The sequence below is a fragment of the Phyllobates terribilis genome, unplaced genomic scaffold (genome assembly GCF_046119375.1).
Source record: "Phyllobates terribilis strain yellow unplaced genomic scaffold, ASM4611937v1 Scaffold_5116__1_contigs__length_54266, whole genome shotgun sequence".
NCBI classification, from domain to species: Eukaryota; Metazoa; Chordata; class Amphibia; order Anura; family Dendrobatidae; genus Phyllobates; species Phyllobates terribilis.
In genome coordinates this window covers 1-54,267 of record NW_027367864.1, presented here as the reverse complement: position 1 = coordinate 54,267, position 54,267 = coordinate 1, and the positions used below count along the sequence as shown (strand labels likewise).

General features: G+C 41.2%; 2 protein-coding genes across 2 annotated transcripts; both read left to right on the top strand.

The window, feature by feature from the left end:
• The first annotated feature begins 27,043 nt into the window (after nucleotides 1-27,043).
• Nucleotides 27,044-28,601, top strand: LOC141249778 (uncharacterized). The gene is made up of 2 exons (XM_073669795.1): nucleotides 27,044-27,954; nucleotides 28,064-28,601. The coding sequence occupies exons 1-2, from the start codon at nucleotides 27,044-27,046 to the stop codon at nucleotides 28,599-28,601; spliced, it is 1,449 nt and encodes a 482-aa protein (XP_073525896.1).
• An 11,902-nt stretch (nucleotides 28,602-40,503) lies between these two features.
• Nucleotides 40,504-43,393, top strand: LOC141249776 (uncharacterized). The gene is made up of 4 exons (XM_073669794.1): nucleotides 40,504-40,659; nucleotides 40,879-40,909; nucleotides 41,178-41,183; nucleotides 41,388-43,393. Exons 1-4 carry the CDS (start codon nucleotides 40,504-40,506, stop codon nucleotides 43,391-43,393), a joined length of 2,199 nt encoding a protein of 732 aa, XP_073525895.1.
• Nucleotides 43,394-54,267: the final 10,874 nt, after the last annotated feature.

Genomic DNA, 54,267 nt, shown 5'->3' with positions numbered 1-54,267 from the left:
TGACATATGAAGTGGAGACATAAGGAGGGATGTGGGTAGGTCACCTTAGAGAGATAAGAAGATAGATCAGAGTTAGGTTAGTGCTCGTTTACACTTGGAGTTCGAAGTATAGTCGCTAGCAGACTGTCTCTACACTTACTACAGACCTTTGTGCTTATAGGAGGAGTGAGTTTTATTTTGCTTACTCGAAAACGGGCAAGGTTTAAGTGTGAGGAAGTTTGATAGGAGCTTATTATATGGTGTTAACTAGCGACTATTAGATTAGGTTTAGTGGTGTTTAGGTGTTTAACAAGTGGTATTCCCGGAATCCGGTTTGGAGTTCATTTATGGATTAGCGGGATGCTCTTATGCGGTTTTGAGTGGTTTTATTATGGAGATCCCAGTTGTGCCCACTTTTAGTGCATTCGGGATGGAGCTAGAGGAAGTATACCACGCCTGCACCCCAGGAGAAGCCGAGAGGCGAAGCCGGGCTGCCTCGACGCTTGTAGAAGATCGAAGTCCATCTCATGAGAAGAAGTCATGACCGAGATGGAGCATCACGACCGGGATTCAGCCTCAGTTGAAGACATCACGACCGAGACAGGTATCTCACGATCGTGACTTGGCCGCAGGTGAGATGTCACGACCGAGATCCTCTATCACGATCGTGACCATCCACAGGACTGATAACTGGAGCAAAATCACAATTGTGACCCATGTGTCACGATCGTGACGCGGACACGGACGGCCCATTAATTGAAGATTTGATCCAAGATTTTATTAGTTATTTCCACATCTTTTGATTTATTTGCATTTATTTTTAGTCCCTTTTATTAGAGACTATGTAAGCCTTAGGAAATTAGGTTAGATTGATTTTTACTTCATTATTCATTCACACTTTCATTTACGTAGAATTCAGCAGCAACCAAGAGAAAGCTTCCACCTTTGTTCCACTTTCACCATCTTCCCTGGTTTGTTTTCCCATCATTCATCCATATGTATTCATTGCTTTAGATGGATATGTCTGGCTAAGTTCATTATAGTTCACTCTATAGGATGAAGCCATTGTTCTAGGTTTGTTGTGAGAATTCTAATGCTTATGTTCTATGTTTAATTCCAGGATTGTTTTATGATCTCTTGTGCTTTATTAGTTTCATTGATTGATCTTGATTTTATCTAGGTTGTAAACTAGGTTGATTATTATCCATCATATTGCTAGGCTTGATAATTCGATTTGAACTGTCTTGTCTTTAGGTAGCGAGCAGAATTTGCATAGACTATTTGCGAGTGCTTATTGTGTAGAGATTATAAACCTGTGTCGAGTATCGGCGATTTGCCAATGGTATTGCATAGGCCTACTTATCTTTGATCTTCATGCTGTTATGCTTTTGAATCTTGGGATTTCCTTGGTTATTGCATAATAAGGGTCTCTAGGACTATTTGGACTAGTTTCTATTTACGAACAAAGAGTAGGACAACCGGATTAACCAATTCAAAATATAAGTTATAGAATTCGATGATCAACATTCCAATTGAATAATGCGCTGATGCTAGAAGGAGTGAGCTTCATCTCCATAATTGTTTACAGCCCAACCAAAATTGCATTCATATTTGCTTAATTGCTAAGTCAATTAAGATTCGATAAAACCCCCCAATTGTTACTACTTGGTAGCATAATAGGAAATAAACTATCGTTCTGGCTCTCTTGGGATTCGACCCTTGCTTACCACTTTACTAGTGGATTCGTTATTTGGGTATCTTTGATAGGCACAACGGCTAATAGCTTCATCAAATACAAACTCGTTCGAAGCATATAACTCTGGATTTCCACTTTGTGCGTGAGCAGGTTGAGTCTGGCGAGCTTCGCATCACTCATGTTTCTTCCATTGACGAGCTTGCGGATATCTTCACCAAACCATTGTCCAAGGATCGAGTCTCTCAACTTCGGTTCAAGCTTCAAGTGAGACCCACGTTTCAGCTTGGCAGGGGGTGATAAGATGTAAAAACTGATTTACGATTCCTTAGGATTATTTCCTTGTTATATTGATTCTGTTTTCCTTATTAGATAAGATTATGAATTAGGATGAATGTTAGCTTCCTTAATCTTAGCTCTCGGTTATCCTAGGTCTTATCTATTTATTGTAATCTTCTCTGCTGAATCAATTCAAGGAGTATCGTTTATTTCTCTTCTCTTCATTCTAATACACAAAAACCTCAAATGCCCTCAGTGTTGAACTAAACCTTACAATGTAGATGCAATAGGCCACAAAGATCAACGGAGCACTTAGACCAAAAAGACTCAAACAAGGAGAAGACAAAGATATGACTCAATACTAATTTGTAAGGATGTAAAGAAAATCATGCAATGGGATAAATTAGCTATAGACTTGAGAGAAAGAAGTTCAAATAAGTTGTACGTACCATGTGTGCCAAAGAGGAGACGTGCAAATGAGTGACCAAGTAAGGGCTCAATAGAAATTAATCAACAGTACTCACAATCAAATTGCTATATTGAAAGCAATAGAAGGATGATTACCTTTAGCTTACCTTAGACTTAATCAATGGAGACGTTCAGCTCTTGGTTAGCTTGTCAATGGTGGATATAGGTTAGGTTTTGGCTGGGTAAGGCAATGGGAATGGTTAGGAGGCTCTTGGCAATCCTCATTTCTCCTTCTTTTTCTGTGAACCTTGATTCGTTCTCAGCTATACCAGTAGCTTTAATTTGATGAACCTTGGATTTCTTCCTTGAAAATGGTAGTCAGCCTTCAAAGAAAAAGATGTTGGGCTCAAGTTTCGGTTTGGTGACCATGCGGTACACTGTGGCAATGATGTTGAGCTCAAGTTTCGGCACAACTTGGTCCGAGATGTTTTAGGGATATTTGCTCTCAGGCTGGTGTCTTCGTGCAGAAGGAAGTGCCTATGGGGTTCTTATCGAAGGAGGGGAGGGATCTTCGTCCTGTTGATTTACTGGTCCATTGTTGGGACAATGGGAAAGACGTCTGTTTGGATGTTACTGGCGTTTCCCCCTTCACGGGTGTAGGGGTTCCCGCTTTTGTGCCTGGGGCTGCTGTCGCTTCGGCTGTCGCTAGGAAAAAGAAGTATGAGGTTAAGTGCGTGGAGAATGGATATCAGTTCATTGCCTTTGCCTTTTCTACCTTTGGTGAATTAGGAAGCGATGCTATTGATTTTCTCACTAGGGTTATTCGTGTTGCTCAAAGCAACACTCTTAGTCTCAATGTGCGCTCTTTTGTTTCCATAGATTGGGTTTTGTTGTGAATAAGGGTGTAGGGGCGCAGCTGGTGGCTAGACTCCCAACCAACTTTATGTAAAAGAGATTATAATAAAGAAAAAAATATGAACTTGAATAACTAGACGTCAATCTTGTTTTTTTTTTTCTAGTCGTCTGATTTTTTTTCGAATTTGCTAACAAATGTTGACGGAATTACAGTTAATGAAATGAAAATACAAGAAAAATCAATAAAAATCTGGTCCTCAAGAGAGAAAGTATTTCCTAATGTGAATCCCTAAATTTATGGGATTGATTGGCAGCAGATCCTCTAATGGATATCTCCAATTTGAATGTGAATAAATCAGATTTTTCTTATCAAAATGATGCCGAGAATTGCTTTCTACCACGAGGAAAGAATCAGCTCCAAATTAAGTGTGAATGGCTGGACGATATGATGAGTTCAAACGCAAGGTTGCAAGCTGTTGTCTTATGGCTTCAAGATGGCGTTAGGCTGAAATGATGACGGACTAATCAAGCTTGCTTACTGGCCTCCTTCGACGCAAATCCAAGCTAAGCATCCGGGTCACAATCCTGCACACAAACTCACACGTTACAATGAACTTTCTTTGGCATTTTGTGTACTTACCGACACTAAACTAAGATTTATTGCTCTTGGTCTTTATGTACTTGGAAATGATAGGAAACCTGGTCCTCAACTTCACGCCACACCACTCAATACACAATTCAGCACAAACAGGTTAAACAACCAGAAAATTGACTCAACGACTCAAGAAAAATACAATCAACCACACTAAAATTTCAGATTTTAACTCGTCTTTCGATTAAGATATGGAAGACTTTTATGTGTTGGCGAAGGTGATTCGAGCCAGCCAAGCTCTTGATACCAATTTGATACGGGACTAATCCGTATATGCTCCATCGAGGCTCAAATCAAACAAAAAAAAAGAGGAGTGAAAGAAGCGGAAATTCAATAACCGATGGATAGATGAAGGGTATAGAAAGAATCGATGGAGACAATAGAGAAACCCAATGCCAAAGGCAAAAACTCGTCTAAATGGACCACAAACCCGTCTTCTACAACACCACACAAGAAGGAGATGAGCTGCACTTCAGGCACGATGAGGACGTCTATTGAAGCTGACGAACCAGATCCAGGAGGACTTGACAACACCAATGGATAGTTACACTTGAAGATCACAATCTGATCTTTAGGATCCATTACGAGGAGATCTACAATCCCGCACGTGCAGATTAAATGAGTACTCTCAGAAGGAGCATCAATGGAGTTTATAACTTTCAAAAGATTCATCCATTTCAATATAAGAACTCTGATTACAAAGGAAAGAGAAATGTCCTTTTATACCCTAGGAAGGCTGGCTGGTTCATGCTAAAATGTAATGGTTGGGTTCGGTTTAATCCTGTTAATAAAACTGAACCAAACTTACTAAAAGCGGAATGGCTGGAGCTGGCCTTTTAAGGACTAAGGTATCCAACTCTCTACAACTTAAAATTGAAACTAGGAGTTCTAGGTACAAATTTTCAAATCCTAAAAACCCAAAACAAACACACATATCAAATACATCACATTGGAATGAATAAGTTTAATAATAGTCTTCAAGGACCTTCGTTTAGTGTTGTTGAATCAAATGGAGATCAAGTTCCAATGGATATGCTCCCGCATCATTGTTGAATCAAATGGAGATCAAGTTCCAATGGATATGCTCCCGCATCAATTCTTCTTACGGATTTACATATTAAGAAAAGAGAAAAAGAAGAAATCAATTGTAGTGCTCTTGTGAAGAGAATAGTGTAAGCCTTTTTTCTATTGTTTGGTTGCTCATATATTAGGAAGTCTTATTGTGTCTAAGTCTAAGTTGTGTGAATCCTAATTTATTTTAATCAAAGTGAATAAAGATAACAAGTTTTTAAATCAGTTTAAAAGATAGGTAGTGGACTTTCTCCTATATAACGTATTGGTTAACAAAAGTTCCTACTGTAAAGAACTGTGTTATGATCTGTAGTCATTTATTCCGCAATCAAAGGAACACAGTTCTCTAAGGTTTTTTTCTTAGATTTACTCTAACTGATATGTTCCTACAATTGGTATCAAAGTAAAGCTCTAGATATGTTAGTTTTCTAATAGATTTTTCAGGATGTCTTTCTTCAACTAATTCTCTTTTGGAATCTTCAACAACAAACCACATATGAGAAAGGTCGGAGACGAGAATAGCGGGAAAGGAACATTGAAAGCTACATCTCCACGAACGAATACCAATGTTGGAGAATCATTCTAAATGAAAATGGTGTTGTTGATCTTACTAGACCAAATGCTCAATCGATTGTGGCTGATTACACCATGATGGTAAAGAATGCCAAAGCTAGGCAGCATATCATCAATGGTCTAGGAAGAGAAGAGACATGTACAAAGTCTTACATATCAACGATGGTAAAGATATGTGGGCGGTTATCAAGGAAATGCATGAATCAAGTAAATGCGTGAGGGAAGTGTTGGACTCAAAGTAAGATGAAAGTTTGAACTTCAACGTGAGTACAATTAATAGAATTAGGGAGGGGTGTTGTTAGACTCCTTAGACTAATATGCAAAAGCGAATATATTTTTCATGTATTTCTATCATATTCAACTAACTAGTAGTTTAGGGGATGTATGGGTCAACGTCATCATTCTATAATATATCTAGTAACGCATACTTGAAGAAATATGACTAAGTCCGAGTTTTTCTAAATTGATGTTCTCTGAATCATGGATGCCGGGCGCGGAAGTAATTGGCACAGGACGCAGCAGATTTGGCGTGGGGCGCGACATTAAAGACGTGGGGTGCGTCGGCAGCGGAGCCTCGATTTCTTCTTTTCCAACACGAAATTCCCACAGGCCACGACTTTATGGGATCAGGGCACGTCGAAAGCGGAAACTCAGTTTCTGTACTCTTTGCATGAGAGATGCACGCAGGTCGTGGCATTATGGCGTAGGGCATGATCTGGTCTTTGTTTTTTCTCCTCCGAGATTGACCTACATGTGTAGGATCTCGGGGAACAACTCTGAATCCTTAGCATGGGTTGCGACATAAAAGACGTTGGGTGTGGCGTACATACATGATCTTGACCGTTCCTTTGGGAGATTCATTACAGATGGCTTATGTGGCCTTGGATCCTTGTAAAACTGCAGTTTCAAGCACAGCATTGACCTTTTCTTTATCATTTATCTCTGTGCTAGAAGGAAGACTTCCATAATCTCTCGTCTTAAGCTTTGCTACAGCCTGTGTCAGCTGACCAATTTGTGTCTCGATCTGCTAAAATTGTTTGGTTGTCTCATCGATGTGAGTCCCTAGTTTTTTGGCTAAGGAATGGAGACGATCTTATTTGCCTGGTTGTCTATCTTTCTAGAGTGGCCTTGGCTCAAATTGCCTCTGTTATTGGTAATGTTCATTGTTACTATACCTTTGGTTTTGATTGTTTCATCTTGGTAGATCATACTCTTTGTAGGGAAAGGTTATGGGGAAAAGAGTCCCATAATTACCTATATCATTTAATCGAAGAGGCTATCTTTGCACAAAAAATTACTAACCATCGCATACGAAAATGTGACGACATACGCAGCCGACGCCCTTACGTGAAGAGAGGGGATGGACGTGATGGCAGTTGAGGCCTGTAACGTGACGATATACCCAGCACAAGACGTCACGTCCTATGGGAGGCGGAGGTGCCGTGACGAGGTGTGGATGGTAGAACGTGACGGCAGATGTGACAAAGGGCGTGACGGTATGACCTTTTTATTGATAGGAGGTGTTTTGATGTTCGTAAGTATTTGTATTAGTTTCTAAATGGTTATTTAAGCCTTTTTATGCTATTTTTGAAAAGAAAATCACATTAAATGATGGTGATAGACTCGGTGGGGCTGTAAGGGTGTTCGGCAGGATGAAAACATACTTGTAATGAATGAAAGGGATGTATTAGGTGGTTTTAACAATTGTGTGATATCTAATGACCTATATTGAGATCTTGTGACATTAAGTGACACTTGAATTCATCCCCGTACTAATGTATACTTTGTAGTCAATTTTGTGTAGACTTTTAGGAGGTTTTTTCACATTGGTATGTTATGTCTTGGAATCACCTATTTGATTTTTGAAATTCATAGTGTTTACAGCTGTATGACACCTACAAGGGATAGAAGCTGGTTACAGCACACATACAGCTGTATAGCACAATGCATATTCCTCAACCCTACTTCAGAACCCTTTTCCACAACCACTATAAAAGAGTGATTCATATGTAGTTGTTTCCACACCTACAAGATCCAAAAGCTCCATTCCACATTCATCAATCAATCTCTTAGCAGATGGCTTCTTCATCATCTTCTTCAGCCACATCAAACAAAGTATGTCATTGCGGTTTTTCTTTAGTTCAATAAACCGTGGAGGGGGTTGGTGGAACTTTGGTAGAAGGTTTTGGGGGTGTCCAGAATTTGGCACATATGATGTGAACAAGTCAAATAACGAAGGAGGTTGCAATTTACAGAATGGATCGATCCACCATTCTGTAAGAGAGTCCAAGAGGTTATCGATGAACTGCAGAAAAAAAGAAATGAGCTAACTCAGCAGAACGAAGGTCTTATAAGGTTTAATTTCAAGGCTAAAGAGGATATCAAGTATTTGGATAAAGTTAGAGCGGTTAGAGACGTAAGTCGTCTTAGAAAACCTAAGACAGATCCTAACCCATGATTTCTGTTCTGTTTTATGAAACTTTGCAGGGAACAGGCGACATTGTCCTGGGAGAAATATCGAAAGCAGAATCACCTTATTTAGAACTAATGTAATGCTATTTGAAGAATTTACTATTTAGTAATTGAAAGAAGAATCGCGTCACCTAGAAACAATGTAATCTTGTAACAGCTAGTGTCCTCATGTTTTCAATATTTTGTAGTTTAATGGTAAGAGAGTATCAAGTTGAAAGCATTGCTACTAGTTGTACATCAATAAAATAGCCCAACAAGCCACAACTTTAATGTGAACAAGAAAATAGTCCAACAATACATAACTTCAATGTCAACAAGAAAATAGTCCATGAAGACACAACTTCAAGGTGCACAAGAAAATATCCCATCCAGTAACCTTTAATGGGCCATGTATGTCAAATTTGTGTTATAGCCCAATGTTTTGGTCGTCACGTCCAGAGTGACACCAAACGTCACGTCTGGGGTGGTGGTTCCCGTCACGCGCCGCAAGCTACTCTAAAAACCCAGAAATAGACTGTCGTATCAAGCCCATGCCTCTGTTTTGATGTGTCCATGGCTGAAGACTGCAATGACATGACCCGGAACCTGCTTCTTTGACAACTTTTCATCCACAAATGATCTTCATGTTCTCCTATTTAAACCCCTACACCTCACCATCTACATTCACCAATCCATTCACAACATTTCTCTACATTCTAACAAAAAATTACGAAGTTTTTCTCATCAAAGTTTAAGAAAATGAGTATTGAGAGAGTAAAACATGAAGAAGGTGACGAATGTAGTCATTCTGAGCATGATGAACGCATGGATTGAGGGGTGGATCCAAACACATCATATTTATCGGGAGATTACAACAATGAGGTTAGTTAGCATATATGTTTACCATTGTAGAGTTCCAATAGTCTTGATTAAGCCCTATGGTGTGGTATGTTGCATTTTGTCGTAGTAATATGATTTATTTATTCATTTTGATTCCATAAGTTTATAATAATCTGTTAGTTAGCATACGATTTATTTCTTCATAAAGCCCTATGGTTAGTTAGCATATATGTCTACCTATTTTATGCTGCATGAAACTTTATAATATGTTATGTTGCACCTTGTTATGTTATGTTGCTTAAGTTGATTCGCATTTAGTTCTACAAGCTTACAGTTGGTATCTCTTTTGTTATAATGTACAAATTGCACCAGACACATACGGCAATAACTCATCGTTCTTCCATGGGGAGAAAATTTCTGGACAACCCTATGTTCCTGATTCATATGAAAGCCTAGATCAAATACAGGTCCCAACCATGTACTGGGACGGCCTACAACCTCAAGTGCCTTACTCAGACTACACAAATGTGCCACAGAGACCGGTAGATTCCTTCCTCAATTGTCCAATCCCCAAATTCAGTCTTGGCTTCACGGATGACGAAGATAGCCCCCCTAGGATGAGTTGTCCGGCAAGCTTCCCAAGCCAAAGTGGTCCGGAACGAGGTACAAAATTTTGGGAATGGCCACCCCTATACACTCTACCGAAGTTCGAGAACATGGCCACACCGGAACCTATAACATCAAAGGACTATAGTGAGTACTTTGTCACAGATAAGGTCTTCGACGACAGAGAAGACATAATTGCATGGGCAAAGGGGGAGGCGAAGAAGCTCAACTTCATGCTCGTCAACTACAGGGTTGACATAGGAGGGTAGAAAGCCTATGACATGGTTAGCGTGCCAGAGGAGAGGTAAAAGCATGCCAACCAAATCCCCCAAGCGATAAAATAAGAACAAGAGTGAGATAATGCGACTGTCCGTTCCTCATACAAGTCTTTGAGGAACCGCTGGACCGTTGGAATATTGTTGTGCGCAAGGGAACACACAACCATGTCATCAGTGACAACCTGCATGGAAACGTGTACGTTGGCCGTCCCACAAAGGAAGAGTTGAAGCTGATGAAAGAGATGGCTGAAGTACATGTACAACCGAGGCACGTACTGGGGATGTTGTCCAGCCCAGACAATGTGACGAGCATCAAGCAAATTTATAACATCAATCAGAAGTTCAGGAGGGAAGGAATGGAAGGACGTACTTTTGTGCAAGAGTTCTTCAAAAAGTGTAAGGAGAACGAGTATTATGTGGAGTACACGTCCGACCCGGAAACAAACAAGATCCAAGACGTTTTCTTTGTAAGCCCGGATGGGATAAGGCTACTAAGGTAATTTCCTACGTTATCTTGCTAGACTCCACTTACTCCACTAATGTGTAATTCTGTCTCCCGGATTCATGTTTTGTATCATGTGAGATCGATCTATGTTGTTGTTTATAACTTCCCTTTTACGTACAGGTATGACAGTCCCTTCCTGGAGATTGTAGGTGTCACATCGACGTGGAAGAATTTCAACATCGCAAAGTTGTTCTTCAAAGTCAAACAGCAACCGACATGTGTAGTGGCGGATCAGGAGGCGGCGTTGATGAAGCCAGTTTACCGTTTGTTTCCAAACGCGAAGTTCTTGCTATGCAGGCTTCACGTCCAACGGAACATCAAGTTGTTTGCACGGAAGTTGACCGACAGGCCAGGGCGACCAGAGTGGCTAACGCGTACAGGGATCTATTCTATTGCACCAACGAGGAGGACTACAATGCCAAGAGAGAAAAACTTTTTCACAACTTGCGTGGACTACAAAGATTACATGCCTACGCGTACCAAACCTGGTTCAAACCTCATAAGGAGAAGCTTGTCGCAGCATAGACAGATGACGCATTCACGCTGGGGCAGAACAGAACAAACAGGTAAAATGAAATTAACGTTTCTTCTACATCTGATGCATTTGACGTATAGTATAACCAAACATCTCTCGTCAATGAAACCAGGGTTGAAGGAGCGCATTCAGTGTTGAAAAATACTTGTCTGGCCCGAACGGCAACCTGTCAACCATCTTCGCAGAGTACAACATGTTGTTACGGAATCAAGTTCGGGAGATTAAGGACAGCCTGAACATGAGTTTAGAAACGCAATTCAGGCTTATAGATGGAGCGCACATTTTCAACCTGCTGCACTACAAGGTTTTAGCACCGGCCTTCAACCGTCTAATGGACGAGTACAAGAACGGTCAGTTCATGACCCTGGAGCCATACTCCAAATGCGCCAAGATGACCAAGGACGGTCTCCCCTGCTACCACGTAATAGGAAGTTATGTGTGCTCCGGGCAGGCGTTACCGGAGGAGGAGATCTATATATTTTGGAGAACCCTTTCCATATCGGATGTGCCCGATGTCGTCGATGATGAGAAGATAAAGAGGAAGGTCAACAGGTCGTTGATGGGCGACTTTGCAGGAGAGGAGTTTGACAAGTTGACCGTGGATGTTCAGCTGAAGGCAGTCAGAATGTTGAACAAGCTAATGCGCCCTGAAGAGACGAAGCTTGATAAGCCGCAAACTTCAAGAACAAGGGCAATCCGGTAGGTGCACTCAACAAGAGACTACATGTGCGTGGGAGAGCTCCGAAGTTGACAAAGACCAGTCACCACAAAAGAAGCAGAAGAACACTACGAGGCACTTCGAAAAGGACCCCGGACAACCTACGAAAGCGCCAAGGCTGCTTCTCAACAAAAAGTATCATAAGGTGTGGCCACAGTGTATGGGACCAGTATATCCAAGGCTGGTACAAGATCGTCTCTGATGGAAACTGTGGATACAGATCTATCGCTGTTGGACTAGGTATGGGCGAAGATTGTTGGCCCCAGATAAGGGAAGCCATGGTGAGGACGGTTGAAGTCGATTGGGAGGCCCAAAGCAGGCTGGTAGTTTCATCAACCACTAAGCAAGAGATGATTGTCAAGCTAGACACGAAGTGGTCCTATCCGACTGCTCCGTCGTGGAAATGGTTTACCATTCCTGACATGGGGACAATCGCTGCAACAACCTTCAATGTGGTGTTGGTAATCCCTCGTGGAAAACCACAACAGCACTCACCTGCCCATACGTGCAGCGGAAGACCATGTGCCCGGCCAGTATATCCCAATTATATGTCTAGGCCACATACCACTTGAGAACCACTGGGTTTCGGTAGGTTTATTATATTCCTTGCAGATGCATTTTTTACAACTTCGTTTTGTTTTAACCGGGTTCCTCATCTCGATATCTATTTCTTCCACACAGGTTATCATCCATCCGAACTCGCCCCTCCCTCCACTGAACGTGTTGTGGAGCCATCATCATGAACCATCAGCCTGTGAAATTGATAAATAATATAGAAAGTGGGTGTGATCTGTACTCTCGCTGAAAGCCATTCAACCAGACTAATTTTGCTATAAATTCCGCACCTGGGCAAGAGAAATCTCATTCAAAATCAACAATTTTCTTTGTGATTCTGCTTAGTGATGAATTTTGAGAGGGTTTCTATCAGGTACCGTGACGGTACGATTTACCACCGTTACTTCACCTTCAACACCAATCGTAACAACATGCGTCCAATACCGACATGGTCGACGTCAACCATACCAGAGCTAGCCTACGGTGTTCCGCAGACAGAGGTAGACCTTAATTCTGTGTTCATTATGTTTCAACTTCATGACCTACTTCGGTAACACACGTTGTTGTATCCCAGGAACAAATGGCAACGTATGACTTCAGTCATCATCATGATGATGCCCTGCTTGGCTCCATCCTGTACTACATTCGTACGAATCCTGGGTGCACAGAGCTGGACTGGGACGTTATTTCGGAAAAGTTCAACGAGGCTACTAGGGTTGGTGAGATGTCAGGCGTGCTAAGGCTGAGGTTTGACATGTTGAAGAGCATGTATGCTCAGTAGACAAGGTTCGTAAGGTATTATCCCGATATTTCAGTTGTATTTCAGCTGGTTGCAAATTGATTCCTTTATATTTCAGTTGTTATGTCGGTTGTTGTTTGTGTGAGGTTGCGTTTGTAACAAATTGATCCAAATAGGTTTGATAATAAAAAAAAAACATGACATAAACCCACAAAAAGTTTACAAGCTACAAAGGTACAAATCAAGGTATGTCAAAAAAAGACATTTCTTGAAGACTGTTGTTTAAGGCGTCCCACATGTCCCGTGGAGGATACTCCACCTCCTCCTTGTATGGCAAAAGGTAGCCCTTGACCCGCTTCATGCACTGAATGAATAACATAACACATTACAGGACGTTGTATACTGCTCACTAGTAATTGAAATGCAGGAAAGAAATGGCTTACCATTCCAATATCGTCCGACATAGGCGGAATAGTCTTAGGGTGTGTGCGGGGCAGATACCACTCCATGTAGTCGTCGGTTACCTCGTAACAGTACAAGGTCGATGGACCTAGCGCGTCCAGTGATATCCTGTGGAAATTCTGTGCATCCCACGCCCAACTCGTCGTCGTGTACTCGAGTTTGTAACCGCCTAACGACCGCGACCAGAGCGCTCTGGCAGGGGCGATCAACGGTGCCGGAATACACTGAACAACGCCGAACTGTCTCAGGACCCGATCGGGCATGTATGGTTCTGTGACCTCGTGGGAGAAGCGCAGCACTCCATGGAATATAGATGAAGCGAGCTCCGGATTATCAAAGTCCAAGACACCGTAGGGCGACCAGTCAACCTGAATATGGAATGCAGTTCCCAGAATTAGCGTACAACCAAAAAATAGACGTTTGTATAAACCAACATTTTGTAGTACACATTACGTACCTTGGGGGCTTGCATGGCATCTAGCTCGCACGGTAGTTTCTCTCGTGGTCGGACATGGCATGGGGGGGCCACTTCACGGCGAAAGGTCAACCTCCATCCTACTGCGTTAAGGGCGGCTTGAAGGACCGGAAGTACGTGTATATCCAGCTCTGCAATTAATGTCGGAAACATTATCATAGCGACGTTACAAATGTAACCATGTTTTAATTGACGTACAATTACTTACCATGACGAGCGTGTATCACGCCAAAATCTGCTTACATTCGGCCCTGGAAGCCTTTCCCAGCTCTCTGTATGTTGAAGCGAGCAGACCGGCGCCCCATGCCCACTCTCCAACATCATCAAGGTCCCGGACATACTCTATGTTGGACAGTGGAATCTTGTTTTGTGACCTATCCGGGAACAGAGCACTACCCAGAAGATGGAGTAGAGACCCCGAGGCTGCTACGTGCAGGGTGAGAGATAGGCATTGGTGGGTAGTGCACGCATTCCTCAGCTTATCATGGGTGACACCCGTGTCTCTCACACTCAACCCAAATAATGCCTTCGCCTCGGCCACCTTATGGGTTTGATTGGTAACCTTCTCTAGAAGGCGTTGCTGCTCGGAGCACTCATTCCCCTGCCACGTATGGGTAGCTTCATCTGTTGGTAAATGTCATGCAAGGTGATTGTCATCTCACCGAAAGGTAGGTGAAATGAGTTCGTCTCGGGCTGCCACCTCTCCACGAATGCCATGAACAATTCTCTATCCACGTGCTCGTAAATCAAGCCCGGGATGTGCTCAAGCTGGGCATCAACAGCAGCAAACAACATGGGCGTCCCCTCTCTGCGGTCCAAGCACGCATCATCTTGTGTTGGAACTGGAAATTGCACGTTCGCCCTACATATCCATTTTAGAATTTATGTAAGAACAACATACGGGAACATAAGGACATTAAATTGAACATGTAACTTGCGATTCCCCGTCATATGTCGTACGCAATGTGAGAAGGGAACCCACAAAGTAACTCAGGGTTCTCCGGCCCACCGCTGACCCCTACGGTCAGGTAGGGATCGACGGTGATGGCCCTGTTGGGTCTCCCCTATCGCCGACCGACATCCTCCTCCATGGCCACATCCTCATCTGCAGCCCACTGACCTGCACCCCCCCCCCCCCGTCATCCCGTTGGGCGTTCCACGGTGTTCGCCCCCTCCACTCGCCCTACAAGACATATTTAATGTTTGAAACGAATCGTGATCTGGCTTATTAAACTTAACTTATCGTTAACAATATTGTAATTTATTAAACATACCTCCAATCCGGGCTCCTCCTCTTCCGCATCATGAGCACAGTCCTCACCATGAGGCTCTTCCACTCCTTCATCCATGCCCCGATCATAACCGAAGGCGGACCAATCTCCTTGATAGTCACCACCGTAGTACGGTTGCGAGCCACCGTCGTATTCGTAGTGTGACCCTTCACCGTACTGTGGTCCGGAACCACCACCATAGTGGAATTCCGATCCCCCGTCTGTGTGGTGTCCGGACCCGCCTCCTTGGTGGTAATCGGACCCATCACCCATCTGTTGGGCACCGTAGTAACCTAGCATTAACTATTGGTAAGACGATACGTCTCCCATGAACTCGTCCACCCCCACAACGGAGATGGAATGGCGTGACCCGGATGCCCCCGGGTACATTGGATACGGGTACGGGGGCTCCTCGGACTCGCATTGTCGTCCATCCCCGGAGACAGAATGTCTCGCAGGCGTGTAGTTGGCCAAGGCGGATGCCCTTTCAGCCCCCCGCTTCTTCTTCCGGACCACCTTAGTGCCCAGTTCTGCTTCTGCTCTGGCCGCTTCCTCCACAGCCAGTCGCGCGGTCTCCTCGGCATTCCTGACGGTATCCTTTTTCTGGTGTCGTGCTGATTAGGATTCTATGCCACCAACCTTCTTCGCCATCCTCTTTAGACGGTCCTGCATACACAACTTTAAAATGTAAATGACATGGCTTGACCATGCACTAACAACAAACTAAACGCGGGATTCATTCAAAAACACGGGACGACATTGGAAGTCGTAACGTCAAGGCTCTGGTAGCCACATACGTCACGGCCATGCACGTACAGGGCTTCACGACCCAGAGTTCCAATGCAAGCTCAGCCCAATCCAGCAAACATACGACACAACATTCTGAAAACTATAAAATCGAACCTCAAACCCAACCTCAGCCAATATTGAAGACTGTTTTCCTACTAATTCAACATTAATAACTACCAAAATATCAAATCCACTTAACATACTCACTACTAAGATAATTTTTATACGCAGTGGTATTAAACAACATATATAGCTAAAATCACCAAAAATCTCAATATTCCTAACATAAAATTAATTTAAATCAATTTTTTTTTACCTAAATACCAACAAATACTACAATAATATACAACAATTCTTATAAAATACTTATACAACCAAATACACACAAATTCAATACTACAACTACAATCAACAAAAATTTCAACATTTTAACCATAGACTTTAAATAAATCTAATTGTTTTACCTAAATTCCTAAAAAATCCACGTAAAATCAGAACAATTCTTAGAAAATACATATAAAACCAAATACACACAAATTCAATAGTACAACTGCAATCAACCAAAATTTCAACATTTTAACCAAAAAAATTAATTAAATCTAATTATTTTGCCTACATACCTAAAAAATCCACCAAAAATCATAAGAATTTATAAAAAAAATCCCATACAACCAAATGCCCACAAAATTAATACTAAAACTAAAACCTCAATATATATCATCATTTCAACCATAAATTCAAATTAATTCACATTATTTTAACTAATTAACAAGATTAAATACTCAAACTACCAATAATTCAACCTATAAACCTATCCATCCAAAAATCTTCCAAATCAACTCAAATCTTCCATATACTTCAAGATTCCAACAATATTATGCATTAATATCACATTAATTCAACAAATAAACATATATAACTACTAAATCCTCCAAAAATTACTATGAAAACTTATAGATATATATAAACAACAACTCAAACAAGCTAGAAATTGAAGAATTAACCATATGAACTTCGAATTCGGTCTTTGTGAAGGAAGAACAACGAAATGAGAGACCTACGAGCACCGGATTGAATCGAAACAAGCAAAAATGGATCTCGACTGGGGGAGAACTACGAAAGGGAGGAAAGGGGGCGGCCGAAATGAGTTGTGCGAAGGGTTTGGATGTGTTTAGGCTTTTATAGCCAAAAATACCCTCCCCGTCACGTGATACGCAGCAGACAGCGTCACGGGGGATTTGGAGGGTAGCGTCACGGGGAAGCTGTGGCAAAACATCACGGGCGTGTCTGTTGTTGGCGTCACGTGGTGGAGCTTTGTACGGTGGCGTGACGCGGTTTAATTTATACCCCGTGACGATGTGTAATGCATATAACGTGACGTTTTCGTATGCGATGATTAGTAAAAAATTCCTGCGACAAATAGCAACCACCCATTTAATTATGGGTTCTCCTCTTATAGCTTTGGGCATATGTCAGTAGGATGTAAAGAGTCACAACAAACTCCACACGGCCTCAGCTGATGCGGTGTCTCCATTAATACTAGTGTCTTCACCATATCCTTTAGCTCAGAGATCTCTGTAAATAAAATGGAGCATGTACTCCTCGTGTTGGTGAAGAAGACCTTCCTAGTGGTTTGCTTCCTTCCGACATCTCATTGAATACTCTCATTGCTTGCTTTGGTGTCTTGTCAAGGAAACTACCGCCACATGCTGCATCGAATAGGATTTGCACTGGGTCTAGAAGACCATGATAGAGACTGTATATCAAGTCTCTTTGCTCTAATTGATGATGAGGGAAGTTGGCAACTAATATATTTAATTGCTCAATGTAATCATGGATAGTAATAATATTTCATCTGAGATTGTTGGCTTTCTTTACTCAGAAGTACTTCTCTAGAAATGCTTTTTGCGTATCCTCTCATGATCTAACAACGCCAACGGGAATGTAGTAGTTCCACCAGTCAGTGCTATCCTTAGTGAGAAAGGAAAGACTCTCATCACGATTAAGTCATCTGTGACTCCTCTAGGCTTCATACTAGAGCAGATAGAGTGGAATTGACCCAGATGCTTGATCAGGTCTTCGTCACTCAATCCATGAAACTTGGGCAATAGATGGATTAACCCAGGTTTTAGCTCGAAATTGGTTACTTCTAGCAGAGCTGGTAGGACAATTGCAGTATGCTATGGAGTAATGTTTTCCTCTAACAGTTCCCTCATCGTCATATTTTCCACACATGCAGGTCTTGTTGCGTCTCTCTCACGAATTGCTGCAGTTGTTGCTACTTCTACTTCTGTGGCGTTAGCCATTGATTTCCGAAATCTGGTGGTGCGGGTCATAAGATAGACCCACACTGACTAAACCTAACTGCTATCTAGTAATCCCCGGTAGCGGCACCAAGTTTTGACTTGGCTGGAGGCCCATATATGTGTATCGTGGCACACACACGTGTAAAAATGAATATTATAATCCTATCTACCAAAAACAAGAATAAGTGGCAAGAAACGGTCGATCCTGTAGAGAATAGGTAATAGTCTTTAGGTTCAGTTTAGATGATCTCGAACTAATTGCTTGATTGATTTTTTATTTATAATTGGTATTATTCCACTTTAACTAATCTATCTATATATCCATTATGGTTTCGATCATTGTGCTTCTTGTCACCTATCTATATTAATTCCTATGTTACCCTATTCTAAAGACACTTTCACGTTCAACATTCACAAACCATAACCTTTTAGAACATGTTTGATACCAAGAATAGGCATAGTTGAGACGAGCCACTAGGTGTGTCTACAAATCTCATCTATGTGTATGTTTCCTCCTTTAACTTATGCCCGCAACCAGTCTAAATACAAGCAAAGGGGTTTCTATTATAACGATATGCAAAGTAGTCCTGAATGGCTAGGTTGTCAATCTAATCAAGCATACAAAGGATTAAGGATGATAATCATGGAAAGAAAACATCAACATGTACGGAATCGATACGATATAAAAACACTTACTAAATTGAAACTTCAATGTAGATATCAATAGCAAAGGGAAACATATATGGAGCTTAGCTCCTCATAACGATCTAATGCTCTAGAAAATGAACGGTCAAATCTCGGTTTGTAGGGAGGAAGGGTCCTTATATAGGAGACCAACTTAACATAATTCTACCAAGTGGCAAAAATAATAATAATAAACTAACGAATTCAATTCTAACAAATAACTACTAAAATATTATAAGTAAAGTCTACCTCAAAAGATGAATTAGAGATTCCTTAGTCTAGTCATGGTGCGGGGCGCGGTAGGGTGGATATGGCGCGGGCTGCGGCGGTTGGAAGTCGGTGAGATCTTATTATCCTTTGCAACAACATCATCCATGATGTGGGAATAAGGAGAAACTACACTGGGCCAATGGCACAAGGCGCGGTGATAAGGGCTTGGCCTTGTGTATGTCGATCCTCCTCTTCTATCAGCTACACTTCTACTTGCTAAATGTGAAAAACTCTTCCATTTATAGCTCCTTCGACATCTTCTCTCTCAATTCCTCAAAAAGTGTGCAAAAACCCTTAATTACTTGATCTTCTCATTTCTGGCTCGGGTAATTACAACTTAGCTAAAGTAGCTCATGACTCAACTGAATGGTGATAAATTTTATGAATTAAACCACCATGACTGGCTCACATCAGTGGTGTTGCATCATCATCTGCTCCATCCTATCCTGTCTGGTGATCATATCTTGCTACATCGTCATCATCATATCAGGATGATAGCGTGGTTTAAAGGGTGTCGTTTAGAGTCCACCAAACTAGTATGCAAAAGAAATTTATTTATCAGTGTATTCCTAACTATCCTAATTAACTAACAAGTAGTATAGGGAAATAAGGATTCGATCCACATGGAGGTAGATCATCTTATGATTCGTATGTGTACTTCTACTAATTGAGTAACAGATAGGGGTTCATTTGTTTTGTTATATTTAAACTAACATGTGATTATCATGCAATTGCATATCAATGGAGAAAGAACTTAGCAAGACTTGTATCTGTGTTTGGTAGATAAGCTGGTCATAGTAATTCCATTCAATACCTTGCGTATGCAGCTAGTGTTCCTATTCTTTTTCTAAATTAATTAATAGCACAACCAGATACTAATAATTTCTCTACTTAGTTAACCACAAAAACCATCAATTATTCAAACCAATAGAAGTAATAAGAATAGGAATATAGTACAATATGAAGTAGTATATCAATCATATACTAAGCTAGTCGATAAATCAATTCTCGTTACGATAAACTAGCACAACCAGATACTAGTGTGACATATGTGCTCATAAGGGATAAATATGTTCAACCAGTAACAATCTAAACCTAGCATTGAATAAATAGAAGAGAAATCTAGATGATCCTCCTAGAAATAAAATCGATCAATCCTAATTATATTAAGCACAAGAGAAGAGATAAAACACGAACAACAATAAGTAAAGAAATAAATACTCATAAAAATATCAAACCAAAAAAATAAACATTGTCTTGCTAAGGAATGGAAAGCGTAGTTCTTAATAAACATGGTAGAAACTAAGAAAGGATGAGGTGTAGGCAGCCAATGGAACAATACGAGTGATAAGCGATCATAGTGTAGCCTAAATCCACCTTTACTTAACCTAAAAAGTCAATAATATTATAGTAATAAAACTAATACTCGAAAATAAATAAATAAAAATAAAACCGACTGCGAAAATAAGAGAAGTTCGGAATATCTCGGTAAATTCCCGATGCTGGTGGTGGTCCCCGTCCTTGATCCACTTCAACGGTCTTCTCATATGGATATCACGGAAGGCGTGGTTATGTGGTCAGTTGGTGCCGTGTTGCAGAAGAAATGTTTCTTCAACTTCTACTTCTCTTGATTTTTAATATCGCCCCGGTCTTCAATCTTCAATTCCTTTCTTCAACTCTTGTAGACTTTATCTTGGTCTTCAATATACTCTTCAAGTCTTCTAATCTCTATAAAACTACATAATGAGCACATTTCGTGGATAATACTTGACTCTTCAAATGTGCATAAAATTAGCTCATAATCATACTGAAACTACGCTAAAACCATCACTATAGACACGTCATAAATGTGTATCACAAGCCAACCACTCACACCTTCCAACTGTCCAACGTAAGCGTACTACTGCTCACTCATCTTAGCTCGATGGTGGCGGCCGGGTATGGGGCATTATCAGCAGTAGGCGCATTCACATGCACCCAAGTAGGTATATAGAAATCAGTGGTACTAGATCCAAAAGCGGATCTTTAATGGAAATCTTGTGACTCTTATCAGAGTAAGAGAGCCAATAATCCTCTGTGTCCTTAATAGAAACTGGGCCAGAATGTGTAAGAATTCTGAGGCTGTAGATGGCGGGGCATACCAGACCCTCAAAGTCGTCCAAAGGGACCCAAAAAATGAAGCAATAATGGACAACATGGTGCCCTGTAGAATATCTCGGCCTCTAGTAAGTGATAAAAGCTTGTTGAAGCCACCAAAAAATAAGACAACCCAGCATGGTCCAACGTCAAACTATAGGGTTAGGCACCAGGGATAGCATAAATCATTGGAGGACAATCGGTTCTCATTGGAATAGCCATGGATGTAAGTATCAAGCAACTTGCACGCCAATTGAATCTTGGGGTGCGTAAATCGGTTGTTGTATTTGAGGTGTTTCTGTATGCACTATTAGGTTAATGATTCTTATATTAATGAATAGGGCTGGGCATGGGTTGGGTTAACCCGAAACCCGGACCGGACAAGACCGAAAAGACCGGACCGAACCCGTACCGAAGTAATTTCGGGTCGGTCTTTGGGTTGGGTTTTTTGAACTTCAGGTTTCAGGTTGGCTCGGGTTCGGGTTCGGGTTCGGGTAGACCATTTTAAAAAATAGTAAAAATGATTGTTGCATATCTTACCATCTTTACATGTTTTGAATAATGTAAAATATTTGTTACATGTGGACTATTTAGTTGTTATTAATTTAAGTTGTTTTGAACATATTTTATGTATTTTGAATCATATTGAACTCTAAATATTATCATTTATATGCTTTTGACATTTTATTACTTGTTCAACTTGCCTAATTGTCGGTTATTCGAGTTTTTATAGGAAATTAAATAGATTAAATGCATTATTTAAACCTTAAATAATGCATTAAACTTTAAATTTTAAAGCATTAAACAATTATTTTTTTGAAATTGGTCTATTGGGTTTTTCCCGGACCGGACCGAATCAAACCCGGACCAACCCAACCCAAAATTTTTCGGTCCGGGTTTTTTTTATGAGATTGGGGTTTCGGGTTCGGTCCGGTCCGGTCTCTGGCCCGTGCCCAGCCTTCTCAATGAATATAGAAGTTAGAGATAAGCAAGGTTGATCCACAAAGAGTTTATAAGAATAGTAGTAAAAGATCGCAACTTTAGTTACAGAAAGTAACCTAGAGGATTGTATTGCATGCAAAATTTCGAACAGAACAAAGAGCATGAAATGGAACAGTTGTGGATTTGGTTATAATGGTGGTGAGAGTTTCACTTGACAAATATCCGTTTATAATAGTTAGTTTTGATCCTTATATCTTATTTTGCCTTTTAGTCTTGATTCCATTATTAGCCTTTTTCCAATTTGATATAATTGTCTAGACAAATCTTATTACTAACTATTATAAACAGATATATCAATTTGGGATTATGTCTGAATTAGATTCTAGTAATAAGATATGTTTGAAAAATAGAAGGAAAAAATAATCAAGTAACTATTTTTGGTGCGCCTCCAGACATCTTGCTTTTATTTTTTTTGTATATGCCTCCAAGCGTCTTTCTCATTTTTGTTTTTTCTCCGGTAAGTGTCTCACTTCTCTCTTTTTATCTATTGTTCTATTTTCTTTTTCTATTTTGTGCTCTCTCATAAGGTTTAAGATACGTACCTCCCAAGTCCCACCGTATACACGATGGGTTGACCTTGAGGAAACCATAATGCCTCCTTTTTGCCTGCAAGTTAGTTCAAAACAGAAAATGACCGAGATGATATGAGCAAGTAATAAATTACCTCTACTCCTAATCTTACTCTCGGGTTACCTCTCGATCAACGTCTTAGATATTGTTGTTGGCTCTACGCGTGATATTTGGCCTTATTAGTCATATGCATTAAGAACATGCAGGACCCGACTTTCCATAATCTCATGAATTATCTAGAAATAGAAAGCATTGAACCTTAGACCATTCTTGACCATAATGAACGGTCTCCTAAAGAAACTATCCCCTAGTTGATTCTGGGGTCTCTCTCTTTCACTCTCTCATCGATAACCTACACAAAATCATAATAACAAACGACATCTTGACATCTCCCACAAATAGAATGGGGCCAATGCCCAATGCAGCATCATCAAACACATCACTCTCAATAGCCATCATATCTCTATCTCTCACACTACTACTAGCATGCTCATTCTCAACCACATCATGCAAATCAATAACAACCTCATCGACACATGTTATCAACACTATCAATCTTTTTACCATGCTTATCACGTAAGGTCACATCATTAGGCATGTCAACAATCTCAATCACATCAGTGAGTACCTTCCCATGGCTCTCAACTATGAAATTCTTTAGATTGTATGCAACTGCTCCAAAGTACTCGAAGCATATGTTGTCATCGTATACAAAGCATTGTAATTGGCGGGGACAAAGAATCGGATGTTAAAACCGACTTTGTACTCATAAATTTCCACAATTAGTTTTCCTCTTTTTGCATCTATAATCATACTAGTAGTGTTTGTGAAAGCCTACCAACATAATAGGTACATTTATACCGCTAGTTATATCTAGAATATATTAGTCATGTGGGAATGTGAGCCTTTACACCTTCATTAACATGTCTTCAATCATACCTTTCGGGCAGACAAAAGTTCCATCCGCTAGGTGTACTTGTTGATTAGAGCTTTATAAAGACGGAAAGCCCAGAGAGTCATACAGAGTTGAAGGGATGATATTTATAGAAGGTCATAGGTCAAGCTTAGATTTATCAATAAACTTAGAACCAATAGTGTAAGGGATATAATATGTACCTAGGTCATCCCACTTGGTCAGAAGTCTTCTGTAATAGGGAAGTCGTGTGTTCACTCGCCCTGACCTTCTTTTTCTTCTCTAACTTGTCTAGATAACGAGCTTGGTTTGGGTCTCTCCTCATCATTGCAAGGAGCAGGTCATTCGCCTCATAGTTGGTAAACGACTCATATAGCTCGCATAAGCTCTCATATGTCCTTAGAGTCAGTAAGGCCTTGGTAAATGGTGTTGGAGGTCGTATATTGTGGAGAGGAGGAAAATAGGTTCGAACGTAATCATCGAAGTAGATCAATTCCTCTTTCAGCTACATATCACTAGTAGGGGCTCGTGGTGCCTTTTTAGGTGCATGGTGCAGCCTAAGTTTTGTTTTTATTTTCTTGGCAGAATTTTGCTCAGTGTTGGAAAATATACATAAGCTAAGGCATGGGGTGCGGCCAAAGGGAACGGGTCGTGCTACAGATTCTGTCACTTTTCTGGAATTTTTCACTAAGTGTGTGACTATTGACAAAACCTTTGGCACAGGGTGCGCTAACGTTTCTATCACTTTCAGATTCATACTCAAAATCTCAGGAAATAGATCAAACATAAAGGCACGGGGTGCGGCCAATTGCATAGAATGTTTTTGCTCACAATCGTCAGAAAATTTTCTAATAACAAACTTACAGAAGTTGGGATGCAGGGTACAGCCTATGTGTAGATGTATCTTCTTCTTCATCATAACATTAGCAAATAACTCTGCTTCAATGGTCCTTCGAACATCATTACACAATAACATTGTACTGCGTCCCCCCCCCCCCCCCCCAGGATATATCTCTATAGTAGAGGGGAGACGTCTAGAATCTCTCACTTTGAGTCAAGCAATTGATTGTCTCATCTAGCTCATCTGTGTTTCTAGGCTTTTAAACTACATAGTGGTGGTGTTCACATGGTTGATTAGGCTAGTAGCCAAGGATTAATCTAGATGTTCTGTCATAGGCTTGTTTCCTTGTGGAACTGGCTCTAGACTCATATTGTCATTATTGTTGTCGAGGTTGATCATTATTGCTACAACAAAAATTTGGATAATTCATCCACCCTGGATTCGAAGAATTAGGGAAAGGATCATTGCGGGGAGGAGAGGACCATAATTTCCAAAAGTGTTTACCTTAGTAACGTCTTCTTGTAGTTACGGGAAGGCGTTTATAGGGTATAGACGGTCACAACATGTGTCACAAGCCTTCAATTGTTGCGGTGTGTCTTACAAAGTCAATTTATTCACCATCTCTTTTAAATCAGAAATCTCATTTGAAACATTAAAAGGGTTTACAACATGTATCCCTTTCATCGGAGAAGACGACCTCCTAATCTTCCTAATGCCCTCTGAGATCTCATTGAAAATATGCATGGCCTGATCTAGAGACTTATCAAGAAAACTAGCACCACAAATAGTCTTGAATGGACTACAAGTCTAGTTTAGGCGATCATGGTAGAGACTATACATCAAATCTCTCTACGATATCTCATGTTAAGGACAACTACCTATCATATTGTTGAAACACTATCAGTAGTCGTAGAACATCTCCTTGCTCTACTGTAGTAATGGCTCTTCTCAGATTGTTGGCCGTTTTTGCTAGAAAGTACTTATCAAGGAACACTTTCTTCATATCAATCCAAGAATGTATATTGTTGGCGGGGAGATAAGATAGTAGTAGCGCTGGTCAGTTTTTTCGTTTAGCGAGAATGGAAACACTCTCACCATAATCTTCTCTTCAGATACTCCTCTGGGCTTGATGATCATAAAGACATAATGGAACTAATCCAAGTATTTGATAGGGTCCTCTTCACTCAATTTGTGGAACTTTGGGAGTAGGTGTATCAATCTGGGATTCAACTTGAAGTTTGTGCCCTCGCCTAATGGCGGTAACATCACCGCAGTCAGTAGCGAAGCAAGGCATTGCTTTGACAAATTATCGCATGGTTTTGTTGGCATTGGCTCGAGATGCAATAGTGATTTTCTCTGCCTCTTGTGGTTCACTAGGATTTGCACAACTTGCACAACAGCAACAGAAACTTCTTGTTCATCATTCATCATCTGTCTTAGCGCAACTTCCTTTCAATTTCTGGAAATAACCCACATAAAGCTATAAGGTTTAACAACTAAATTGTAATAAACTCCCTGACAACGACGCTAAAAAGTGACGTGTTTTTTATGCACTATTAGATTAATGATTCCTAGATCAATGAATGTAGAAGTTTGCAGTAAGCAAGATTGATCTCACACAGATTTTATAAGAATAGTTGCAAAAAGATCGCAACTTTAGTTACAGAAAGTAACCCAGAGGATTGTATTGCATGCAGAATTTCGAACAGAACAAAGAGCAGAAAATGGAAAAGTAACACTTGTGGTTTGGGTTATAATGGCGGTGAGAGTTTCACTTGACAAATATCCATTTATAATAGTTAGTTTTGGTCTTTATATCTTATTTAGCCTTTTTGTCTTGATTCCAATATTATTCTTATCCCAACTTGATATAATTGAACCGCAACCAGTCAGAATCTAATTCAGACATATGTTAACTATTCACTTTAAATGCACGCAACCAATCTAATATAGAATATGTCACCACTAGATTAATTTGAATTATATTAAGTTACTAGATGATCTAGCTAGCAAAACAATATAAAGTAATGAACTTTACGCACAAAAAAGAAATATAAAATAACGTAAAACGACCCTACCTAATAACACCTGAATTTCGATCTACCCGAAAATTTTATCAACAAGTTCAATCAGCAGTCGATTTAATTCCGTACTCGAACCACCTAACCCATTTGTCGAGACCGAGAATAAAGTGGAAAAAAAAATGAAGAAGAAACGTATTAAGAAAAAAGAAATATTTAAGGAAAAATCGCCGCGGTAGAGACAGGCCAACAAATTCGTGTACAGAGTGTACAAACTTTGAATGTATGCGCACCACGCCACCACGCCCGGCTTTTCTCTCTTCATTGAGACTCATTTCGATCTAACAGATTTGGCTCTTGGAGCAACATTGTGATTTGAACTGCATCTTCGATTGAACATTTCCGCTTTTAGGTTGAAGTTTATTGATTGAATTGGCTCATCGCTTCTCAGTTTATGTGCAGTCGTCCGTCATTGAAAAGGAATGCCGAGCTGTTAACCTAGAAGCGAGACTATACAGACCGGCGATTGTAATAGAGAAAGGTAGTCCTTTGAGGAAAAGAAAAGGATGCCCAGCGTCGCTGTGAAGCTGTACAGCGTCTACTTCAAATTCATGGTGAAGCACAGGCTTCAGAACCGGATACAGAGCGTGGCTGGTGAGCCTTCCAACGGAAAGAGCGACGGATTCGGAGTATCCACCCGATCGGAGGAGTCCGTGGCTGCTGCCAGCCCCGTATTCGTCGACGGCGTAGCCACCAAGGACATTCACATCGACGCTTTCACCTCCCTCTCCGTTCGCATCTTCCTCCCCGACACAGTAATCTCTTCCGATCCCGACTCCAAATATTGGTCTTCTAAGGCTCCTAATCACAATAACCCCAATTCTAGATCCGATTTCCACCGTCCTAGCCCTAAAATTAGCCGCCGGGGCAGCTTTGACCCTGCCGGAAACCCTAGGGCTGATCTCATCAACGCGGAACAATCGAGGAGGAATAGCTATGGTTTCGGCGTTTTAAAGGATCCCGAGGGATTAAAGCCCGACTCCGGGGCTTACAGTGGTTACTTACCGTCGATAGAGAACAAGAAGGAGCATTTCCGGAAATTGCCGGTGATGCTGCAATTTCATGGCGGAGGCTTTGTCAGCGGCAGCAACGAGTCCGTTGCCAATGATTTCTTCTGTCGGCGTATTGCAAAATTGTGCGATGTGATCATACTGGCAGTTGGCTACAGGCTGGCGCCGGAGAACCGTTATCCAGCGGCGTTTGAGGATGGGTGGAAGGTGTTGAATTGGCTGGCCAAGCAGGCGAATCTGGCCGAGTGCAGCAAATCTTTGGTGGTAGCCAATTCTAGAGCTGGGCATAGTGGTGGTGTTGGCGATGCTAAGAGGTGGGATGCTCAACGTCAACGACATCTTGTGAATGATACATTTGGGTCTTCAATGGTGGAGCCTTGGTTGGCTGCTCATGCTGATCCTTCCAGGTTAGTTCCATCATTCTTTGTTGTCTTCATTATCAGAGATGTTTGTTCATTGTTCCCATTGAATATGCTGCTGTGTGATTATTTTGTGACCTAATTGCATGCTGAACAGATGTGTTCTTCTTGGTTCGAGCTGTGGGGCAAACATTGCCGACTATCTATCCAGAAGGGCAATCGAATCCGAAAGAGTCCTAAACCCTGTAAAAATCGTAGCCCAAGTGTTAATGTACCCTTTCTTCACGGGCAGTAGCCCTACACAATCAGAGATAAACCTTTCAAACACCTACTTCTTCGACAAAGACATGTCTTCACTCGCCTGGAAGCTCTTCCTTCCAGAGGACGAGTACAGCCAAGATCATCCAGCTGGCAACCCTCTGGTACCCAACAGGGGCCCGCCGTTGTACCTGATGCCACCTACTCTCACCGTCGTTGCTGAGCTGGATTGTATGAGAGACCGTGCCATTGCCTACTCAGAGGCTCTTAGAAAAGTCAATATTGACGCGCCTGTTTTGGAGTATAAAGACGCGGTTCATGAATTTGCTACACTTGATGTGCTTCTAAAGACGCCTCAGGCGCAGGCGTGTGCGGAAGATATCGCGATTTGGGCTAAGAAGTATATCTCTATAAGGGGTCATGAATTCTCTTATTAAGTTCTGTTAGTTGCTGGTATAAAGATTGATTCTTTTGTATGTATAATAGAGCTTGTTTTGTTGTAGATTAGGATTATTATATAGTTATCCACCATCGAATAATACATTTTTCGTGCCTATTTTTTTTTGGGTTCATTTTTCCTTCTTTCATTTGTATTGAACTTCCGTCTCCATGAATAAAGTCAAAATTATGCTTCTTATTTTTCCTTCTTTCATTAGTCGCAAATGTGACATGCGCTACTTCCTTAAACTCAGCAACTTGTAGTCACATGAAGAATCTAACTCTTTCATGGACCTCCAGCTTCCAGATGATCATGTGGAATTGCGCATCTATATTTGGCTCAAAACCATGGTCATGATGAGTAAGCTAATATGCAGAAGAGACGTGGAATCGCCGTCTTGCGAGAACATCCACACCAGGCAGTCATCCCTCTCTTCTGAACTGTCAACCAATGTCGCTGCAATCTGTAAGCTGATCGACAATGGGATAAGGCTAGAAAAAGAGGCCCATTTCCTCCCAACATCACGTTCCCAAAACTCACCACCTTGTCCTCAATATTTGACACCTGACTTGGGTTGGAGACCCACTCAGTCAAAGCTCTGACACCAAACCAACAGTCCGGCCAAAAACGGATTGTCCGACCATTCCCCAACTGCCAAACGAACCCCCTAGACACCAATTTGTTCCCCTAGAGATGCTTCTCCAAATCAGTGGAGGGTTTGCTTCTTTCAGCCAATAATAGCCGGATATACTTGGCCAGGAGAACTGAGCCCCAAAGACTACTGTAATCATTGTCATTAGGACCTAGATCTGGATCATAGGATCTTACGATCCTGCAATCCTAGACTTAGTTAACAATCCCGATCCTATGTAGGATCGTGAGGATGTCAGGATCTTAGGTCGGGTCGGATCAGTAGGATCTTGTAGGGTCACATATGTTAGGGTTCCTTGGTTTTGATGTTGACAAGTCGCTTACTAACTCGCATACCTGAGTGTTACTCGTAGTTATTATTTTAGGGAAGCTTCCCTCTTGGGAAACTTTCCTTACTAGGAAAGCTTCCGTATTGGAAACTTCCCTTAACAGGGAAGCGACTTCAAACCAGGAATCAATCTCTTTATATTAAGGAAAGAGTATCGGCCAAGAGAAAGACAAGACAATAAAAGGTTTAAACATTTAAAGATCCGATCCAATTAATTAAAGACGCAAGTGGTTAGGATGTTATTCAAGAGAAGATCTTTGAAGAGATACTGCGAAGATACAAAGGAGATACTTAGAAGCCGAAAGATATTAAAATAGAATATATGAGCCGACTTGGTTGAAGATGCGGCTAAGCAAGATCGCAACAACCTTGTTGCTTATCTTGCTAGAAGAGATACGGAGCCATCCTTATAAATAAGAAGACGTCTTCTCCATGATGGTGTGTGTGAAAATACAAAGGAAAATCATAGGCTGCTGAGTTAAGATAGTCATACACTTGTAAGGGTTGAGTTTGGGTACGAGAGAGAGAGAATAGTGATTTAGGTTATTCCGAGTTCTCTATTTGTAACGAACAAGAAATCCAATAAAAAGAATGTGTGAGTTTCAAATCCTTCTAGTGACGAACTAGAAGGTAGTGGTTTTACTCAATACTAATTGGTGTTGAGATTTCCACTATAAATACCTTGTCAAGCTTTTTACACATTATAATTCCGCTGCTATAAGCTTAGAGAAGTGATATTCGCTTCCCTAATCGCTTACATCACAACGATCCAACAATTGGCATCAGAGCCTATTACTTGATGTGACTGAATTGAAGAAATGGCCTCAAGCAACTCAATCAATGACTCCTTCTGGAAGGCTCTGACTCTAAAAAACGGAGAGTATGATTGGTGGGTGGAACAAATTGAATCCCGGAAGGTTGTTGAGTTCGGAGATGAAAAGATCTGGGTCGATACAACCACAAAGTTAGCTGAAAAGGAAAGGAAAGACTACTCAGATGCTGACTACAAAACACTGGAACTCAACATGAGGGCAAAGAAAGTCTTACATATGGCTCTTGGTCCCTCAAATCTAAGGAAGGTTCTTCGTTACAAAACGACGAATGACATCTGGGAGGCACACAAGAGAATGTATGGAGGAAATGATGATGTAAAGAAAAACAGGATTTTGGCTGTGCAAGACTACGATAACGTGGCACAACAGAAAGGCGAATCCCCAGAGGACTTTCACTCCAGATTCCAAACCTCCGTCGGACAACTAGAGTTTCTTGGAGAAGTTCTTCCCGATTGGAAAATCACACATCAGTTCCTTCAGGCCCTAAATTTCAAGTGGGACTTAATAGCTCTTGCTCTACAAGCTCAGAATGATATCAAGTCAATCACACTGGAAGGTTTAGTAGCCCGGCTATAGAGCAACGCTGGAGTTCAACTAAGGAAAACTGCTCGACCGGAAAGCAAGAAGAGCCAAAACATAGCTCTCAAGATTGAGAAGGCATTTGATCTGGCTCAAATGGAAGGATGAATTGAAGACGAAGATGAGGACATTGCTCTGATTACAAGAGCATTCAAGAAAGTATGGAAAGGAAACAGAGACATCCAATGCTCATCGGAGGGAAGCAGCAAACACCTCAAGGAAGTCATATGCTATCACTGCCAAAAGAAAGGACATTTTGCAAGAATCTGCTTCAAGAAGAAGGCCGGAGAACCCCCAGTGCAAGCAGGAAAAACCGCAATGGTGGCAACCCGGGGAGACTCTGATTCTAACGAGGACGCTTCCCTCGGATCCGGTGATCTCTGCTAAATGGCAAACGAGGATGCTTCTAACGATGAGGTAACTGAATCTACTATCATTCCTAAATTAAAAGGAAAACCCAAAGAGTATCTCATAAGCATCATTAGAAAGCTTGGTACTTAAATTGCTAATCTGAATGAATCTCTCGAGAAAAGGGAGGAAACTATCTCAAATCTGCTCGACAATAGTGTTTGGGAAGAAAAGGTGAAAAACCTGGAGATAGCTTCCTACATAACTTCGAAAAAGTGCAAAATTTGTCTCACACTAGAAGAAAGAATTGCTTCTCTAAATAAAGACATAAAGACCTAGAAAATGATAGGGAAGTGACTAGGAAAGTGATAGAGGAACTTAAGAAAGATGGAAAAATAGAGGCATGGAAAAATGATCTCACCATAGAAAAGGCAGATCAATTAAAAAGGGACTTTTCTAAGAGATTCACTTCAAAAGCTGGCATAGGATATATTGAGAAGGCCACGGGTAAGGGTAAGGAAAGCGGTCCAAATAAGGAGGTTAACTCCCTAATTCCAAAGAATAAATGCAATAGCCCCAGTATAGGGTGCAATCACTGTAGTTCTAAGGATAAAGGGAAATCTCCCTTACCTGAACCAAGCAACTGGTTTGATGGTCAAAAGGCTTTTGAAATATGGACTAAGTATTCTGAAAATGAAAAACCAGATCACATAGACTTTGAAGCTAGGAAAAATAATAAGACCATTTGGCCTGGACATGGTAGATATGTTAATCTAAAATATCATAGAGTTTGTTGGCATTGTGGAAAATATGGTCACTATAAAAATGAATGCTACTCCATGATTAGAATGCTACAAAAAGTTCATAAGTCTTCTAGTGAAAATCAAAATAATTCTGATGATAAGTCAAGAACAAATAAGCAGGTAAATGTGAGTAAGCATGCTTCTCCTAAACCCAGTAAGCCTAAGCTTATCTGGATTCGTAAGAACTAATGTTTTACATACATGGGAAAGTGAGGAAGAGTTCCTAATACATAGATAGTGCATGCTCAGGTCATGTGACGGGAAATAGGAACTGGTTCAACTCACTTAAAGAAGATTCTGGAGGCTCAATCAAACTTGGAAACGAGAGCAAAGGAGAGGTAATTGGTACAGGACAAGTAGGTATCTCAGAACACGTCACGGTGGAGAAAGTGAACCTGGTAAGCAACCTAAAATTCGATCTTCTAAGCGTAGCCCAGCTATGCCTGGGAGGGAAAATGAGGTTATCTTCACTATTAAGGACTGTACTGTGAGAAATGCTGAAAGTAGAAAGGCTGTGTTAAAAGGACTATGTGATGGGAAAGTATTTATGGTTGATCCCTCTTTTATCCCTGACATGGAAGTGTGTCTCGCTTTCCTGAAGGAAGATTCTGATCTATTGCACAAAAGGTTTGGGCACGTGAGTCTTCGACTCTTGTCAAAGCTTCATTCAAAAGGACCGGTGGAAGGTTTACCCAAAGTTGAAGCTCAAAATGATCAGGTATGTAGTGCATGCATAAAAGGTAAGCAATCAAGGATATCCTTCAAATCCAAAACGGAGGTAATTACTCTCAAACCTCTTGATCTGATTCATATAGATCTATGTGGACCCATGCGCACATTGAGTAGTGGTGGAAACAAGTATGTGTTTGTTATTGTTGATGACTTCTCCAAGTACACATGGACCATCTTTCTTTCAACAAAGGAAGATGTTTTCTCAGAGTTTGTCGTGTGGAAGAAGAGAACTGAACTCAAACTGGAAAGCAAGTTGAAGTCAATCTGCAAGGATCATAGAACCAAATTCAAAACTCCTCCTTTCTCTCACTATGCAGGGAGTGTGGAATCGATCACAATTTCTCGGCTCATAGAACTCCACAACAGAATGGAGTGGTTGAACGGAAGAATAGAACCTTGGAAGGAATGACAAGAACGCTCTTAATTGCTAGTGGCCTTCCTAGGAACTTCTGGGCTGAGGCCTTGCATGCGTCATGCTACATCCTAAATAGAGCCTTCCTAAGGACCATGCTAGAGAAAACATCCTACGAGCTACTCAAAGGAAGGAAACCAAATGTAAGTCACTTACGTGTGTTTGTTGCAGGTGTTTCGCACTTATTAACGAGAGGGAAAGCTTGGGAAAGTTTGATGCTCGAAGTGATCCTAAAATCTTTGTGGGATACTCCTCACATAGTGCAGCATACAAGGTCTTCAATCAACAAACAAGGAAGGTAGAGGAAAATGTTCATGTTCAATTTCATGAACATAAAATGGTGGGAACCGAGCTTGTTGATCTCAATGCACCACCTCTGTCCGCTGACGAAGACTTCCAAATACTAGGGTTCTCTGAAGAAGGCACAAGTGAGGAGGGGATTCCATCCGTACCCCTCCGATAGCTCCACAGGTAGCCGACCAGGTAAATGAACAGTTAGTTGACCAGGTAAGTGAATCTGGCCCTAACTCCTATGCGTTCACTGCTTTCGTCTCTCTTGCAGAACCAAAGACCATAAGTGAAGCGCTCAAAGACCCATACTGGATAAAAGCAATGCAAGAAGAACTTCATCAGTTTGAGCGAATCAAAGTTTGGAGACTTGTCCCTAGGCCAGAGAACAGAACCATTATTGGCACAAAATGGGTCTTTAGGAACAAACTTGATGAGAAGGGATAGGTCACAAGAAACAAGGCAAGACTTGTCGTCAAAGGGTACAATCAACAGGAGAGAATTGACTATGATGAGACATTTGCTCCTGTGGAAAGGTTAGAAGCTATTAGACTCTTGATTGCATATTCTGCTCACCATGGTTTTATATTGCAGCAAATGGATGCCAAAACGGTATTCTTGAATGGCGTGTTAAAAGAGGAAGTATATGTAAGTCAAACACCAGGGTTTGGGGACCACTCTCAGTCAAACCATGTCTTCGTGTTAGATAAGGCGTTGTATGGTCTCAAACAGGCACCTCGTGCCTGGTATGAAAGACTATAACAGTTCCTTCTTTCACATGGATATGTGTGTGGGGAAATAGACAAAACTCTCTTCCTTCTAAGAGAGGGGAAGCATACCCTGGTTATTCAAGTTTACGTCGATGACATCATTTTGGCTCCACAAATGAGGTGTTGGTTACTATGTTCACTAGACTCATGGAAAGTGAGTTCGAGATGAGTATGGTGGGAGAACTAAAATTCTTTTTAGGACTATAAGTAGTTCAATCCGAGGAAGGGACTAAGGTGCATCAACAAAATTATATCAATGAATGCATCAAGAAGTTTGGGATGAATGATGCTAAACCCTTTTCTACCCCTATGTCATCAAATGATTCCCTAGGAAAAGACGAAAAAGAGAAGGATGCTGACCAAACTTTGTATAGAGGAATGATAGGATCTCTACTATATCTAACGGCTAGTAGGCCAGATGTTATGTATAATGTATGTCTATGTGCTAGATTTCAGGCAAATCTAAAGGAGACACACGTCAAGGATGTAAAGAGGATTCTCAGATATCTCAATGTATCAAATGATTTATGCTTATGGTATCCAAGGGGAGGTAATCTATCACTAGTTGGCTACATTGATGCTGACTTTGCAGGGGATAAGGTGGATAGAAAATCTACCTCCGGAATGGCTCAATTCCTTGGACTGTGCCTCGTCTCTTGGGGATCTAAGAAACAAACCTCAGGTGCAATCTCCACAACAGAAGTTGAATATATAGTTGCAGTCGCATGTTGCTCACAACTTTTGTGGATCAAACAACAGCTAAGAGACTTTGGCATATTCCTTGATTCAGTTCCCATACTTTGTGATAACACTAGTGCTATTAACATATCTAAGAATCGTGTGCAACACTCTAGAACAAAGCACTTCGAAATAAGGCATCACTTTCTTCATGATTGTGTGGAAAGAGGAATGGTCTTAATGAACTTCTGTAGCATAAATTAGGGAAATCTTTACAAAGGCACTCAACAGGAAACCTTTTGAGCGGCTTCGTATGGAGCTTGGTATGAATTCCCTCAACTAAATATTATTCTCTTGCGCTTCTCTCGATGATTGGTTGAAATCATGCTTAATGTGTTATTATGTGCTGCATATTATACGCCTTGTAGGCAGGGAATTTCTAGATTTTACTTATTTGCCTTCAACGCGTCCTACCCCTAGTCGCTTCCCTGGTCACATACATCTTGTTTTTAAGAAATTTTGACTTACAAATCACAAAGTTCTCTTTCTAATCCCAAAAGATTCTTCCCGATGATTTTTTAACCTGACATCATAAGCACAAATGACGGAGGAAATCTACAGTGTCCCAAAACCACGTATAGCATGAACAATCCTATGAGCCCTTCTTCCGTACATTAACTGGATTCATCATGCTATACTTAATAAACACATTCATATATATATATATATATTATAATATTTTTTGTGTGTAATGTTCTCTTTGTGAAACCATCTCTGGTATATGTCCTATTCATTACACACCTACACTATCAACACGTGTATGAGGAGGTAAGAGACAAGGCAATCGAGTCGTCCGTCATCTCGCATAAAAAGGAAACGTCTGACACAGATAGAAAAATTCAATGCACAAGTGTGAACACCTTTTCTGCAAACCAGTGACCAATAGTGCGAAAAGACTGGCGCGTCCGTCCGAATTCCAAAGCAAATTTAAATACAAAAAGGAAACCCATCCTCACCCTCGTTCCACATGATTCAACTCCTTCCTCCTTCTCAAACCCTATCATCCTTCTGTCTCCCTCGAGCTCCGAAAAAATGGTTGCCAATATTTTCACCTCAAATGACACCGCAGAAACGATCATGGCAAAACTCTTGGCCATGGGTCTTGATCTTACCAAAATCTCCATCCCCTCATCCTTTGTGCTTGATCCTCAAGAAAACCCTACCTCAGACAACCAAGAAAACCCACCCTGTCTGGAGATGGTAATTTATGAACCACCGGCTCCACCTCTGACCGAATCCTCCATCCTACCCACCGAACCACCATCTCAAATCTGCGTCCTGGCAGACACGCCACCAAAACCCTCTTCCGTCTCACCCATCAAACAACAACCTAGCACTGAACAACCACCAAAAACCGCCTCGCCTCCTGCCGGCGACACCTTTCAGACATCGACACCTCGAGAACCTAAATCAACCTCCTCTGCCATTCCTCCCCCAGTCCCTGTCATTACTTGCTCCAAGACTTCCCAAAAGCAAACAGGAAAGTAACGCGTAAAACAGAGTGCTCCGCCACCGTCGAAAAGAGGCATTCTGGGAAAAATAGTTGAAGTCATCAGCTCAAGTGAAGACGACGAGCCAATATCCCTAAAAAGGGTAAAGACTGAGGCCCCATCAACTGCTCCCTCTAAACGGCAAACGAGGGGATCCGTCTCCAAGACGAAAACTCCATCAACTCCTGTCAAAACCGCTTGCACCACCACCAAACAGAAAGATACTCTCCCCGCTCTGAAAGATATGCAAGCTCGGACTCTGATCAAAGAGATGGGATTCACGACTGAAGTTCTTGCAGCAAATTCTCTGGCCGCAGTTCAAGATCTTGTTGATTTTCAGCAATGGGGCTCTTTATTCACTCATCAGGTAACCGCCAATGCGCATCTTGTTTGCAAATTTTATTTCTCTTTCCAGTTGATAGACAACGATGTAGGGTTGTGTGGTCACTACTTGATTGATAACAAGAAATACACAGTCAGTAGTAGAGAGTTGGTTCTGATCTTGAATGTGCCTCATGAAGGAGATGATTTGTATGTTAAGGGTGCTTGGCCCCCTGGTTTCTCAGCTTCTTCCGTGCACAGTGTGTCTGGTGATGCTACTGTGTCTCTAACAGGGTAAATCTCTACCACCTTCATGCCCATCGTCTCCCGTGTACTCCATCTGCTCCTCCTCTCCAATGTTGTTCCGCGTGAGCAGAAGAAGAACATCTTAGTTATTCAGGACGTGGTGCTGCTCGATAAACTCATGCGAAAGGAACGGATCACCCTTCCAAAAATTGTGCTCAAACATATGGGTCATGTAGTGGATAGAAAAACTCATGCCATGCCCTTCCCATCTATCGTTCGACGGATTCTAGCTTACCATGAAACTTATGAAGAACGGCATGGAGACGTGAAATTGGTAAAACAGCTAAGTGAAGATACGCTGCGCAAAATGAAGTTCACACGGTCTGGTGAAGGATGGACAAGGGTCCTATCAAAGGGTAAAGAACAAGAGTTTGCTAAAGCTACCTCTGGTGCTCCTAAAAGCAAGATCAAAACCAAACAGAGGCGAATACGCACCCTGGTGAATGGACTGCTTGATCTGGTGGAGAAGCTGAATGCTGAAATTGGAACCATGACTTCCTCTGGTGATGAGTCGGAGGACGACTCGGCTGCCGCGTAGCTATATCTCCTCTCATGTGCTGACCCCGAAACTCACAATTCTTTACCTATTTCTCCCTCTTCTTTTCTGATTTGTTTTGCTCAACTTTTGTGACTTGCGTGTTTCTTGCCTTAAACCTTGATGTGTGTTGACTGGGAAAACATTATGGGTGTACTTGCGTGCGCAAGACATCCTTGTATAATCATATGATCTGCTTTGTTATTTGGGGTTTTCTATGCTTTGCTAATCTCATTATTCTCTTTTTGATTATGTCAAAAGAGGGAAAGTTTAAGGGGATCATATTCTGAGGGGGAACGTCGTTTACTAGGCTGCTTACTTGAGTCATCTTAGGGGGAACTGTCTGGTATCTATGTGGAGTCCTTTTATTGCCTTATACTCGATTTAATCTTAAATGCTTCAAGTGTTTGTCACCATCAAAAAGGGGGAATTTTTAGGGTTCCTTGGTTTTGATGTTGACAAGTCACTTTCTAACTCGCTTATCTGAGTGTTACTTGCAGTTATTATCTTAGGGAAGCTTCCCTCTTGGGAAACTTTCCTTACTAGGGATGCTTCCCTATTGGGGAACTTTTCTTAACAGGGAAGCGACTTCAAACCAGGAATCAATCTCTTTATATTAAGGAAAGGGTATCGGCCAAGAGAAAGACAAGACAATAAAAGGTTTAAACATTTAAAGATCGATCCAATTAATTAAAGATGCAAGTGGTTAGGATGTTATTCAAGAGAAGATCTTTGAAGAGATACTGCGACGATACTAAGGAGATACTTAGAAGCCGGAAGATATTAAAATAGAATATATGAGCCGACTTAGTTGAAGATGCGGCTAAGCAAGATCGCAACAACCTTGTTGCGTATCTTGCTAGAAGAGATACGGAGCCATCCTTATAAATAAGAAAACGTCTTCTCCATGATGGTGTGCGTGAAAATACAAAGGGAAATCATAGGCTGCTGGGTTAAGATAGTCATACACTTGTAAGTGTTGAGTTTGGGTACGAGAGAGAGAGAGAAGAGTAATTTAGGTTATTCCGAGTTCTCTATTTGTAACGAACAAGAAATCCAATAAAAAGAGTGTGTGAGTTTCAAATCCTTCTAGTGATGAACTAGAAGGTAGTGGTTTTACTCAATACTAATTGGTGGTGAGGTTTCCACTATAAATACCTTGTCAAGCTTTTTACACATTATAGTTCCGCTGCTATAAGCTTAGGGAAGTGATATTCGCTTCTCTAATCGCTTACGTCACAACGATCCAACAACATAGGATATTGTGACCCTACGATCCTCCAAATCCTATGATCCTTGTGGTTTAAAAATTGTACATTTTTAAATAATTATGTATGCTTAGAAAACATGATTTAAACTATACTAAGAATTTTCATTATCAAATTATGGCAAGCATTTTAAATTATGCTTACAAAACAATCATTTGAATTATGTATGATGTTAGTATCTATGTTGTGTGAGTAAAATCATGTATTATATTTTATACTAAAGATATGTAGTCACTTTATCATTCCAATTACCTCAAATTCAGAAATAAGTAGGATCTTATGATCCTACGACTCGATCATACCGACCTGATCTTAACCCCTTCTCTGATCCAAAGTAGGATCTCAGTCCTGACAACAATGACCATAATCATTGATATACCGCCAAGCAACTTTACAATTGAGCGCCAAGTTAAGGACGGCCATTTTCTTGATGCTTAATTCACCGCTATCCTTCAGCTTACATATCTCCTCCTGACTCACTAGGTTTATCTTTCTACAATGACTCCAACTCCCCCCAAATAAATGAGTTAGTGAGAGAATCAATCTTACGATGCACGAAAACTGGGATGGGAGAGCTCGGGCATCGAATAAAGCGGCAAGGAGCCAATAACCGACTTGGCAAGAGTGAGGCGACGCGACCCTGCCACCCCGAGAGCCAATTCAAGATTTTCTCAACAAGAGTTCAAATGTGACTTTATTCAAGTTCTTATACAATAGCGGGATTCCCATATAGATCTCGAGATCTGTCATGAGTTGGACACCACTCGCCAAACTAATCCTCTCCTTCTCTTCCTCCCTCACATTAGGCAAAATGTATATCGACTTCCCCTTGTTAACTCTTTGTCCCGACGATCTAAAGAAGAGATCGAGACATCTTTGCATCTCCCTCACTTGTTCAACCAAGACCTTTCCGATCAAGAGGATGCCAACCGCGAATAGAAGGTGCAAAATTGAGGGGCCAGCACAAGAGATATGGATAGGCTTCCAGTTACGGTTCTCAGACGATGGATGATAAGGTGGATCAACCTTTCGATAGAAAGCACGAACAAGTACGAAGAGATAGACTCCCTTTAGCGAATACCTCTTGATGGGAGGATCCTCTCCTTGATCTCACCATTCTAAAGGACGTTCATCGAAGACGAAGATATGCAATCCACAATCCAATGCACCCGTTTCTCTAGGAACCTGCAACAATGAGTGTTTCAACAATGAAGTCCCATCTAAGACTATTGTAGGCTTTCTCGAGGTCGAACTTCAAGATCATCCAACCTTTTTGCCCTTCTTCTTCTTCTTCTTCTTCTTCTTCTTCTTCTTCTTCTTCTTCATAGAGTGCCCCACCTCCTGGGCTAAAGAAATGTTGTTTGTGATAAGTCTCATCGGGAGAAATCTACTTTGCACAAGACTAATCAACACTGGAAGCATCTTTTACATTCTATCAGTCAACACTTATATAATAATCTTAATAAAGAACTTCGCATAAATTAATAGGATGAAAGAGATGAGTTTTATCGGGATTACTCACCTTGGGGATGAGGGCGATAAGAGTCTCACTGAAGGCTTGCCGTCTAAGAACCCTCGGACATCACGAAGAACCCAATCATTAGTTATCAAACTCGCAAGTCAACTCGCTAACTCGTATGAGCTACGAGTCAGGGTATAGGCATAGAGTCGACTCGCATAGAAAACTCGTTTTTAGTAGACTCGTAACTGATCCAGTCAGACTCGGAACTAACTCTTAAGAGTCGTCTAAAACTCACAATTTCAACAAATTCAACCCACTTTTGTATCCTAAAATCGGCATAATTGAAGTTTTGTTTAATTTCATATCCTTTTAATGTATATTGTAGCTCATATTTGATGTTTCTCTAATTAGTCAATTGGTCCAATTAATTTTGGAGTTTATGGTTTGTGTTTAAATGATATATATTTTAGTATTTACTACAATACTTCAATTGATAATTAAGTATTAAGTTTTATTAATATGATTAATCTAAAATTAAAAATCCACAAAAATGTAAAATGATTTTATTAACTTTCCATTATATATTTTCATATTTATATTTATATTATTTATTTATTTATTTATCAATTATTTTATATTTTAATAGACTTTTATGAATAACCAAGTTGTGTACGATTATTTTATATTTATCAATTAATTTTATATTTTAGTAGGAGGTAGGACACAAAGCGCCTTGCTGGTTTCTTCCTCGTCAAACTCCGCATCAAGCTCCGCCCAAATCCGAGGCATTATCATGCCTTAAACTCACTTTGTATGATATGTTAAGCCTTCCATTTTCAGCGGAGCACTACTCGTCGTTTCATCACCATTGTCAATGAAAAGCCCAGTAATCAACTTTCGTCCTTATTATTATTCAACAGTCAGTCAATTACAAGCCACCATTTCTAGGACAACTCCAGGAGTCAAATCCTCGCAGAAGAACAACACCATTTTTGTCTCAGAGGACTTGTGTGGCCAAATCCTTGATAAGTATCCGGATTCCAACTCACTGAAAAAGCTTCATGCCAAGATCGTTATACATCAAATCCTTCAAGGCAATCCATCGATCGCCATCAAGTTGATTCGTGCGTATGCAGCGTGTGGCGGACTGGATTGTGCCCGCCACCTGTTCGATGAAAGTCCTAACAAGAATGTCGTATTCTGTAACGTTATGATCAGAAGCTATGTCAATAACGGACGTTACAGAGACGCTCTTATCATTTTTAAGCGCATGTCTACCTTTCTAATTTCTCCAGATCATTACACTTATCCATGTGTGTTGAAGGCTTCTGCTGGCTGCGAGAGTTCATGTCTGGGAATGCAAATTCACAGTGCGGTTACTAAAATCGGACTTGACTCCAACCTCTTCACTGCAAACGGATTGGTCGCTATGTATGGAAAATGTGGACGACTGGTAGAAGCACGGAAAGTGCTCGACGAAATGCCTAACCGAGATGTAGTTTCTTGGAACTCCTTAGTTGCAGCGTATGCCAAAAACTCCATGTTTGATGAAGCACTAAGTGTATGCAGAGAAATGATCAAGCTAGGTTCAAAACCAGACGCCGGTACTATGGCAAGCTTACTCCCAGCTGTTAGCAACACAACAATGGAGAATGTCTCATTTGTCAAGGAGATGTTTTCAAGCCTCTCAAGAACAAGTTTGGTTGCATGGAATGTAATGATTGCAGTCTACGTAAATAACCTAATGGCTTCGGAAGCAATTGATCTGTACTCAAAACTGGAAGAATACAGATTCAACCCAGATATGATAACCGTTGCTAGTGTACTCCCTGCATGCGGAGATCTCTGCGCCTTAACAACAGGAAGGAAGATACATAGCTACATCGAAATGAATAAAATGCGTCCTAATTTAACTGTCGAGAACGCGCTGATTGACATGTACGCAAAATGCGGGTGTTTAAGGGATGCAAGGGAGGTGTTTGATACTATGCAGCGCAGGGACATAGTATCATGGACATCAATGGTTTCAGCTTACGGCGCGAGTGGGAAAGGAGAAGAAGCGGTTACCCTTTTCTCAAAAATGGTGGATGAAGGTGTCATTCCTGACTCAATCGCGTTCGTCGCGATTATGTCAGCATGCAGTCATGCAGGGCTGTTGGAAGAAGGACGCGATTACTATAGATTAATGAGCGAAGAGTACAGAATAGCTCCGAGAATAGAACATTATTCATGCATGGTGGATTTGCTAGGGCGCGGAGGGAAAGTTGACGAAGCGTTCGAGTTCGTTAAAAAAATGAACGTTGACCCGAATGAAAGAATATGGGGTTCGTTACTAGGCGCGTGTAGGGTCCACTCGGAGATGAAATTAGGGTTGATAGCGGCTGATCGTTTGTTCAAGATGGTTCCGAACGAGGCTGGGTATTACGTGTTGCTGTCTAATATTTACGCGAAGGCGGGAAGGTGGGAGGAAGTGACAGCTGTCAGGTCAGTGATGAAGAGGAGAGGGATAAAGAAAACGCCAGGTGTGAGTAACGTGGAGATCGGTGGTGAGGTGTACACGTTTCTTGCTGGTGACGTGTCACATCCTCGGTGGAAGGAGATCTATAAGGAGTTGGGTTTGTTGGTTGGGAAGATGATTGAGGTGGGGTATGTTTCTGAGAATGAGTCTGCTCTTCATGATGTGGAGGAGGAAGATAAGCAACATCATCTTGCGGTTCATAGTGAGAAATTGGCTATTGTTTTCGCGCTCATGAACACTAGCGCTCCGGCGCCGATTAGGATTACGAAGAATCTGCGTGTTTGCGGAGATTGTCATGGGGCGATCAAGCTTATATCGAGGATTACAGGGCGTGAGATTACTGTGAGGGATACGTATCGGTTTCATCATTTTCGTGATGGTATTTGTTCATGTGGTGATTATTGGTAATGTGTTAGATTGAGTATGTTTAGTTGTTATGGCTATAAATTATCGAGTTTAGTCCCATCAATTCTTGTTTATAGAGAAAGATTAGATTCAATAAGCGATATGTAGTATGATCATTGTAATGCAACACGTGTGATGGATATTGTCTTCAAGGTTCATCCGGTTTGAGGTTCTAGATTACCTTGAACCTTAACATGAATTTTCGATAGCTGGGTCGGTTCAGGTTTAGGAAGGTTTTCTCAAGATTTAAGGAGGTTTTTTTTTTAATTTTTACAATATTAAAAAGATGATATATATGTATGAAAGTGCAGATGTCGAGTTACTATAGCTTGTCTAGGGCATAGATAGAAGAAGATTAAGAGATATATATGTATGAAGTGCAGATGTAGAGTTACTTTAGCTTGTTTAGGGCGTAAATGAAGAAGATTAAGAGATAATATATCGAGTTAAATCGTCTATCATCAAACCACCGGTTTATGAACCTCAACCTTGAACCTTAACCAAAACTTTCTATAAACACGGTTGGCCGGGCCGTTTCAGGTCCAGTTCAAGTTTTGACAGGGTCGATTCGCAAGATTCAGGAGGTTCAATTTGGTGACCGCTAAATATAGCACTAACATAAATGTTTTCGAATCATAGCTTATACAGTATGAGAAGGAAAAGTTTGTTAATATTTGGTCCAAAGAGCCTATGCCATTTATGAACTGCCCAAAATGCTAATATGACAGATATTTTTCATTGCATGTCATGTATAATATGACAGATATTTCAAACATGGTGAACTGCAATCATGCATTGACAGCTGAGTTGACTAAAATGTAGGTTTGAATATGGGGAAGTCATGCAATATGTTTAGAACGTTGTGAAGAAGAAACATTAGTTATACATGGACCTATTTCTGTTACGAAGGCTAATGGCACGTGATGCCATGGCTCTTAGGTTATCTCTAGCCATTGAAACCGAGCTTCTATACTCCCCACCATTGGAATTGGGAGGTCTGTTGTAAGCTTGCAGAAACTCTTCCCTTTGCAGCCTTAACGCCAGTGCAGCATCCTCATCCTGTAATGGTGCTGCTCTTCTGTTACTCCTTGTGCTAACATCTTCTCCACTGCTTGATGATGATGATGAAGTTGAATGAACACGCCTAATTCTTCTAAGCCGCACATAGTTGCTGGTGTTGTTACTGGTGGTGGCGGCGGCGGCGGCGGTGGTGGTTTGACGCTCAAGCTCTCTGGTATTCAGAACACCGGCTGCCTTTCGAGCCTCAACTTCTGCTGGAAATAGAAGTTGTATTGTGTTCCATAGTACTGTGTTCACTGTGTACGATCTCCCGCTGCTACAAAGATACATGATTCAACTTCTTCAAACCTAATTTTATTCATTTAACAGTTAACCCCATAATTAATTCAAATTAAGAGTATTCACCTAATCAGCTGTCTGCATTTTGGGCATCGCTTCCCACACTTATCCGCTGCTGATCTCAAGCATTTCTTGCAAAAACTGTAATTAGACAAGACCAATTGATTAATATGAGACATGGAATCCTTAAATAGTATATTGGTAAGGTTTTTACCTGTGTCCACAAGGTGTTGTGCTTGGTTCGAAGCAAACCTCCAGGCAAATCTGAGCATCCAACAACACATACATCATATGATCAAATTAGAAATATAAAGTTTGTCAAATTGTTAGCTTACAGCACAGGAGAGTTCGTCTCTAAGCTTATCGATGTTAGGCAGTGTGGAAGATGATGCAGAGGAGCTCTCTGCTGGCGCTGCTATTTCGTCTTTTTTCTCTTTCTTCAAATCAGTTCTGCTTCTACCTTCTTCTTGTCATCTACCATCGATAAGGTATAATCAGAGATTAGAGATGAAATAAACAGTCTTTCTCTTCTTTGCAGAGATGGAGATAATATAATGAAACCCCTAACCTTTCTTATTGACAACATCTTCCTGGTCAAGATCCAGAACCGTCACTGGAATTGAAGCAATGTTTGTTGGAGGGTCTTCATCGTCAAGATTGAGTATTGTAGATTGAATCTGGACAGGGCTGCGCCTTTGCGACCTTCGTTTCCTGCAAAATTAGGGATTCGTGTCAACAGATGGATCAACCGAGTAGAATTCAGATCCGAGAAATTTCAGTCAGATCTATACCTTCTGGAATTTGTAGGAGGAGTGATGAATTGCAATTCAGGCCGTTTCTTCTCCTTGGATCCTCTCTCAGGAGTGTCTTCAACGACCAGGCTCGCGAGGAGAAGAGCCTCTTCGTCCCAACCGGCCATGGCTGCGACGGATTTGAAACCGGGGCTGAGGAATCCTCCGCCATCGTTGACCCCCAGATTCTCCTCGCTTCCTCTGCTTCTCGATGAATATCTCTGCGGGATTTGCAGGTTCGTAGCTTCTTGTTCTTGTTTCGATCCCATTTTGATTCTTCCTTGCTGTTGATTTGAGTGAATTCGGAAAATGGAGGAGGAGCATGTGGAGAGGGGTTTCTGTGTAACGGTCATTTCTTTTTGAATGTAGTTATGTTTGGACTTTGGAAGGATTCCGGGCAACGGCTCTATTTTGGGGAGGTATTCAGGTGCTACCGAGCGTAGCTTTAAGGGCGTGGTTTACTTTTAATCAGTACATCTGTTGCTCACTTGCCCTTATTAGTTGTAGACCCGACCCTACCCGAAATACAGATCCGCCCGATCTAAGGTTATATAATTCCTTTCCCATTTTTACCCGGTCTCTTTTGATCCTATAATCCGAGATATAAAAAATAACCCGATTCGTTAGGCCATATTTAATTCGTTAGATCAAGAATATAAGTATAAAGGATCTGAAAATAGTTAAAAAAATTAAATTAAAATGTATTTTATTAAATAAACATTTTTAGTTTTTTTAAAATATTTTTATTGTCCCCTCCATCCCATTATAATGATCTTGTTTTCCACTTTGATTCTTCGAAAATATAGATCTCATTCTTCTCTTTAAGAAATTTTGTATACCTACATTTTACTTTATTAATACACTTTTATACTTATCAACTCACTTTTATCTCTTCTTTCTTTATCAAATCAATCTGATCTTCTTCTTAACTCTTTCTCTCTCTTCTAATTAATTTTAACTTTTTTCTCTCCTCTTTACTTTATCTTTCTCATTTACTTAATTTATCTCGATAATATCAAATGCGGTCTATAATATGAGACAGATGAAGTACTTTTAAAAGAAAAAAAGTACAAAAAGCGGGGGATATCGACGTCAATCACCATGTTGAACCGAACTGACACTAAACCTGTTATAACCGACCCGTTGTAGTCCGATAAAAGCTTGACCTTAAACTACCCTACCCAAAATGACCTTAACCCGAAACTCTCCAACCAAAACCCAACCAAATTAACAAATCATAATAATTTTTGGTGAAATACTACAATTTGGGCAACAGGTCGGTTATATGAAATTTCGAGAGAAAATTATAAGGTTCCATTCTGGGAATGAAAATTTAGATGAAAGATTAGATGAAATTTAAGGAAGTAGATGGAATTGGGATATTAGGGAAAGAGATGAAAAATGGCTTCAAATATGTATTTGATATGGTGCGAGATGAAAAGTTGGTTATTTCAGATGGAAAAGTGCAATTCCATCTAAATTTATATAGAATTTGGACATCTGGAACATGCCCTAAAATATAAAATGAGAATAAATTTAAATCGTCCAATTCAAGATTAATACCTCAAAATATGCAAGTCGAAAGCCTTTATATGCATGTCATTGTTTTTTCAACTTTTATGAAATGGGTAAGCCGGTGTGCTTTTCACAACCAATGAAGTGAAGAGTATTATGAGATTTCTCTTAGACCAATCTTTAAGTTTCGTAACAATTCAGTCATCCTTGATATTATTTTAACTCTTTAAGCTTTATTTTCCTTGTTTTTTCATTAGGAATCATTTCAAATTAACCTTTCAACTCGTTTAGAAGTTAGAGTATCTTTTCAACTCGTTTAGAAGTTAGAGTATCTTCCATGTTCCTTTGTACTTCTAACTCACGTTCACCACTATTCAAGTATAGTATTCTCTTGAGTATATATATATACATAGCAAGTGTAGTGTTCACTAGAATTGTATCATCTTCAATCTCCCCGTTTAACACCATCATTGTCCTCAACTGTCTTTTTCTATTTCCCTTTTGGCGTGGAAGATATATTGTTTTTGGTATAAGGAGAGGCGACACTCTCAAATTCATTAAGCGTTTACAAAACGTTTCATTTTAATGTCACCGATGTCTTCTAACAACAAGTGTCTAACACCTGACAGTTCACATGTAAGAATATGGACCCCGACATCCAGGGAGAACACAAGCCCAGCTAGCCCGGCCGCTACCCTATTGCTTTCCTTGTACACATGGTTAAAAGTAACGAGCCAATCTCGTTTAATGAAGCCTTGACATTGTAGTGTGAGACTGAGTAGGGGATGAGTTGGTTCAACGCCCTTCTTGATACAGTCAATAGCCATCTTGGAGTCACTTTCAACTAGAATGTGTGTGGCCTTCAGGTTCCACTCCATCTTTAAACCAAGATAGATCACCCATAACTCTGATTCTGGTACTGACGCACTCCCTAGATTGGTAGTGAACCCTCTTACCCACCTACCAAGATGGTCCCTTATGATCCCCCCCGCTGATGCTTTGTTTGACCCACTCTTCACGACACCATCACAGTTGTGCTTCATCCATCCAGGATCCGGGGGTTCCCAGCTTACAAAGATTTCCTTCCTTCGGCTGGTGTTGGTAATGCCTTTAGCCGAATTTACTCCATGTTCGTATTCCTTCACTCTCTCATTGATGAACTCAAGTCTTTCGGTAAATCTTCTTCCCTAAGCACCTTGTTGTTTATCCACTTCCAAGCCCACCAAGCCATGGTCAGGAAAGTTGTCCTCCAATGATTCCTCTCTTCTCTATTTCCAACCCCCACCAGATTGCAGACAAGCCATTCCTCCAGAATGAGGTTGAAGAATGTCTGTTGTAAGTGTGCTGGAACGAGCTTACACCATAGGAGTTGGGTAGCTCTGATGTCACGCAATAGATGTATGAGAGTCTCAGGTCCCGCCGCGTAGATAGAACATATTGGATCGGCGGCGATGTGTCGTCGGAAGCACTCCTTGTTTGTCATAACTCTTCTTCTCAGGATAACCCAGTCAAATAGCCGTACTCTCTCAGGGACCATTGATTTCCATACAAGATTGAAAAGATTTGGCCCTGTATTAATCTCCCCCCTACCTCCTCTCAGCATGGTATATGCAGATGCAGTAGAGAAATTACCATTAGCTGAATCTATCCACGCCATTCTATCATCTCCATCCCATTGATCGAGCAACCCAACAACAGCAAGTTTTATAAGTTCTGTGGATGGAAGTAGGGAGCCAAGCTTGCTCCAAATCCAGCCTTCCCTAGCTCTCCATAGCTCACGAACCTTGCATTCTGATTCTTCCACCATGATCTCCCTACTCGATAACTTTTTTAGACAATAGTCATCCATCCATTTGTCTTCCCAAAAACGAGCCTTACCTCTGGATAGAACATTCCATCTAGTGCCCTTAGTAATGACTTTGTTATAGCCCATTGCAATACCTCTCCAAGTGGAAGAACAACTACTTGACGCCTTAAGCTTTGCAGGCCAGATCTCTCATCCCTTGTTATATTTGGCCAACAGTGCCTTCGTCCAAAGCTGATCCGGACTGGAGAAAAGGCGCCAACTGAGCTTGCTAATCATGGAAAGGTTTGCAAGCCCCGCCATCCTAATACCAAGGCCTCCGTTAGCAGGAGTTTGACAGACATCCCCCCATGCTACTAGGTTCGTACATCTCCCGATTCGTTACTGCCCCATATGAAGTCAGTGCAAATACGATCAATCTTGTTGGTTGTTGCCATTGGTAAAATAGTTGTCTGCATTGTATAAACTGGTATGGCCGAAAGAACCTATCTCAGCAGTGTAACCCTTCCATCCATACTCAACGTTCTCATCTTCCAGCCCGCCAATTTAGCTTGCATTTTCTCAATGATCGGTCTCCTTCGTGAACTTGCCATGAAGAATGGGAACTCTAAGGTATCTCCCTAGGTTGGTTGTATGAGGTATTCCACTTATCTTCGATAGCTTACCTTGCCATCTGTTACAAACATTCTTCGAGTCAAACAGTCGGAATTTGCTCTTGCTGACTTTCTGAACCGAGGCCATACAAAATTTATGGAGGCACTCGTTAATTAACGCATCTGTCTTTCGCTCGCATCTGCAACCAATAGAATATCGTCAGCAAAAAACAAGTGTGAGATTTTTGTGCCTTTACGAATAAGAACCATTGGGGTCCAGTTCCCCTCATCGACCTCTTTCTGAATACAACGGCCAAGTCTTTCCAAGAAGAGTCCAAATAGGTAGGGGATATGGGATCTCCTTGTCTCATCCCATGCTTCATATGGAAACCCTCAGTAATCTCTCCATACAACAAGAGTCTCATGGAGCTTGATGAAACACAGTACATAATCCAGTTGATCCATTCGGGGGTAGTTTAACATCAACTAGAGTATCATGTATGAATTCCCACCGCAAGCGTCATACGCTTTCTCAAGATCGAGTTTCAGGACAACCCAATCCTTCCTACCCGACTTTCTCTTCATTGAGTGTATGGCTTCTTGGACAAAGATCACATTGTCCGAGATAAGTCTTCCAGGGATGAAGCTCGATTGGACAGGGCTGATCAGATTAGCAATCATCGATTTCAACCTATTTACGAGCACTTTTGTAATCATCTTGTAGTAGACGTTACACAAGCTTATATGTTTGAACTATTCAATCCTCTCTGGCTTTGCATTCTTCCCGATCAAGACAATCAAACGCTTCATTAGCAGAGGGAGGTAGCTCACCTTTCTCAAAGAATTTCTTGACAATTGAGATAAAGGAAGGACCTGCAGTGCCCCACAATTGCTGGAAAAAACCTAGCTTGAAACCCATCAAGTCCCGGGGCCTTGAACACACCCATATCACGAATGGCATGCTCAATGTCTTTCGGGCTGAACTCACTCGCGAGATGTAAGTACTCGGCGCTATAAATCAAAGGAAATCCCACATGCTCCAAACTTGATAGATCATCTAAGCCCTCAAGTGCATACAGGTTCCTGAAGAAAGACACCACATGTTTCTCTAAAGTAGTACTGTCAGTACACCATTCATCTTCCCGAATTTTGAGAGCCATAATGTGATTACGTCTCCTCCTGACAATAGTAGACAAATGGAAGTACGATGTGTTTCTATTCCCATATGCAATCCACTTCTCTCTTGATTTATGGAACCAAAACAATTCCTCCTGCATAAGGATTGCATCCATTTTTGCCAGTAGCTCCGTATTCCTGCTCAAGAATCTGTCGCTGGACTAGTTTGATATAAGGCCTTGGATTCTTTCTAATTCCTTGCTTAGTTTCTCCTTTCGGACTTCAATATTGCCAAAGACTTCCAGGTTCCACTTCTTAAGTTTGCCCTTTAAGGCATCCAACGCTTCCGGTAACTCCACTTTATTATTCCAGCTTCCTTGGAGAAACTCGGAGAAGTGCGGGTGGCTCATCCAAGCTACTTGAAAGCGGAATGGACGTCTTCTAGTATTCCCTCTTAACTCCCCGTCAAAGCGAATGAGCAATGGGTTATGATCGGAGCAGTATCTAGGAAGGTGGTGAACGAAAGCATCAGGCCACATAACCCTCCCTCTTCTGTTCACTAGTACACGATCAATCTCTTCTGAATTGCTCTTGCACTGTCTCCTCCTCTGATCCACGTGAAAGGTTACCCTTCATAGCCCATATCAACCAATTTGTTCTCGTGGATCCAGTTATTAAAAGTCATGGAGTCCTTGCTTAGATTGTCGGAACCCCCTAAACGCTCAGTGAGATTGCAGATGACGTTAAAGTCGCCCCCAATCATGAGTTTCGAGTAAGGCTAGAAAATCAGGTTTGTATTTCCGTAATAGGTATCTCATGGTCCATTTGAAACTATCCTTGATAGTTCCCCAACAATTCCATATGAATCCTATCATAAAAAACTTTTGGAGATGAGGGAGCCCTACCGTAGGGAAATTATTGCTTTTGTGCACTGGGAGACGACTCCCAGTCACCATCTTCCACTTCCATGGTTTCGTCATCCTCCTCTTCATTGATGCGAGTGACATCCATATCGTCCCCCCGTCGGGCGGGTCTGGTTCCTTCAACTCCGTTGAGAACGTCATTGTTCCCGGCAAAATTCTCTGAGCAACCTCCACCTGAATAAGTTTAGCAGGATCCGGGTGACTATTCGTAGCAGTTTGGGCTACTTTTGCTGCATGAGTGGGTTTTGGGCAGGAAAGTTGCGGTGGGTTGGCCTTCTTATGACTGTGGTTTGTCGGACCCGTGCTTTGGGTTTTGGCCGGGATGGGAAGACTGGTTTTGGTTATATGTGTTTGCATATTCTTTTGGGTCGGGGTTATGGTCGAGCTTGTGCTTCCTAGATGGGATGAAGGCCCAACTGGTTTTGCTGGTTCATTAAACCGGACTCTTTTAGTTTGGCCTGAGGTTTTCTTGGACTTCGTTCTGTTCATAGCCTCCTGATGCGCGGCTTGACTTTGACTACTCTCTGCCACCTCTTTTCCCTTTTCGGAAATTCTTCCTAGGACAGGCTCCACCACCTCTGATTGTAGCGCTGCAAATCGGTTCCCAGTGGCCACCTTCTGACTTTGTACCATTGGGCTAGGTCTAGGGTTTTGTGACACATTTCTCTGGTTGGCATTCATCCACGCTCCCCAAGGTTTCACTCCAGGTGTCTTCTTACTTGACGGTGGTTCTTGAGTCCCCAGAGCTTGGCCGGAGCTCGGACTTTCTTCCTCTCATGGATCCGGTTTGAAGCTACAGTGATCACAATCATGACCATACCTACCACAAGAGTAGCAGATGGGATGTAGATTCTCGTATTCAATCTCAAGCCTGTCACCATTGACAAACATCTCTCCCTTTAATGGTTTTGTCAGGTCCACAGCAACAAACATCCTTGCAAACCTACCCCTGATTGCATTCAATGTATTGTTGTCAATCTTTAATGGCATACCAATAGTGGAACTAACCGCTCTCAGAAAGTCTCTGTTGTACATATACATTTGGTAGCCCTGATATTCTGATCCATACTCCAGTGGAATTTATGACCGAAGTTTGGGGATTAAATTCCATAGACCATCTTTTCACCATCATGTAGTGCCCAAAAATGGTCCATGGCCCTGTGGACAGGGATCCCTCCATATCTTCTTCCTTCTCCAATCGAACCAGAAAGAAGTTGTTTGACAGATCAAAAATAGTCATTTCTTCGTAGGGTGACCATAGCTGCTTGAGTCTCTACTCGAAGGTTGGGAAAGATATCATCCTTCCCAAGAGTTTGATGATAACCGACGATTTCCATGGTGAGGCCATAGCTTGCACCGCATCCTACGATACTTTTATCCATGGGGAGCCGTCTTCACCGAAGGGAAACTCCACTCTGAACTTTCATGTTGCCACTAGGTCTACCGGTGTTGAGGATGTGCTTTCCATTCCGTCTTCTTGAACAAGCTCGTCCATGGATTCTTCAGAGCCTTATCACATTCCTGTGATCTTTGCCCTGTCTCGCTACTCCAAGAGGGGGGGGGGGGGGTCGGTGTTTGGGGTTGGCTGTCTGGGACAAGGGAAACCTCAGGTAACATAATCTCCTCAGGGTGGTTGCTATTAGGAGGCGGATCGGGTTCGTGTTTTTCATGTGTTTCCATGTGAGGGAGCAAGAGAATGTTATAGTTAACACCTAATTGCGCGTGCTGAATTATTCATGAAACTGAAGGGCAATATTAACATGGAAGATATATATGTTTTTAGCACTCCACCTTGTTTTCTGTAGTGTTCTGCTTTGATGTATAATAGAATCTAATGATGCACAAACAAGCATTAAACAATGCATACTACTGGTAAATAAAATTACGTATGTACTTAAAAAAATGCTTACCAATGCTAGACGATTCATGATACACAATATGAAGATCTTCAATGTACATAGTTGACCTAAATGATGAATAGCAATGATAGATATAATGCCCACAACTCATGATGGATATAATTGGTGCACAAAGTTAGTGTACACTACAAATATATGCAATGCACACATCAGAATTAATGACGCACAAATGTAGAATGCAATACAATTTCACGCACTTAAGTTTTTTTTAACAAGCAAGACCGGGGGGTCCCATTAGCATGGTAGAACCCCACACATCCATTTGAATAAATGGGTGAGAGGATGCCACTCCCAGGGATCGAACCCCTGACCTCTCGGTATGGGGGGCGAGATCCCAGCCGCTAGGCTACATGAGGGGCGAGATCACGCACATAAGTTGATGCACAATTTTAATAGATGATACTCACTACTAGTATACAAAATGCACAGTTTAAAAATAAATGATGCATACTAAATGTAAATAAGATGCACAAAGATCATGATGTACAAAAATGACAAATTTATACTCAAACTCATTATGCAAAAAATTTATATATAAAATGAACACTACTCTTAACAATAATGTGCACTTATTTGTACCATAATGCACACTAGGCTTAAAACAATGCACACTTGTATATTTTAAATGATGAAACTCAAGTTGAATCTCCAAACCTCATCAAGTCTTGACGCAGAAAAACTGAGTAAGTAATGCACAATGTCAACCTCTTGCTTCTTATTTTGCATTCAATTTCCCTTAAATCTATTATTGTTTGTTCACTGTTCTTCACTTTTGAATCTTTCATAGAAATAAGTACATTTAGCACACAAATCTAAAAGCAAATACCCGATTTTTGAACTCGGTTGCTTTTCAAACA

Coding starts and splice junctions, on each gene's coding strand:
- LOC141249778 (XM_073669795.1), top strand. CDS start 27,044: ATGCCCAGCGTCGCTGTGAAGCTGTACAGCGTCTACTTCAAATTCATG. Junction 27,955..28,063: donor GCTCATGCTGATCCTTCCAG/GTTAGTTCCATC, acceptor CATGCTGAACAG/ATGTGTTCTTCTTGGTTCGA.
- LOC141249776 (XM_073669794.1), top strand. CDS start 40,504: ATGAGTTTTATCGGGATTACTCACCTTGGGGATGAGGGCGATAAGAGT. Junction 40,660..40,878: donor CGTATGAGCTACGAGTCAGG/GTATAGGCATAG, acceptor TTCTCTAATTAG/TCAATTGGTCCAATTAATTT.